Below are 64,232 nucleotides of genomic sequence, written 5' to 3'. Positions count from 1 at the left end.
CCAATACTCGGAGTACTTCTTTGGCAAGGTGATGATGGGCTCGGAGTCTGTGGCATGGCATACCTTGGCTACGAGGCAATGGTTTTGGCAGTACGGTGAAGCAAACTGCAGTTCTCTGTTGGACCAGGAGATGTTAGGGTCGTGGAGTGTCAGCCATGGAATTCCCAAAATCACAGGGAAATGGGGAACCTCGGTAACAAAGAAGGAAATCTCTTCCATATGTTCCCTTATCCACATCCTGGTGGGTTCCGACCACTGGCTTACGGGGCCCGTCTTGAGGGGACGGCCGTCTATGGCTTGCACCACACGGGCATTCTTGAAATCATGATATTGTAATCCCAGAGAGTCGGCATACTCTCTATCGATGAAATTGTTGGTAGCTCCAGAGTCTATCATGGCGTGGATCATGACGGGTCCCCTTTTTGCTGACCATAATGTGACCACGAGAAGGAACAGGACCCCGGTTGGCGGCTCTTGGATGGATTTTTTGACCGGGTTGGCGAGCCTCTCTACACCCGGTCGTTGGCTTCCCCCGCCGGCTGTGTGCCAGTCGGCTCAGACGCCTTCGACTCCGTGGAGGACGCCGCCGCAAGACGGGCGGCAGGCTTCCCTTTGGCTGGGCACTCTCTGGCGAAGTGGCCCCCGTTCCCGCAGTACCAGCAGAGGTTCAAGCGTTGACGACGGGCCTTCTCGGCGGCATCTAGTCTGGGACGCACATTGCCCAACTGCATCGGCACCTCCTCGCCTCCTCTGGGGTATGGGGTTGGCGGCGGGGGTCTCCACACCGGACGTGGCTGAACACTGGCGGGAGCGGGGGGTTTTGCCCCGGCTCTACCGCCCTGGCCTCGAACCCATTGTTTCCTGTTGGCAATCATGACTTCAGCCCGTAAACATTGATCAATGAGTGCCTCGAGGGTCTGGGGAGGATCCACCTTGGAGATTTCTTCCAGCATTTCAATGTTGAGACCCTCCCGAAATTGTCCTCTGAGGGCTACATCGTTCCAGCCGGTGTTGTGGGCCAGCACGCGGAACTCGGCTATGTACTGAGACATGGGTCTGTCTCCTTGAAGGAGGCGCCGGAGTTTGTGACCGGCTGCCTCCAAATTGTCCTCGATTCCCCAGGTCTCCTTAAGGTGATCCAAGAAGCGTTGTGCTGAACTTAGGTGGGGGGAGGCTTGATCAAACAGGGCCGTCGCCCAGCTAGCCGCTGGTCCGTCTAGAAGACTGTAGACCCACGCCACCTTGATGTCTTCTTGGGGAAACTCGGCATCACGGGCCTCTAGATAAGCTTGACATTGGCGGCGGAAAACATGAACCTTAGCAGCTTCTCCAGAAAACTTGGTAGGCAACGCCATGGCCGGGAGGCGAACTCCGCGCTCCCTCAACCCTTTTATTTCTCCATCCTGCGCGTTGAGTCTGTCACGGATGCGGTCCACTTCGTCCTTGCTGATGGTGTAGCTGAGCGGCTGTCCAGCCGGCGCGGCTCCGGTAGACATCCTGGCCTCGGTTAGTTGGTGCTTATGGGTGGCGGAGTCAAACTGTCACGACCCAGGCGGCAGAGGCACCAATAACCATACACAGAGGCCAGAATCTAACTAATATCTTTATTGAAGGGATATATATAAAGTTAATAAAAACAAGTATAGAAAATAGTCCAGAATTAGACCCTTCAGGAAAGGTCAGAATTAGTCCAAAAAAGCAATGTCCAATAAGAAATATTAAGGTCCAAAGTTGTAATCCAATAACCGAAACACTCACTTTGCCAAGCAAAGTGAGGGGAGATGACAAGGTCCTTAGTCCATAAAACTTGAGCGTGGCTAGGAAATAACTTGATACTTGAAACAAGGCTTGAACGTGGAACAAGGTAACTAAGAACAAGAACAAGGTCCGTGGAATAACTTGGTAAAATCCGTGAAACAAGGCAAGGATTAGTCCTGGGAAACAAGGCAAGGTCCGTAGGTAAACAAAGGCTGGGAAGCAAGGCGAAGGCTGGATAGCAAGGCAAGGCTTGAGCTGAAGCGAGGCTTGAATCGGAGCGCGCTGTCCAGACACAACTCGCTCCGTAGGCTGACGAATTGACTCCGCGAAGTTGCTACGCGGGCAAAACACCTATATAGAGTCCAACTTTCTCACCAAAGCGGTTCTCTGGGAATCAGAAACGAAAGCTAAACTCTGAGACCAGATGTTAAACTCCTTAAAGATTCTCACGAGAACCAATGTTAATTGGCAACATTCTTAGCTGCTATCCTCGCACTCCTGCGCGAAGCTGAATCCAAACTTCTCTGTTGTTTACAAAACTCCCGGCGCAAGAACACGGGAGAAGTAGGCTCTGGGGTTGTTTGACATACTTCTGGGGCACAACTTTCTTGCAGGTGCAAGGTTTCCAGATCTGCCTGGGAAAGATCTGGCTGAGAGGAATCCAGTTCAGACTGGGAAGGTAAAAAACCCAAGTTTTCATCTTCATCAGGGATTACAATGTCCTGAGCAGGACTACAAGGCCCATGGTTCATCACAGCAGACCACTTCCTTAATGATCTTTTCCAGAATTTTGCCTGGTATTGATGTGAGGCTGACCGGACGGTAATTGTTTGGGTCGTTCTTTTTTCCCTTCTTGAAGATAGGGACCACATTCGCCCTCCTCCAATCTGCTGGGACTTCTCCCGTTCTCCAAGAACTCTCGAAGATAATTGCCAGTGGTTCTGAAATAACTTCCGCTAGTTCCTTCAGTACTCTTGGGTGTAGCTGATCTGGCCCTGGGGACTTGAATTCGTTTAGAGAGGCCAAGTGTTCCTGGACAACTTGTTTCCCTATTTGGGGTTGGATTTCCCCCAATCCTTCGTCCATTCCGTGTTGCTGAGGTTGGAGATGGCTTTCTTTTTCTGAGAAGACCGAGGCAAAGAAGGCATTAAGTAGTTCTGCCTTTTCCCTGTCCCCTGTCGCCATCACCCCATCTTCTCCTTGCAATGGCCCTATCGCCTCCTTTTTCTTCCTTTTTCTACCAACGTAAGCAAAAAAGCCTTTTTTGTTGTTTTTTATGTCCCTGGCAAGCCTGAGCTCATTTTGCGCTTTAGCCTTGCGAACCTTTTCCCTACAGGTGTTGGCTATACGTTTGAATTCTTCTTTGGTGATTTCTCCCCTTTTCCACTTCTTGTGCATGTCACTTTTGAGCTTTAGCTCAGTTAGAAGTTCTTTGGACATCCATTCTGGCTTCTTTGCACTTGTCTTATTTTTCTTCTTTGTTGGCACTGTTTGCATTTGCGCCTTGAGTATTTCACTTTTGAAAAACTCCCATCCATCCTTAACTCCCTTGTTTTTTAATATCGGCGTCCATGGAATGCCGCTCAGTAATTCCTTCATTTTTTGGAAGTTAGCTCTCTTAAAGTCCAGAAAGCGTGTTTGACTTGTCTTAGTTTCAGCATTCCTTTGTATTGCAAACTGCAGGAGCACATGGTCACTTGCCCCTAAGGATCCAACCACTTCAACTGTATTGATCAGGTCTTCCACATTTGTTAAGATTAGATCAAGAGTTGCTGATCCCCTTGTTGCCTCTTCTACCTTCTGGACCATAAAATTATCTGCAAGGCAAGTGAGGAATTTGTTGGACTTTGTACTCTTGGCTGAGTTTGTTTTCCAGCAGATATCGGGATAATTGAAATCGCCCATGACTACTATATCTCTTCTTTGTGCCTGTTTGGTCAGCTGTTGACAGAAGGCTTCATCAAGTCCTTCATCCTGACTCGGAGGTCTGTAGTAGACACCCACGACAAGATCTTTTTGAGTCCCGGTTCCCTTGATTCTTATCCAGATGCTTTCAAGCTGGTTTCCCGGATTACAGTCTTGCATTTCTTCTGCAACGTAACTGTTTTTGACATATAAAGCTACTCCCCCTCCTCTCCCCTTTGTTCTATTTCTGTGAAAGAGGTTATAGCCCTCAATGGTTAAATTCCAGTGATGGGAGTCATCCCACCAGGTTTCAGTGATGCCTATGACATCGTATGTGTGGTGCTGTGCTAGGAGTTGGAGTTCGTCTTGCTTATTTCCCATGCTCTGAGCATTAGTGTAAAGACATGTAAGCCCCTGTGACCTCCCCTCGAACTGTTTATTTGGGATTATTGTGCTCTCTGTACTTGGTCCTTGCTGTGTTTGTGCAGCCCTCCGTTTAGCCTTTCGGCGGTTCCCTGTGGTCGTGGGTAATATAGTGTTCGCCAGGCTGTTGTTCCCCTCCCCCAGTGGATCTAGTTTAAAGTGCGCCTGATGAGGTTTGTGAGTCTGTGTGCAAAAAGATGTTTTCCTACTTGTGTGAGATGCACCCCATCGCTTGCCAGTAGTCCATCCTCTTGGAAGAGTAGACCATGGTCAAGGAAGCCAAAATGCTCCTCTTGACACCATTTTCTGAGCCAGTTATTGACCTGTACTATTTTTCCGGCCCTTGTAGAGCCGTGTCCTACAACAGGGAGGAGGGATGAAAAGATCACATGTACATTATACAGTTTTAGCTTTGTTCCCAGAGCTCGAAAATCATTTGTGATCTTTTGAAAAGTATGCCTAGCGGTGTCATTGGTACCTACATGAATCAACATAAGGTGGGGAGGGTGATGGGGCTTTAGGAGCCTGCTGAGCCTCTGAGTGATATGGTGTATTTTTGCCCCCGGGAGGCAGCATGTTTCTCGAGCCATCCCATCCGGTCTGGAAATGATGGCTTCCGTTCCTCTAAGGAGGGAGTCACCTACTACCAAGACCTGTTTCCTTTGAGGATTGACAGGGTCCCTTTTGTGCAAGACAGTGTGTATGTCCCCTGAAGAGTGTTCCTGTTGAAGTGAATCATGTAGGTGTAAAGTGTTGTCCTCCTCCTCAACATCCCCAGTGCATTCATCAATGACAATCCATTGAGATACATCCGAGAGCCCATTACTCTCCCAAGGATGTTCCTGTTGCTCCTGGTCTATGATTGGGGATGGAGCATTTGCATGATTACATAAGTGTGACTGTGGTGATGCACTGTCCCCGTCAGGGCTATCCCCTGCGCATTGATCCAGGGTGGTCCACTGAGTGGTATCTAAGAAACTGTGGTCCTCCACAAGATGTGTTTCCTGATTGTATGTTAATGACGTTTCGCCCACATCTATGGCAGGCATCCACAGAGGTTGTGAAGTCTGTTGGAAACTAGGATTTGAGGATAAGGTAACACCATGCAATGTAATATTAGACAAGGGAAAGAGGAAAATTGCAAGAATATATAAATTTCTATTGGAATGGAGCACTGAGAAAGGAACAAATAAAAGAGTGCATGACAAATTGGGCAAGAGATCTAGGAAGAACTATATTATTAGAGGAAGGGGACATCACACTGGTAACAAAGGTCCACATATTGAAAGCAATGGTATTCCCCATAGTAACCTATGTTAGCGAGAGCTGGACCATAAGGAAGGCTGAGTGAAGGAAGATAGACGCTTTTGAACTCTGGTGCTGGAGGAAAATCCTGAGAGTGCCTTGGACCGCAAGAAGATCCAACCAGTCCATCCTCCAGGAAATAATGCCCGGCTGCTCCCTGGAGGGAAGGATATTAGAGGCAAAGCTGAAGTATTTTGGCCACATCATGAGGAGACAGGAAAGCTTGGAAAAGATCACGATGCTGGGGGAAAATGGAAGGAAAAAGGAAGAGAGGCCGACCAAGGGCAAGATGGATGGACAGTATCCTTGTAGTGACTGGCTTGACCTTGAAGGAACTGGGGGCAGTGACGGCCGACAGGGAGCTCTGGCGTGGACTGGTCCATGAGGTCATGAAGAGTCGGAGACAACCAAACGACTGAGCAGCAGCAGGGAACTTTTATGGGGGGAAAAATTAAATTATACATATGCCTATGAACTGAAAGAAAATTGGTGGAAAATGTTCTATCGGTGGCACCTGACCCCAAAAAGAATATCAAAATTTACCAAAGGCAAGAAGATTAAATGCTGGAAATGTGGAAGAGGTGAAGGATCGTATCTACACATGTGGTGGTCTTGTGAGAAGGTAAAACCGTACTGGAGGGAAATCCACGATAAATGTCAAAAAATCTTAAAGATAAAAATACCACTACTCCCAGAATTCTTTCTATTGGGCATGACAAATAACCAATGGGGAAAGAATGAAGACAAAATCTTTACACACTTAACAACAGCTGCCAGATTAGTTCTTGCAAGATTATGGAAACAGAAATTATTACCAAAAGTGGAAGAATGGATAAAAAGAATATGGGATATAATGGATATGGACTATCTAACGTTCTTGCTATCAACAACACAAAATAAGCAAAAAAAAGGATAAATTGGACTGGATGAAGAAAGAAAAAGTTAGAATATTGTTATAAAGCTCTTAACACGAAGGAGAAGTGTCAATTGTCAACACAAAAAAAATGAATGATACCAACAACATGAATACAAAGAGTTATGACAACTTTATAGAGAAGAATGGAAGTCAAGAATCGACAAGGACCCTGACCCCCCCACCCTTATTACCCCTTTCCCCCTCACTTTCTACCACCCCCTTCCTACCCCCCATCCTTTCTTTCCCCCCCCCCCCCATACTTTCCTAACCCACTAAGGTGGATTTTATTGTTATTTTCAAAATTTAAGAAAAATTATTTAAAAGAAATTATTTAAAAGAAACTAGGCAAGTGGGGTTTATATATCTGTGGAATAATGTCCAGGGTGGGAGAAAGAACTCTTTGTCTGTTGGAGGCAAATGTGAATGTTGCAATTGATCACCTTGATTAGCATTGAATAGCCTTTCAGGTACAAAATCTGGTTGCTTCCTGCCTGAGGGAGTCTTTTGTTGGGAGATGTAGGCCAAAACACGAGAACCACTGAGCTAACAACTCCTAGAAATCCCAGCCAGCTTACCAGCTGTTAGGATTTCTGGGAGTTGAAGGCTAAAACATCTGGGGACCCACTGGTTGAGAACCAGTGTGTTAGCTGGACCTGATTGTCTCATGCCTGGAATTTCTGTTTTCAGTATTTTTATTTACTGTCCTGATTTTAGCGTTTTTAAAATACTGGTAGTCAGATTTTGTTCATTTTCATGGTTATGCTTCCTCTTCACCAAACTACAATTCCCATAACTCCGTAAGAGGAAACGATACCAATTAAAGTGGAATCCTCAAATTATAATTCTGTGGCCTTAAAGGGCTCTTGATTCCTTCCCTTGGCAAATTCTATGACAAAAATAGTAACAGCACTAAGAAAAAAAACCACAAGTGCAGACTCAATACAAAGCAGCTTCATTTACTTTTTGCCTTCATAATTTCATTCAAAATAAGCTAAAACATTGTAGAATACAGAGCCACTTGGATGTATCAGGGTGATGGACATATGAGCCACCCATTAGCTCCCCTTGCAAAGACATTCAGGGTAAGACACAAAATATTCAACAGCAGTTCGGTCTAAAAACCATCTCATGGCAGGAAAGAGACAACTGTTTCTGCCATTATACGAACCAAACACATTTCAGTCTGCATTATGCATACATTAGAACAACCAAGTCAGTGATCACCAGCCTGGAAACTGAATACAACTGTTGGGTGTTATGGGCCATGTCCTGAGACTATGTCTCATCTACCATGAGCTATTAGTGCAATTTTACCTTCCATTCATTTCCTGTTTCCCTTTCCCAGAAGGAAAACCCTCTTTCAAGCATTGTTTTCATGCTGAAGAAAACTTTCCTGTATTTCAGCAGGTAGGATATCCCCATTTTTTGGGGGGTTCACAGGCACGCTTCAACTCCGAGAGAGGGGCTTCTTCTCTCAGAGCCTGGGGTGTATAGTTCCTTCATAAAGTTCCAGCGCTGTCTGCCGCCGTGAAGTTGCTCTCCATTTCCAGCTGTGCCTCGGCCTCTTTGTACTGGCTTGGAAACATGCTGCTGCCTACGAGGCTGGCGGTGCCCTCTGTATCACAATCCCCAGGCAAAGTGAAGGGGACAGAGACACCCGAATGGACGGAATAAGCATCCAGCAAGAACTCCTGCTCCGACATATCAGGGAAGTCCATGGGAGACGGTAGCAGGACGTCACTCAGGCTGGGACCAACAATGGAAGGGAAGTCCGGAGGCAATCTGAAGTCCTGTAGCATGTCTGGCACAGAGATGTGATCCAAGCTGATCAGGAAATTCTGGTCTTCGGAACTGGATGAAAAGCCAGCTGGAAGCAAAAAAAATAAAAATAAATTGCTATAACTCTGGGTTCTGTGAAACCTTACATACAACATGAGAAAAGTTTTCCTGCTTGGTAACCCTTCCTTGGTTACCCTGGAGAAAAATTAAAAAGTCTATCCTACAAAATGAAAAAAGAAGGGGAAGAAAGCAAGGAAGAAATGTTGGAAATAGCAACCTCTCAAGCCTCTCACTATTTGTTAATGTATATACAGTAGAGTCTCACTTATCCAACACTCGCTTATCCAACATTCTAGATTATCCAGTGCATTTTTGTAGGCAATGTTTTCAATACATCATGATATTTTGATGCTAAATTTGTAAATACAGTAATTACTACATAGCATTACTGCATATTGAACTTCTTTTTCTGTCAAATTTGTTGTATAACATGATGTTTTGGTGCTTAATTTGTAAAATCATAACCTAATTTGATGTTTAATAGGCTTTTCCTTAATGCCTCCTTATTATCCAACATATTCGCTTATCCAACATTCTGTCGGCCCGTTTATGTTGGATAAGTGAGACTCTACTGTATTTGCTAACCTGTATTCTATGTGCATGTTGATTTGCCAGTTTGACTATACCTCTTTAGTGTGGGAGGAGTTATAGACATGTGATCGTACTGAGCATGTTCAGACTCAGGACTCCATTTTGTAGTCAGCCTGCTTTACACCTCAGCAAAGGTGCATGCCTTTTTTGCATCAGACCTCAGTGGAGGTGGATGCATGTATGTTGCTGTTGGGACTTCAATATAGAAGTATGCTTATGGACTTCAGTAAGTACAAGTATACTTAAAGGCTATGGACTATCGATTAGGAATGATACGCTGTGTACTCAACACAGAGAAGTTACATCCTATCTGCAACTAAACAGATGGGAGCTCCTCCCCCCAAGGACTAGCTGCCACTCTGTGTCAGAGTGAAGAAGGAGGCCAGAAAGACATCATTACACCATGTCTCCTGTGTCAATATAACAATATAATAATATATAATACTAATATTATGCTATACTAATAATATAATATATTGTATATACATATAATATTGATAATATTATAATGTAATACTATATAATAATAATAATAATAATAATAATAATAATAATAATACACTATTAAAATTGCATATTTATAATACACTAGCTGTGCCCGGCCACGCGTTGCTGTGGCGAAGTATGGTGGTATGGGAAATAAAGTATTGAATTGGTGGTAGTTAAGGTAAAGGGTAAAAGTTTTCCCCTGACATTAAGTCCAGTTGTGTCCAACTGGACACTGAAGTGGATTATATGGCAGTGTGGAGTCAAGATAATACAGTTCAAAGCTGATAATATAAGATTATAAATGGGTTATATAGCTGTGTGGAAGGGCCTTGAGTCTACACTGCCATATAATCCAGTTAAAATCAGATAATCTGTATTTTATAGGCCTAAGTGAGGTCTAACTCTGCCTGTCCCCTGGACTGAGTGGGTTGCTAGGAGACCAAGTGGGCGGAGCTTAGCCTTTTAACTGGCAGCAATTGGATAAAAACAATTATTCCTCTCCCTCTAATTAGGACTTTATTTTTCTTTTCTTTTTGTTGTATGAACGTAGAGGCAAGGATGAGGGGTTGTGCTGCCAAGTTTAGTGTTTCTGGGATGTGTAATTTTGTTGTTTTGTCCTAGGCCGAAATTTCATTACCCTTTTATATATATAGATGTAATATTACTAATACTATTGCAATATAGTGGTATAGTACAATATAGTAATATATAATGCTTATGTTGTGCTATGTTAATAATATAATATATTATATGTACATATAACTTGTAAGCCGCCCTGAGTCCCCTGCGGGGTGAGAAGGGCAGGATATAAATGTCACAAATAAATAAATAATAAACTTCAATAAGAAATGTGCCTGTATGATGAATTAATACAAGATGTTTATGAGTAAATAACATAAATTGTTTTTCAAAGAAGACTTTGTTTTTATGTCTGAGTGCATATTTTAAACTAAAAGGTTTCAAGGTAATGTATATCTTTTGGGCAATTACAATTACATCTTCAAAGAAACAGCCATCCTCTGCTAACCAAATATATTTTTGTAGTGGTACAATCTTTGACCTTGGTTCTTCAGTGTAACAGCTTATGAATATCACTTGTTCAAAGGGTTGACTTCTAAAAAGGTTATGCTTTTTAGTGGTTTTCAAAAGGTGGTCTCCACATATTCCTGGAGATTCACATTTGCTAAAAGGATATGTGCCCAGAGACTGGGTACAGTTATTTTCTAATAAGGAAGAAAGGAACCAAACAAGGAAGGAAGGAACCAAGGAGGAAAGAAAGGGAAGAACTAAGGGAAGAAAGAACCAAGGAGGAAAGGAAGCAAGGAACCAAAGAAGGGAGGAAGCAAGGAAGGGAGGCTGCGAGGAAGTGAGAACAGATGAAGCGAGCAAGGAATAATAAGGGGAAGGGAAGAGAGATGGCTATCAGGCCTAAGTGCTCACAGTATTTCTACCAAAACTGGAAAAAGATAAGGAACATTCTATGGTAATATTGTTACAATAGCTCACTGGAAGTATAGCAGACCTGCCATATCCATGGGCTTTCAATACTGGGACCTGTGGTGGATACAAAAAAATGTGGATGATCATGGCCCTAATATTAAATGGCAGTGACGTTAACATAACTGCTCGAGTATGCCCATGTTCACATCACTGCCATTTACTAATGTGGGGCATGACGATGTGCAGATACTGAAATTCATAAATCTGGATCCAGAAGGCTCACTATAAACTAGGCCACTAGAGCATAGTTTGGTTGTAGGTTGTCTTACCCATCCACTCCATGGAATGGACTTTCTGCTAACTGCAAAATAATGTGCATGTATATGTACACAGAGAGACACACATATCAAGGCAGTTCCAAAGCCAGCCAAGTTATTTGGGTACATAAGAGTCAAGCATCCCATCTGCACCTCTCAACATCCTCAGAACTAAATAACAAGTAACTTGTTGCCTTCTATGGCAAACCCAAATCTACATCGTGAGATGGCCTCCTCTTTCCACCCAATAGCTCGGCCAGCATTTTGCTAATTGGAAAGATAGGATTTTGTTACTGGCTGACCTGCAGATGGAATCAAGTTGAAATGGTCCATGTACCCTGGCTTCTTCTTCTTCCTCTTAGCTTCGATCCCATGAGGGTCTGTGGAAGCAAAGAGAAGTTTTTCACTCCCTAACCATGAGGAGAAGACTATATAAATTGTCATCCATGCCCAATGGCACAAACCAAGTGGGCTGCATTTTCACTCGGATGTACACCAACCTGGGCCAGAGAGTTCCTCCAAGACATCAGGCATGCCTTGCTTCCTTTTTTTGTTGACCCGATAAGTATCTGTAGAAAGATGAAGCTATATTATTATCATTACATCTATTACTGTTCTATCAAAATGGTACTATGACTCTGGAGAACAGAGTTCAATCCCTGCTTGGCTATTAAATGCACTAAGTGACCCAGAACAAGTCATATTCTCTCAGCCACAAAAGATGGTAATGGCAGACCTCTTCTGAACAAACCCTGCCAAGAAAATCCGGGCAGTGAGAAAGGTGGGGGAAGTTATCTATGCCCCGAGAATGCTGCTGCTGTTTCCGGCAGTTCAAAACTTTAATTTCCCTGCATTTTTCAGGAGGAGGAAAGAGGAGGAGGCAGGAGGCAGCATAATGCCGTGGAGCCCCTTACTATGACCCACTGAGCCCCAAGGGCTCCACAGAGCACATTTAGAGAACCCCTACTATAGACAATACGTGGACTGAGCTGCTCATAAGACACAGCTTCCAATGTTCCTGACGTACCTTGGTCTTTGGGCAGGTAGGTGAAACTGAAAGGGTCACTGGAGACACTGTCCGTCAGCCGCCGTAAGTACACTTCCACCTCCACTGGTTCTGTGATGTCGAGGTGCTGGTATGGTGGTGTCTTAAAGACGATGGCAATCTGCCGGTGGACATCAGCTTGTGAAAAGTCTGCTTTGCCCTCCCACGTATCCTTCCGGAAGATGATGGAAATATCTTCTGCATGAAGAAAGCAGACAAGTGAAATTGTAAAAGGGCCCGGGCTGTGGCGCAGGCGGGAGAGCAAGCCAGCTGCAATTAACTGCAATGAATCACTCTGAGTTTGAGGCCCGCTCGGAGCCTATGTTTGTTTGTCTTTGTTCTATGTTTGTTTGTCTATGTTTGTCTATGTTTGTTTGTCTTTGTTCTATGTTAAAAGGCATTGAATGTTTGCCTATATGTGTAATGTGATCCACCCTGAGTCCCCTTCGGGGTGAGAAGGGCGGAATATAAATGCTGTAAATAAATAATAAATAAAAGGTATACAGAGGTGAACTGTGGGTAAGGATGGCATTTTCCTGCAAAAGGATGGGCCTCGTTCACAGAATGGTACTATATTCAGTTATTCACAGGACTCCTGCGAAACCCACCTTGGAAAACTCTATGTATTTTTTTTTTACCTTAAAGAAGATCTCCAATAAAACCCACTTAATCAGAAAGTCACTTTCAACACCCACTTCACAGGAAATCTTCTACAAAACAGGAGCTTTTTTGTTGAGTTCAAAGGTCAGAGCAGCAGATGGTGAAGGCAGAAAAACGGCCTGCCCAAGGGGAGCGTGCTTGCTCCATCAGTGTTTAACATTTACATAAATGACCAGCCACTGCCAGAAGGGACAGAGAGTTTCATCTATGCTGACGATCATGCCATCACCGCCCAAGCAGGGAGCTTTGAAATGGTTGAACAGTAGCTCTAGGTGCTCTTACTGCCTATTACAGGAAAAACCAGCTGATTCCTAATCCATCTAAAATGCAGACATGTGCTTTTCACCTTAAGAACAGACAAGCATCTCGAGCTCTGAGGATTACCTGGGAAGCAATCCCACTGGAGCATTGCAGCACAACAAAACACCTGAGTGTCACCCTGGACCATGCTCTGACTTACAAGAAGCACTGCTGGAATATCAAGCAAAAAGTGGGTGCTAGAAATAATATATGAAAGCTGACTGGCACAACCTGGGGATCACAACCCTACACAGTGAAGACATCTGCCCTTGCACTTTGCTGCTCTGCTGCTGAATATGAATGCCCAGTACAGAATACATCTCACCATGTTGAAACAGTGGATGTGGCTCTTAATGAGAGATGCCACATTATCACAGGATGTCTACACCCTACACCACTGGAGAAATTATACTGTTTAGCTGGTATTGCACCACCTGACATCCGTCAAGAAGTAGCAACCAGTAATGAAAAGACGAAGACATTGACATCTCCGGTGCTCTGGTGCTATGAGATGCAGAGCCAACCTTAAGAAATGGGTCTACAAAGTGGAGTCCACGTCATGCAAATATGGAGAATCACAGACCACTTACTACAATGCAGCCTGAGCCCTGCCACATGCACAAGGGAGGACCTTCTCACAGGGACACTAGAGGCACTCCAAGTGGCCAGTTTCCAGTCAAAGGAAATGTAGTATAAAGCCAAGTTTTTAACTTTGTTTGTGTTTTTTAATATATTATAATTGTATACTCAATTACACAATAAATACACAATAAATAAATCAGAAGTTGGTCACGGAGTTGTGCTGCAAGAACTAGAGAGAAGTGGACCATAGAGTTGCCTTAGAGATTCCATGAAGTTACTTGAAGCCAGTGTATGTAAAGCTTTATATGTGTTGTCGAAGGCTTTCATGGCCAGGATCAACAACAACCCTAAAGCTTTATAGATCAAAACCAATGCTTACCTTTCTGAACCTTATCACATAACAAATAGAACTCTTCTCCACCACTGCAGGCCCCATACTCTTTATTCATCCGGTAGATTTTCAGCTCTGAAGTATTTGTGGATTCTGTGGAAACCAAACCCCAATGTTAGACTCTTGCCTTTGTATTCTTAAGCAAAGCACTACTGCCTCACTAAACGACAAACCCCAGGATCCCACAGCAGGTAAAAGGGAATCATAGTACTATAACTATACAAGAAAGATCTAGCACCTTGTTGTTGTGTGCTTTCAAGGCATTTCCAAGTTATGGCGATCCTAAGGTGACCCTGTTGTGGAGTTTTCTTGACAAGGCTTTGTCAGAGGGAGCTTGCCATGCCTTCCTGGGAAGCCAAGATAATGCAGCTTGCCCAAAGTCACCCAATGGGCTTTCAGAGTGAATAGGAATTCAAATCCTGATCTCTCGGAATTCAAGGATGCATCTATACTGTAGAATTAATGCAGTTTAACACCACTTTAATCAATGCTTTATGGCAAAGGAAGCTTAAAATCCAGCAAAACGATAACAGGAATGACTCCATAGCATTGAGCCATGGCAGTAAAAGTGGTGTCAAACTACATTAATTCTACAGTGTAAATGCATCCCAATTCTAATTCCCCACCAAACGACAAATTCCAAGATTTCATAGAATACAGCCATGGCAGATAAAACAGAAGCATAATACTATATTTGTGCAATGAGTAAGGCATCAGTCTCAACCCCAGGCACAATTCTCAATATGCTTTCACTGATCTTTCCAGGTTTGGCTCCAGTGCCCTTCTTTTATCTAGGATTCCCTTGTCAGAAATATCTCTTCCCTCCTTTCCAGATTTTCCCATTACCTACTCTTGTCAAAGATGGGTTCGGAGAGGACAGGGCTGAGGTGCCGGGTCTTCCCTGTGCAGTCCTGGTAGGAAGCCAGAAAGCAAATCCTGACCACGTTCATGTCAACCTCCTGGTGGTTTTTTAATGAGCCAGCTGTCGTGTGGGAAAAAGATGGAAATGAAGGGCAGAAAACAAGTGGGAAAGTATTTGCTGTACAGAAAAGAACCAAGTCCTCATCCCCTTCATCCACATCCATACTCAACCTACACAAATCATTTCACTTTCAACTATCATGGAGGTGGAATAAGGACATGCTTATGGAAATACCCTGGGCAGAAAAAAAAGTCATAAGATCACCCCACAAAAAGTACATTCATGGAAGACTCCAAAAGTAAGCCAGGCTTTAAAGCTGAAAGGTCATTCAATGCTAATCAAGGTGGCCAACTGCAACATTCACACTTGTCTCAAACATTGGACATTATTCCACAGATATATAAACCCCTCTTGCCTAGTTTCCAACAGACCTCACAGCCTCTGAGGATGCCTGCCATAGATGTTTGTGAAACATCAGGAGAGAGTGCTTCTGGAACATGGCCATACAGCCCAGAAAACTCACAGCAACCCAAAACTTAATTTACTAATAGTAACTCCACTACCCCCATCTTCCCCTTTTCCTTCTTACCTGACTTTTCTATCTTCCCCCTTTGTATGTGAGTAAAAAAAATTGGAAATGTGTGTGTGTGTGTGTATAACATTGAAACGTGCAACTCCACAATTGCGGAAAAATAGACAAAATAAGAAAAACAGGGATAAACCCAGCATACGTATGCTGGGAAGGGCAAATATGGAGGAACTGAAGTCTGATCAATGGAATCTGCATCAAGAAAGTGCAACAGAGCACAATTGCAGCAAAGTGTGAAAGTGACTATTCCAACAATTGTATTTTTCTGTTTGCTTAAACAATGTGATTGTCATGAGACAATAGATTGGTCTAATAAAGTCCTTAGAGTCCTCTTCCCACTCACCTTTGAATGGATCAATTCCAAGCTGCAGCTTTTTCTCTATGGATTCTTCAATGTCCTTCTTCTTCACACACTGGATACCAAGGTTGTTGAAACTAATAAAAAATCAGAGGACCATTGAAGGTTTCAGGGAGGACCACAAAAGGAAATATTTGAATTCACTGCAACATACAAAGCTGTTTTATATCATAACAGATCATTTATCCATCTAACTCTGATGGAAGAGACCATATGGGCCATCTAGTCCAACCCCTTGCCATGCAGAAAAAGCACAAGCAAAACACCTCTGAATGATGGTCATCCAGCCTCTATTTAAAAGCCTCCAAGGAAGGAGCTTCCACCACACTCCAAGGTAGCAGGTTCCACTGTTGACCAGCTCTTACAGTAAGGAAGTTCTTCCTAATGTTCAGGTGGAATATCCTTTCCTGCAATTTGAACCCATTGCTCTGAGTCCTAATCTCAGGGCAGAAGAAAACAAGCCTGCTCCCTCTTCCTTATGACATCCTTTCAGATATGTAAACATGGAGATCAAGTCCCCTCTCAACTTCTCTTCTGCAGGCTAAATATTCCATGGAAACCCACTGGGTGACCTTGGGCAAGTGACACAGTCCCAGCTACAGAAAGCCCTATGACAACATTGCCATACAATTAAATTAAATTCAAGGCACACAACAGAAAAATCTCTATCCAACTGAAACCATAAATCTTTGGTGAAGGTTTAAGGAAGGCAAAGCATTACCTGTGCTTGGGGTTGATGCGAGGCTTCAGTGTCACTTCGCAGAGGCCATTGTGACAGTCCTTCCCAACTAAGCTGTGCGGGTGGATTCGGTAAGGCCAGTCCTTCCACACCAAGCATGCCGTCACCTTCACTTCTGAGATCCCTGAGTAGTTCTGAAGCTGGAGGAACAAAAAGATGTTGCAAACCCACCAGTATTTCACAAGTGAAAGCCTCTAACATAACTCTAGGGTCAACTTCTGGCAGGTTTTCCCCTGACATTAAGTCGAGTCGTGTCCGACTCTGGGGGTTAGTGCTCATCTCCATTTCTAAGCAGAAGAGCCGGCGTTGTCCATAGACACTTCCAAGATCATTTGGCCGGCATGACTGCATGGAGCGCCATTACCTTCCTGCCGGAATGGTACCAATTGAGCTACTCACATTTGCATATTTTTGAACTGCTAGGTTGGCAAAAGCTGGGGCTCACACCAGGAGCTCTCCGCACTCCCTGGATTCGAACCACTGACCTTTCAGTCAGCAAGTTCAACAACTCAGCGGTTTAACCCGCTGCACCTCCGGGGGCTCCTAAATTAATATATGTCTAAAAACTACACCCCTTAAGTAAAATACAGTTAGCCCTCAGTATCTGCTGGGGTTTGGCTCCAGGACTCTCTATGGATACAAAACCTGTGGAAGCACAAGTCCCATCATATTCAAGAATGTCCCTTCTATAAAATGGCAAAGTTGATTTTGTATTTTTTGGAGATATACACACACAGGGTTTGTAAGCACTGTATTTCTTCCATTCGAAGATGCACCTTTTTCTCTATATAAACATCTCTAAAAATGGGGTGCATATTATAATTGCAGGTATACATTATATATTTTTGGTGGTGGTGGTCCTGAAATTAGGGTGCATCTTACAACTGATGTTGTCCTACTATTGAAAAAATACAGTATTTACTCGAATCTAATGCTGATATGTTTTGGCTAAATTACTTTCCCAAAATTAAGGTACGCATTAGATTCGCGTAATATGGTGATCTTAGTGCTGAGCCAAAGCAAAAGGGTAAGCTATTTCAGGAGTGCCTGGAGCTTCTACTAAAGTTAAAGTGGATTCATTCTACAGCATAGATGCACCTCAAGGTTTTCTTTTCCATTGCTGACACCTTTGGTGTTCTAACACTTTTGTTTTTAAGAAGGAATGATGATCATGCAGCCACTGTCATGCACACCTTTTTGTCTAAAATACAAAGAGTGCACTTTTTACTGCTGCGTGTTACATTTGCAAGCAAATACTTTTTTAAGTTTCAGGGTTTTGAAAGTTAAGATGCACATTGGATCTGACGGTGCATTAGACTCAAGTCAATACGGGTATGTGGTAGATACAGATATTTATTCAAGTCTTGACATAGTTGAATCCATGGATATGAAGGACCCCCCTATTCCAAACCAAGCTCTCAGGAAGATTAAGGTGCAATCCTGAAAATAAAAGGTAAAGGTAAACATAAAGGTTTCCCCTGACGTTAAGTCTAGTCATGTTAAACTCTGGGGATTGGTACTCATCTCTTTCTAAGCCGAGGAGCCAGCGTTGTCCTTAGACATCTCCAAGGTCATGTGGCTGGCATGACAGCATGGAGCGCCGTTACCTTCTCAACAGAGCAGTACCTATTGAACTACTCACATTTACATGTTTTCGAACTGCTAGGTTGGCAGAAGCTGGAGCTGACAGCGGGAGCTCACTCCGCTCCCTGGATTCGAACTGCCGACCTTTTGGTCAGGAAATTCAGCAGCTCAGCAGTTTAGCCCACTGTGCCACGGGGGCTCCTGAAAATAACACCCCCCAAAATCAGCAAAGGGTACGGCTGGGGAGAAGGACGGTCAGAGAATATCTGAAGAGGGTGGCAACGGTTTCCTTCTCCTCCTATTTAGTAAAACAAAAATAAATGATTTTTTTTCAATGATAGGGAGGTCATACCTTCCCATTCTAAAGGAGAATCCACACTCACCTCAATGGTGGGCAGAGTTTTATTGGTTTCCGTGCTAGCTTCGCCCAAGATGCTCCCCGCTGACCTGCCTTCACACTGGTATCGGAAGCGCATCCCTCTCTGCTTGGGCTGCTCCGTGATCACGAGTTTGAGTGGCTCTGGAAAACTTTCCTCCAGCTGCTCTTGGGACTTCACGGGAAGCCTGGAATAGGCAGGAGGAGACCAACGCCCATCCAAGAATCTGCGGCTGCGCCGCAAAACGAGAGATGAGTTCATCTCCGACCTCAATGTCAAGTTGGTGAGGTTCTGGGAAAGCTGGGATGCTGAACGATCTTGTTGAAAGCAAGAAGCGGTTGGGGAAGGGGAGTCCAGGCGTAAGAGGCTCATCCCTGCAGGTTCTGGCAGTACCTGCATCCCAGTTGGCGAAACCGAGTTGGGGCATCGGGAGATGAGTCTGGCCGGTTCGATATGTGAGACTCTGGTGGGCCGCTGCACAGAGCCGACCTCGAAGCCATCTTCCTTGATCAATTCATCAATAATGTCTGGAAAGGGGGAAAAGATAGGTGAGTTTTCAGCCGATGCTTCAGTTATCTCCCTTTGTGGATTTGTCTGTTTGCAGATTCATGGGCTGGGCTTTAGCACAGCAGGTTAAACCACCAGCTGCAGTAAATCTTATCAATCAAAAGGTTGACAGTTCGAATCCCAGGTCAGGGTGAGCTCCTGGCCTTTAGCCCAGCTTCTATGTGTTGTCGAAGGCTTTCATGACTGGATTCACAGGGTTGTTGTGCGTTTTCCAGGCTGTATGGCCATGTTCCAGAAGCATTCTCTCCTGACATTTCGCGCACATCTATGGCAGGCATCCTCAGAGGTTGTGAGGTATATAGAGCAACTAAGCAAGGAAAGTCAGCACAGAAGGAAGGTCAGGAAGCACAGCAGATATGCTTTCCCGGTCCTTAGTGTTTCACCTTCCACAGATATATAAACCTCCCTTGCCTAGTTTCCAATATACCTCACAACCTCTGAGGATGCCTGCCATAGATGTGGGTGAAACGTCCAGAGAGAATGCATCTGGAACATGGCCATCCATCCCAGAAAACTCACTTCCAGTCATGAAAGCCTTCGACAGCATGTAGAGAGTTGACTTTGAAAGTTTAGTCTCAAAGTTCCAAGGATCTCTTTCAGCCCAAAAGTCAAATTTGATTTCAGGAAAGGGCTCGTGGTGTCATTTTTGAGAGCAGCAGCAAAAGAGAATAACCAAAGAATAGCCACAGAATTCAGCTTAATGCTCTTATTAAATATCTATCCAGGCCAAAAACCTGGAAAAACCTGTATGCCACTTCTTTAATTTTTACAATCCTTTTCGCAAACACCAGAGTCATTTCTAAAGCTGATTTGCATGGGTAGAACTTCCCCATCTTCCTTTATTCCACACCTGCTGGGCTGAGTGACTTAGTACATGGCTTTTGTCACATGAAGCCTTGAGAGAGGGCATCTACACTATAGAATAATGTAGTTTGACATCACTTTAACTGCCATGGCTCAATGATAAGGAATTCTGGGAGATGTAGTTTTTCAAGGTCTTGAGCCTTCTCTGCCAAAGAGTACTGGTGCTTTGTCAAGGTACAAACCTCAGTATCCCATAGCCTTGAGCCTTGGAAGTTAAAGTGGTGTCAAACTGCATTAACTCTACAGTGTAGATGCACCTTAAATCCTACTACCGTGTTTCCCCAAAAATAAGACAATGACTTATATTAATTTTTGCTCCCATAGATGCACTAGGTTTATTTTCAGCAGCTAAAAAAGCCAACGGGATTCTGGCCTGCATCAATAGGGGAATAGCGTCTAGATCCAGGGAAGTTATGTTCCCCCTCTATTCTGCCTTGGTCAGACCACACCTAGATTACTGTGTCCAATTCTGGGCACCACAGTTGAAGGGAGATGTTGACAAGCTGGAAAGCGTCCAGAGGAGGGAGACTAAAATGATCAAAGGTCTGGAGAACAAGCCCTATGAGGAGCGGCTTAAAGAACTAGGCATGTTTAGCCTGCAAAAGAGAAGGCTGAGAGGAGACATGATAACCATGTACAAATACGTGAGGGGAAGTCATAGGGAGGAGGGAGCAAGCTTGTTTTCTGCTGCCCTGCAGACTAGGACACGGAACAATGGCTTCAAACTACAGGAAAGGAGATTCCACCTGAACATCAGGAAGAGCTTCCTCACTGTGAGGGCTATTCGACAGTGGAACTCCCTCCCCCGGGCTGTGGTGGAGGCTCCTTCCTTGGAGGCTTTTAAGCAGAGGCTGGATGGCCATCTGTCGGGGGTGCTTTGAATGCGATTTCCTTCTTCTTGGCAGGAGGTTGGACTGGATGGCCCATGAGGTCTCTTCCAACTCTACTATTCTATGATTCTATGATTCTATGATTCTATGGATGTCTTATTTTTCCATGAAAAAGAATTCACATTTATTGTTGAACAAAAAAACAAACATTATATACGGTACAGTAGTTGTCATCACAAACCAGCATAACCAGGCAAACTGTGAATCCTATCAGTAATTTCTTGTTACTACCATTATTTCCATGTACAATTATCTATGGTACATACATTTACCAATCCTGCATGCGCTGGTGTTCTGTTTGGCAGGCATGTTTCCAAACAAAAACTTTGCTAGGTCTTACTTTTGGGGGAGGCCTTATATTTAGCAATTTAGCAAAACCTCTACTAGGTCTTATTTTCAAAGAATGTCTTATTTTTGGGAAAACAGGGTAACAAACCAAGGCCTCATCAGCTGTATGTGAACGAAGCTCACATACAGTATCAAGAATGTCTCCTTACCTTTTATTGACAACACACCCCAAGACCTAGAATGCTTACCTAGTTCTTCTGTGAAAGAAAAAGAGAAAAAAGATAATTTAGAATCAAGACACTGCATATTGGTCATGATCACACAAAACAGCATATCATCTTATTCCCGGTTAATTCAAATGCTGTGTAGCTTCTAATCCTTGCACAAAATTAAGAAAAGTTTGGACAATAGTTTCAATGGTCATGAGGTGCATCTACACTGTACAGTTAATACAGTTTGGCATCACTTTAATTGTCATGGCTCAATGCTACGGAATGTTGGAAGTTGTAGTTTGTTGAGATATCAACACTCTTCGATCAAGAGGACTTAATTCGGTGTAGAACTACAACTCCCAGTATTCTGTAGCATTGAGCCATGGCAATTAAATTGGTGTCAAACAGCATTAACTCTACAGTGCAAATCCTAGGAGTCTACACCTTTTCCTGTAATCAGCTAAGCGATTATTAAAGCTAAAGAACATCCAAAAAATTTTAATTGTCTGATAATCATCATAGAATAGTCTGCTTCCATTCTGTGCCATCTCATACCAGCAATTGCAATTAATTGCTTCCTAGATAAAAGAATAAATTGCAATTAATTCCTTCCTAGATAGTCTCGTAGATCAACCTGAGACTGATGGGTTCACTGATGTTTTATAGAGGACTCTTGGATTGCCTGTGGGATTTCTGGGGGCATGAAGTGATGAAGATTTAAGTCAAGGGAATGATGCTTCTTTCAGTGAGAAAGCTGACTGGGAAAGTGCAGGCCTTCAAGGTCAATCTAAGCAGCCAGAGACATTAGACAAGGAAGATTCGAGCAGAGAATTAAGTGATAAAGAGGGTTCCCAGAAAAAAGCACCTGGAGATACGAAAATCAACACAGATCTTCGTTTACAGACCAGAGCAGACAAAAGACATAGCAGGGCAGAGAGTTTGCGTGGGGAAGTTGGAGAAAGATTTCAGGGGAGACAAAATGCTTTTATGGGTGGCAAGTTGTTTACTTTCAAGTCAGTTCAGGCAACGTGGCATTTGGAGTAAAAAGTTAGACCTAAGTTCCTGGTCCACGTTTCAAGTCAAGACTTTGGTTTTGAGATTCTAGTATATTGGAAGTTTTATGTTCCTGTGTATATATTCATGATCAAATTTTCCTAAGGATACCTTTTGCTTCTGGACTTAAGCTGTCCTTGTGATTTTTGCTTATTCCTGGACTGTATTATCTTGGAATCTTTTTGAGCCTTGAATGCGTTGTATTATTGCTTATTGTTAAACCCTTTTTGGATATACTTCTTTCTCTATTCCTGATTTTTTTTCTCCCTATACTTTTGATATATTTTACAATAAACTGTTTGTTTATATTCTGGACTCTCGTGTGGTGCTGTGATCATAGGGGTTCCCAGGCCTGGGGTGCTACAGATAGGAGAAACCATTCCAGACACGTGTCCTATTAATCATAATCAAGAACACTTCCTATTATTATTAGTAGAAGTAGTAGTATTAGTTTATACCCTGCTTTTTCTCTCCACAAGGAGACTCAAAGCAGCTTATATTGAAAATATTTCAATACAATTTAAAATCTACAAATATACAAACATTAAAACAGAATTAAACACCAATGGTATTAAGACATTCATGGTTAAAAACTTGATTACAGAAGAAAGAATAAACCTTGGGCCTAATTGTTTAGGAATTCGTCTTACCTGAGGGCTCTACATTTGATTGCATCATGGACAAACTGGAAGATGGAAGGGCAGCACCTGTATAAAGATATAATATATACACATGACACTGAGGATTTGTACTATAACATTTAAACATTATATGCTATTTAGCTTTGGAAAATGCGATTTCTCATGTGAGACGCAAATCAAGCTACAACCCTACTAATACCCCCATCAAGTAAACAAAAATATTAAATTCCTCAATAAATCAAATTAAAAAGAGAAATACAACTAATAGGCTATTACTGCTGGCATTTCCATGAAGATGTCCCCTTCTCTTAGGCCCCTTCGACACTGCCATATAAATCCAGATTATCTGCTTTGAACTGGATTATATGGCAATGTAGACTCATATAATCCAGTTCAAAACAGATAATGTGGATTATCTGTTTTGCTACTCTGAATTATATTGCAGTGTAGAAGGGGCCTTAGTGGACCACAAGTGGAACATGAGCCAACAGTGTGATGAAGCAACAAAAAAACCCAATGCGATTCTAGTCTGCAGTAATAGGATAATAGTATCTAGATTGAGGAAAGTCGAAGTTTTACTCTATTCTGCTTTGGTCAGATCTTATCTAGAATCAGACTCAGCAACACAATTCAATACTATGGAATCCAGGGAGGAGTTGTTGTTTGCTTTATCAAAATGGCTCACAATGACATGACACAACAATAACAGAACTAAAAACAAGTACAGTAGAGTCTCACTTATCCAACATAAACGGGCCGGCAGAATGTTGGATAAGCGAATATGTTGGATAATAAGGAGGCATTAAGGAAAAGCCTATTAAACATCAAATTAGGTTATGATTTTACAAATGAAGCACCAAAACATCATGTTAGACAACAAATTTGGCAGAAAAGGTAGTTCAATATGCAGTTATGCTATATAGTAATTACTGTATTTATGAATTTAGCACCAAAATATCACGATATATTGAAAACATTGACTCCAAAAATGCGTTGGATAATCCAGAACGTTGGATAAGCGAGTGTTGGATAAGTGAGACTCTACTGTATAAGCATATACACACACACATACATCAAGTTCTGGACACCACAAGTCAAGAAGGACTTGTGGTGTCACATATTTTGTTTTGAACTGAAATATATGGCAGTGTGGACTCAGATAACCCAGTTCAAAGCAGATAGCGTGTGATTTTCTGCCTTGATATTCTGGGTTATATGGCTGTGTGGAAGGGCCCTGTGTCACCAGCACTACTTGGCAGAGAAGGCTTGTTAAAACTACATGGTCCTGGATGCCATAGTTTTGAGCCAGGGCAAAGCGGTGTCAAACTGCATTAATTATACAGTGTAGATGCACTCCTTGCTTCTCTCCCCACTTCGACCAGTTTCAAAGGCCCAGAGAGGAAGCCAGTAGCTCCTCCTTCTGCCCCCCCCCCAGCCCCAATCCCTTCCAACTTTGTCCTACCTAGAGAGGGAGCCAACATCCCCTTCTCCTTCTGGGCTGCTGGTGCTTGAGGCAGCTGCTTCAGGCTAGGGCTACTCATGGCCGGCTAGCCAGGCCCACATCGCCCACTGGGCCTGCCCTGAAACCTCCACTGCTTCCCTCTTCTTCCTCTCTGATCTAACAGCAGGAGAGGAAAAGTAGAAAGGGGAGGAGTCTTGCCTGCCTTGGAATTCCCCTGCTCTGCCGGCCGTCGCTCGCTGATTGGCTGAGGCCGGCCGATGAGGTCATCCCCAATGGAACGGGAAAGCCCCCTCCTTGGCGGTAAAGGGGCGGGGCTCCCGGGCTAAACATACAGAGTCACTACTCTTCCATGGGTGCGCCCACACTGTACAATGAATGCAGTTTGACACCGCGTTAGCTGCCAGGGAGCAATGCAATGTAACCATGGGTGATGTGGCTGTAACCCTTTTCTGGTGCCACATCAAACTACAACTTCCATTACATTATATAATGTACATTATAATACATTATACATTATAATAACAACAATAATAATCAGCTGATGACCCCAAATGCAGACTGTGCAAGGAAACCGATGAAACCATTGATCATATCCTCAGCTGCTATAAGAAAATCGCCCAGACAGACTACAAACAGAGGCACAACCATGTGGCCCAAATGATCCATTGGAACTTATGCCTCAAGTACCACCTCCCAGCAGTAAAGAACTGGTGGGATCACAAACCTGCAAAAGTATTGGAAAATGAGCACGCAAAGATACTGTGGGACTTCCGAATCCAGACTGACAAAGTTCTGGAACACAACACACCAGACATCACAGTTGTGGAAAAGAAAAAGGTTTGGATCATTGATGTTGCCATCCCAGGTGACAGTCGCATTGACGTAAAACAACAGGAAAAACCCAGCTGCTATCAGGGCCTCAAGATTGAACTTCAAAGACTCTGGCAGAAACCAGTGCAGGTGATGGGCACACTGGGTGCGTGCCAAAAGATCTCAGCCGGCATTTGGAAACAATAGACATTGACAAAATTATGATCTGCCAACTGCAAAAGGCTACCCTACTGATTTCTGCACGCATCATCCGAAAATACATCACACAGTCCTAGACACTTGGGAAGTGTTCGACTTGTGATTTTGTGATACGAAATCCAGCATATCTATCTTGTTTGCTGTGTCATAATAAAATAACAATAATATAATTAATTATTGTTATATTAATACATATTATTATATATAATTTTATATATATATATATATATATATATATATATATATATATAAAATATTTATTTATACCTCACTTTATCTCCCCAAAGGGGACTCCATGAGCCATGGCAACTCAAGTGGTGTCAAACTGCATTAACTCTACAGTATAGACATGCCCCATAGCTGCAGTAGGCTATGCCTCCAAATGAAGGTAGCAATGCCCTTTATTTTAATATATATTGATAGATAGATTTATTTGTACATAATGACACAGCACTCATACTTATTAGGTCCAAGTGTCCAGGATTCATCTCTGAATATCGGGCTCTTCTCAAAGTCCTCGGATATTAGAGGTTATTTTTGCAGCATTATTATTATTATTATTATTATTATTATTATTATTATTATTATTATTACCACAATTACCATTAATAAAAATAATAATAATAATATAATAATAATAATAACTTTATATCCTGCCTCCATCTCCCCGAATGGACCTGGGGCGGCTCACATGGGGACAAGCCCAATCAACACAGTTAAAATATTGCATAGGATTCATAAAAACAACATCATAATAAACAAAATAGGCAGCACACAAAATAACACAGTATATTATTATTTGATACACAACAATATTAGTATACAGGAAATAATCTTATTTGCTGGCTGTGTATTGGATCACACGTCAGACACTTCTCAAATGTTTAGGACCATTATGATTATTATGATTATGATTATTATAAAATACATATATATACAACTTGTTATAATTATATAACCTGTTCTATATGATTTATTTGCAGAATTGTTTTACTTCCTTACTTAGGCGATCCCTCATAGGCCGAGGACGATGGTCTTCCAGTCGTGGGGTCCTGGGGGTGTCTGTAGATGGCTGAAGAGACCTATTCTTGATCCGCATGTTCTCCCGCAGTGAGGACATCAGTTTCCAGGTGGAAGGTGGTCTCGGTCAGGGTTGGCTTGACGCTCCTTCCTCTTGGCACGTTACTCCCTTAAGCCCTCCATTCGTGCTTCTTTGAACTCCGCAGCACTGCTGGTCACAGCTGACCTCCAGATGGAGCGCTCAAGGGCCAGGGCTTCCCAGTTCTCAGTGTCTATGCCACAGTTTTTAAGGTTGGCTTTAAGCCCATCTTTAAATCTCTTTTCCTGCCCACCAACATTACGTTTCCCATTCTTGAGTTTGCAGTAGAGAAACTGCTTTGGGAGACGGTGATCGGGCATTCGAACAACGTGGCCAGTCCAGCGGAGTTGATGGCGTAGGAGCATCGCTTCAATGCTGGTGGTCTTTGCTTCCTCAAGCACGCTGACATTTGTCCGCCCGTCTTCCCAAGAGATTTGCAGGATTTTTCTGAGGCAACGCTGATGGAGTTGGGTGTGATGTCTGTAGACCGTCCTTGTTTTGCAGGCGTAGAGCAGGGTTGGGAGGGGAATGGCTTTGTAAACAAGCACATTGGTATCTCTACGGATGTCCCGATCATCAAACACTCTCTGCTTCATTCTGAAAAATGCTGCACTCGCAGAGCTCAGGCGGTGTTGTATTTCAGTGTCAATGTTGACTTTTGTGGAGAGGTGGCTGCCAAGGTAGCGGAAATGGTCAACGTTTTCTAATGTTACACCATTGAGCTGTATTCCTGGCATTGCAGAGGGATTAGCTGGTGCCTGTTGGAAGAGCACTTTGGTTTTCTCGATGTTCAATGAGAGGCCGAGCTTCTCGTATGCTTCTGCGAAGGTGTTTAGAGTGGCTTGTAAGTCTTCTTCTAAATGTGCACAGACTACGTTGTCATCAGCATATTGGAGTTCTATAATAGATGTTGTGGTGACCTTGGTTTTGGCTCTCAGTCTGCTGAGGTTAAATAGCTTGCCATCTGTCCGATAGATGATTTCCACTCTGGTGGGAAGCTTCCCATCAACAAGGTGAAGTATCATAGCGATGAAGATGGAAAATAAGGTAGGGCAATAACACATCCCTGCTTGACACCTGATTCCACCTTAAATGGGTCACTTTGGGAGCCGTTACTGTCCAAGACTGTTGCCATCATGTCATCATGGAGGAGCCGCAGGATGTTCACAAATTTGTCAGGGCACCCGATTTTTTGGAGGATGGTCCAGAGAGCGCTGCGATTCACTGTGTTGAATGCCTTTGCAAGGTCTATGAATGCCATGTACAGAGGTTGAGTTTGTTCTCTGCATTTTTCTTGGAGCTGTTGAGCAGTGAAGATCATGTCCACTGTTCCTCTGGAGGGACGGAAGCCATTCTGGGATTCTGGGAGGGTGTCTTCTGAGACAGGAAGAAGGCGGTTTGCAAGGATTCTTGCGAGGATTTTTCCAGCAGAGGTTAGAAGGGAGATACCGCGATAGTTTCCGCAGTGTGTTCTGTCCCCTTTCTTGAAAAGGGTGATGATGGTGGCATCCTTGAAATCTGCTGGGATTTTCTCGGTCACCAACACCTTTTCAATGAGCTGGTGGAGTTGTTGTATCAGCTCAGGTCCACCCGTTTTGAAGATTTCAGCAGGGATCCCATCAGGTCCGCTGGCTTTGTTGTTTTTTTTTTGTTGGCTGATGGCATTGCCAACTTCTTCCAATCTAGGCAGTGCTGCAAGCTCATCCCTGGTTTATTGTTGCGGGATTTGTGAGAGGGTCTCTTCAGCCACATTGGAGCTGCGATTCAGCAGGTTCTGGTAGTGCTCTTTCCAGTGCAATTGATGTTTTGTCCTTCAGAATTTTGGTTCCATCTGATGAGTGTAGAGGCTGTATGCCATGGTTTCTTGGTCCGTAAATGATCTTTGTGGCTTTGAAAATTCCCTGAGCATCATGGGTATCTGCAAAGTGTTGGATTTCTTCAGCCTTCTTTGTCCACCAGATGTTCTTGAGTTCTCTAGTCCTTCTTTGGACCTCAGCTTTAGCAATGGCATAGATCTTTTTCTTGGCAGCACAGTTGGTGTCTCTCTGCCATGTTTGGAAAGCTTTCCTTTCGTTATCAATTAGCTGTTGGATCTCTTTGTCATTATTGTCAAACCAGTCTTGATGTTTCTTAGTTTTGTATCCAATGGTTTCTTCGCAGGCTGTGATGATGGAAGTCTTCAGTTTGTTCCAATGTTCCTCAACATTTTTGGGGTGTTCTGTGGGTAGATGATCTTTGAGTGTTGTTTGGAGAAGGGCTCGTTTGGAGGACTCCTGAAGGGCTTGGGTGTTCATTTTACGCCTTGTTTTTCTTCCTTGGAGTCTGCGTTTGGGGACGATCTTGATAGCCATCGTGGATCGGATTAACCTGTGGTCTGTCCAGCAGTCATTGGCACGTGTCATGGCTCTTGTGAAAAGCACATCGCGGCGGTCTCTGGCACGTGTAATAACATAGTCCAAGAGGTGCCAATGCTTTGACCGGGGGTGCTTCCATGATGTCTTGAGCTTGTTTTTCTGGCAGAAGAGTGTGTTGGTGATGACAAGGTTGTGCTCTCCGCATTTGGTGAGAAGCAAGATGCCATTCGAGTTGCTGTTTCCGACCCCATCTTTTCCTATGATCCCTGGCCACAGGTCAAATTGTTTTAATTAGTTTTAATAGATGAGCTGTGTTTTATCACTATGCTTTAAGCAACATTGAATTTTGCCAGAGTTGTAAGAAACCTTGAGTCCCCATGGGGTGAGAAAGCTGGGAGGCATTGTTCTAAAGTTGTCTATCCTCAGAGCTTGAGTTTCCATTGAGCTGCAAGGAAACTACTACACCAGTACCGGCACAATCCACACTGTAGAATTAATTAGGTTTCACCACTGTGTAGCCAACTGTCATAAATATTACACCAAACTAAAAATCCCAGCAGAATTCCATAGGATGGCAGCAAGGGCAGGTGGTTGTCAAACTGCTGTAAATCTGTAGATGTATTATTATTATTACTATGTTTTAAATAATAATTATTATAATAATTTTATTTCTTAACCAGTCTCTCCTCACGACTCTTACAACATTGCTAAAACTGGGGAATTCCAGACATGAAACAATCAGGGCCAGCTAACACCTCCCAACGACGGATTCCCCCAGGCAGGAAGCAGCCAGGCTTTGAACCTGCAAGGCCATTCAATGCTAATCAAGGTGGCCAATTGCAACATTCACACTTGCCTCAAATAGACAAAAGTTCTTTCTCCCACCCTGGACATTATTCCACAGATATATAAACCCCACTTGCCTAGTTTCCAACAGACCACACAACCTCTGAGGATGCCTGCCATAGATGTGGGTGAAATGTCAGGAGAGAATGCTTCTGGAAGATGGCCAGAGTTTGGAAAACTCACAGCAACTCACCCATGGCTAAAACACATAATCAAAACACATAATCATTTAAAAATACTTTGCAGAATACATATATTAAAACATATTTCTATAAAATATATATTAAAATACACAAAACAAAAGTTAGACATAGAGTGGAAATTTAAAATGAGTCATTAAAATTGTCTGTGTTTATGTTTATTCATAGCCTTTCTCTCTCTCTCTACAAGGAGATGTACGATATCTGCACTTCAAGGCATATAAACTTTGAGCTGGGCTACTCTCCCATCTTACCAAATTTGTTGGATGTGGATTACAGAGCCAAGATTTATTTCAAGGCTCTGTTACATCTCCATCTGTTCCTGCTGCTGCTATTTTTTCCCCTCCTCCTCATCTGTCCTTCACCTTTCAGTTTCCCCATTCCCAGCTGATTTCTAGGAAGAGGAAGGAAATGAGAGATTGGGAATGGTGTCCATTTCTAGGAAAACAAAACAGGGAGAGAGAGGCCAAGAGGCCAAGATTAGGGTGCATCTACACTGTAGAATTAATGCAGTTTAACACCACTTTAACTCCCATGCCTGCATGATATGGAATTCTGAGAGTTGGGCAAGGCACCAACCCTCTTTGGCAGAGAATGCTGGAGACTTTGTAAAATACAACTCCCAAAAAAGTGGTGATCTGAATTCATTCTACAGTGTAGATGCACCTCTAGTGGAGAACTTCACAAAACTACACATCTCAGGATTACATTGCAGGAAGACTTAGAAGTTCAGGTGGAATCACTTTGCTGTAATTTGTGTTCTGCAAAAAGGGTGTATTGGCAAGAGAATGGCATCCATTTGCGGTCCAACTGTTTCTGAAAATGTCGTAAACCTCTAACCCTATAAAAATAAGAATAAACATATAGTAATCATGCCAGCAAAAGGAAATTGCCTGTTATTCATTACATTGCTTTTAAAATGTGACCTCGTTTCACCCCTGGCACTCAAAAAGAAACGGATGTTAAATCAAAATATGTTGCTTTCAATTTGTAAACTGAGATTTATTATTCCAATGACTGTTTAGAACTGTAGATTTTGAAAGAAAGGGGTTTTAAGTAAACACTGTGTTTATTATATGTATGTGTGGGTGTGTGTGTCACACACACATATGTATTGACTAAAAAAGATAAAGGTTTCCTCTGACGTTAAGTCCAGTCATGTCTGACTCTGGGGGTTGGTCCTCATCTCCATTTCTAAGCCAAAGAGCCGATGTTGTCCATAGACACCTCCAAGGTCATGTGGCCAGCATGACTGCATGGAGCGCCGTTACCTTCCCTTCGGAGCGGTACCTATTGATCTACTCACATTTGCATGTTTTCAAACTGCTAGGTTGGCAGGAGCTGGAGCTAACAGCGGGCGCTCAAGCCATCTCCCGGGATTTGAACCTGGGACCTTTTGGTCTGCAAGTTCAGCAGCTCAGCGCTTTAACGCACTTCGCCACTGGGGCTACTATAGATATATTCTCTAGCTAGCACACTGGGTTAAACCGCCAGCTATAGAAGATCCTGCCGACCGGAAGGTAGGTAGTTCAAGCCCGGGTCAGGATGAGCTCCTGCTGTCAGCCCAGCTTCTGCTCACCTAGCAGTTCGAAAACAACAATGTAAGTAGAAAAATAGGTACTGCTTTAGTGGGGAGGTAAAAGGCGCCCTGAAAAACATGCCAGCAAAAATCCGACCAGGAAAGGCGTCCATGGATGACAGGCTCCTCGGCGTGGAAAATGAAACAACACCTCCACATGGCTGAATCGAGCACAGCCGGATGCCGGAGATGAAAAGAAGGAAGCCTTACAGTTCCGTCTCCCAGGGGTTTGATTTGCATTTTCCCATAGTTGTAGGAAATAGCACCTGTTTGCATTTCTTCCAGGGTTACTGCAGACTTAGCAGCACCCTGACAGTTAACCATTAGCAGAGATTTGTAACCATTCTGCAAGGCCTTTTCTGATGAAAGCTTGCAAAGTATCCTTTTGTTCTTGAGACTGCCCGTTTTCCTGGGGATGAAATCTCCATTTTGAGAAGCCTCTTTTGCTTTTTACAAAAGAGAAAAGAACTCAGATGTGCTTGTGTGGCCAAGCCAGGCCAGCTCAGACAAGCCATCGTAAGTACTGACCTCTTGCCTTTGAAACTGGTGCTGAGCGTAGATAGGGAAAGACCTGCTCTTTCTAACATAGCAACTCAGCACTGGGGCAGAGAATATCTCAGGATTTCTCTGTCATTAGAAGAAGCTCCAACTACTTCGTCTCCACGCTAGCTTTGAGCTTAGATAAGGAAAGACCTGCTCTTTCTAATATAGCAGCTCAGGGCTAGGGAAGAGAGCGTCTCAGGATCTCTTTGCCTTTGGAGGAAGTTAGCCCAGCAGCTAAGGGGAAAAGCAAGAAAGAAACATCTGCATGATTTTATAAGTTGACTGTTTATATTTGTAACCTTAACTACGTGTGCCAAGTCTGTCAAGGACTTTGAGAAAATAAAAATCTTGTTTGATGTTCAGCTTGAAGTGGCCTTGGTTACTGGGATTCCTGAACTTCTAACCCCCGCAGTTCACCTGGCAAAGAAAAAAGCACATCTTAATTTATCATAGATGCCCGGGTGTGACGGCATAGTTACCTCTGTTTACTGTCTGTCTTTGTCAATTCTATAACAGCATTGAATGTTTGCTATATATGTACCTGTAATCCACTCTGAGTCCCCTCGGGGAGATAGAGTGGAATATAAATAAAGTATATTATTATTATTATTATTATTATTATTATTACGTATATTCTACTATATAGATATATATACATACACACACACACATTGTATATATGTAATTTAAAGGGTTTTTTTAATAGGGCACTATGTTTTATTAAATGTATTTACATTAAATTAAATATTTAAATAAATGTAATTTTATGCACACAAAAAACCTATAGAACAAACACACACTTTTTTGGCTTATATGTTTTTACAAAAACTACACAACTACATTCCAGCTCCTAAATTCTACTTTATTAACAGACTTGTGATATTGTTAAGGGTCTGTTTTAAGTTGTTTCCGCATCCAACACTGTTTTAATTTAGAGCTTTTAATTCTTTTAACTGCAGTGCAATTATTTTGATTCATAAGCGGCCTTGAGTCCAAGTTTCTTGGCGAACACAAGGAATAAGCAAAGCTAATGATGACAATGTCTCTGGTAAGAATTGTTCAGCTGCATTAACGCAAGTTTGGCATCCTCTTCCCAACTACAGCACAGATATTAAATCGCCAGAATTTCCACCAAAAATGGGTCCAGAAGTGAGTCTTTAGAAGGGACACGATGACTAGAATTCCCTTAGAGGATGTATCTACACTATTGAGTTAATGCAGTTTGATACCACTTGAACTGTCAAGGCTTAATGCTATGAAATTAAGGGAGTTACTGTTTTACAATAAGTGCCTCACTGAACTATAAATCCCAGGATCCATTAGCCTTGAGACAAGACAGTTAAAGTAGTATCAACTGACGTTAATTCTACAGTGTGGATGCACCTTCAGACTGCATCTACACTGTTGTGTTAATGCAGCTTGATACCACTTTAACTGCCATAGCTCTATATTAGCACTTATATTACCATAATTACAGTAACATCGAGTCATGTCTTTAATGGATGTCCTTTCGGAGAATTACGGTAACTCGATGCCGCTCGCCTGGAGTCGAACTATAGGAGGTCACGTGGCTCCGGGCGAAGGGCGAGAACGGGACTTGAGAGGAGGGGCAAGGAGAGGGAAAGAAGTCTCGCGAGACCTCCACCAGGCAACGGCGCAGCAAGATGGCGGCGCCGGAGACGGAGACAGCGGCTCCTGTGGCTGGCCCTGAACTGGTAAGAGTCACGCTAGGCCTCGTTTCCCTCCTGTTTCTCTCAAGGAGGCTGTTCTTTAGTGGCCTCTGGTTCTTTCTAGGCGAAAGTCCCCTTCCTTCTTCGCTCCGTGTTTGCCTTTTGCCCCCAGGTCTTACCTTCTTCCTCAGCAGAGTTCAGTGGAAAGTAAGGGAAGGCCTAGATGTGGAAGATGGAAAGCCTCTCCATAGGCTACCCGTTCATCTTGTACAGCAGGCATGGGCAAACTTTGGCCCTCCAGGGGTTTTGGACTTCAACTCCCATCATTCCTTAGACCCTTTCCTTTCCCCCCTCAGCCGCTTAAGCGGCTGAGAGGGGAAAGGAAAAGGCCTGAGGCTGTTAGGAATGGTGGGAGTTGAAGTCCAAAACCCCTAGAGAGCCAAAGTTTGCCCATGCCTGCTGTACAGACTTAAGACAGGATCAGCCTAGTGAAGCCAATGGCCAGTCTGTCCCTGTTCTGGGAATGGCATTGGCTGGGCCTTGGAATCAGGACTGAAAGGGACCCCTAAAGGCCATCCAGTCCAACCCTTTCCTGCTAGGCAGGAAGACACCACCCAAGCCCTCCCGACAGATGGCCATCCAGCATCTGCTTAAATGCCTCAGGAGAAGGAGACCCCCACCACACTAGTAAGTACAGTAGAGTCTCACTTATCCAACATAAATGGGCCAGCAGAACGTTGGATAAGCAAATATGTTGGATAATAAGGAGGGATTAAGGAAAAGCCTATTAAACATCAAATTAAGTTATGCTTTTACTAATTAGGCACCAAAACATCATGTTAGACCACAAATTTGACAGAAAAAGTAGTTCAATACACAGTAATGCTATGTAGAAATTACTGTATTTACGAACTTGGCACCAAAATATCACGATGTATTGAAAACATTGATTACAAAAAAGCGTTGGATAATCCAGAATGTTGGATAAGCGAGTGTTGGATAAGTGAGACTCTACTGCAAAACTTTATTCCTTTCCTGCCCTATCTCCCCAAGGGGCTTAGGGCAGCTCACAACATAAAAGGTGGTGCAGTGGGTTAAACCCTTGTGCTGGCAGGACTAATGACTTGAAGGTTGGGTTGCTGACCTGAAGGTTGCCGGTTCAAATCCCACCCGGGGAGAGTGTGGATGAGCTCCTTCTTATCAGCTCCAGCTCCATTCGGGGACATGAGAGAAGCCTCCCATAAGGATGGCAAAACTGTGTGGTAAATCCCAACAAAGGATTCCCCCAGACAGGAAACAGCCAGGCTTGGCAAGTGCCAGGCTATTAAATGCTAATCAAGCTGGCCAATTGCAGCATTCACACCCGCCTCAAACAGACAAGAGTTCTTTCTTCCAACCTGAACTTTCCACAGATATATAAACCCCACTTGCATAGTTTCCAACACACCTCACAACCTCTGAGGATGCCTGCCATAGATGTAGGTGAAACGTTAGGAGGGAATGCTTCTGGAACATGGCCATGCTGACTAGAAAACTCACAGCAACCTAGTGATTCCGGCCATGAAAGCTTTTGACAGCACATTAAGTAAAACTTTATTTCTATTCTGCCTTATCTTCCCAAGGGGACTCGGTGCGACTCACAACATAAAAGACAAATAATTCAGTGCCATTAAACAATACAACAATAAAACAAATTCAGATAGAGAATACAACACATTCAACAACAACGATAATATTTTATTTGTAACCCGCCCTGTCTCCCCAAGGGGGCTCAGGGCAGTTTCCAGAAAAAAAGGCAAACATTCAGGGCCAAAGAAAGCAACAAAACAAAACAAACAGCAAACAAATAGCATCAATGTAAACTAAAAAAAACTTAAATGACAACCAAAGAATAGTTAAAAACACATAAACAGGTACATTTTAAGTCTAGCTCCAGTCAAAATAAACATATTAAGTTTTTGATAGCATAAACAGCTCTGGAGTGTTTTGCTTTCTGTGCCCCTGTTCACCTCATTTTCTGTCACTGTGATAATTAGATTTAGAACATTGTGGCTTGTTGTGGAAACAGGGATTGGTGATAAAGCTCCAGTGGAGACACCTTTTCCTCATGATAATAATTTTTTCAGGGATTTCTCTTCCTAGGGGTAGATTTCTCTCACTCCCTGTTGTCTCACCCCCATTCCTAACTGCCTGTGTTTTAAAAGCAGCTGGGAAATTGGGATGGCACAAAATGGATTGGAATTACCCCTGCAGAATCAGGGCATATGGAAGATATACCACAAAAGTCCCAAAGCAGGTGGGAAGATCTGAGTCTATCTAGAGCTGGTGTATGTTTCTTTCATTTTCACAACATTGTGCCTGGTAAACACAATTCAGCCTTGGTTGCTTTCAACTTCAGACATATAATCCTCAACATACCCTCAGGGTTGTTGTCTACTAAGGCTCCTTCCACACAGCTGTATAAAATCCACATTGAACTGGATTATCTGGCAGTCTAGACTCAGATAATGCAGTTCAAAGCATATATTTTGGATTATCTGCCTTGATATTTTTTGTTATATGGATGTGTGGAAGGGCCCTAACACTACTAAATTATTTTCACCTGGGAGCCATGGTGGCGCAGTGGGGTAAACCCTTGTACTGCCTGGACTGCTGATATGAAGGTTGGGTTGCCGGTTGGAATCGGTGACACGGGATGAGCTCCTGTCTGTCACCTCTAGCTTGTGGGGACATAAGAGAAGCCTTCCAGCAGAATGGTAATACATCTCCCCCCCCCCCCCCCCGGGCAATATCTCTGTAGACTGCCAATTCTCTCACACAAGAATTGACTTGTAGTATGTTCTCAATACTTCTAACATGATTAAAAAAACTTACATGTGATTTATTTTCAAGCCAGGTGTCACCCCTCCTATATTTGTGCATTTTATTTTTATTGTCTAAGTGTAGTACTTTATTGCACTCAAATGGCTCTGGAGGCCCTTTCACACAGCCTTTTATCCCAGAATATCAAGGCAGAAAATCCCACAATCTCTGCTTTGAACTGGGTTATCTGAAGCCACACTCAGATAATGTGCCATTTTCTGCCTTGATATTCTGGGATTTAGGACTGTGTGGAAGAGCCCTGTGCCTGAGGGTTATAGAGTCTCTGGGCCCTTCCACACAGCCCTATATCCCAGAATATCAAGGCAGAAAATTGCACATTATCTGAGTGTGGACTCGGATAACCCAGTTCAAAGTTGATATTCTGAGATATTCTGTATGGAAGGGCCCTCAGTAGCAGAGTTTCTCAAACTGTGCTCCTGCAGATGTTTTGGACTAATTCCTAACAGGTAGTAAACTGGCTGGGATTTCTGGAAACTGAAAAGCAAAACACCTGGAGGAGCACAGTTTGAGAAACACTGCTCTGGATCAACTGAGTAAGGAATACAGGGGAGGAATAGGGATGCCTTTCGTGAAAGGTGGTGCTTTCTTAACTGGATAAAGTGAAAGAGGTCCAAGCTCAATAAGCCAAAAGTACCCCCTCCCGAAAAAAAGAACCTCTGCCGTATATGTTAAAGTAATTAGGGAATGTGTTTGATACAAGAACAAAGCAGCCAATTCTTTCCACGGAGCAAAGTTAAGTATAATTGCTTGCAGTGTAAGCATGTACTGTATATACTATTCATTTTTCTCTGATAGACCTCTCATTCTCTATCTTCTTTTCCCTTGAAACGGACTTAAAATGGTCTTGAGGGTAACTCCCCATCTTTTATTTTCCCATTTATGAGCTCTGCTCTCTGTGGCCAAGTTAATAGCACTCATACTTACAATCTATTCACAAAAGGTGGCGTTCAGGATGGCTTATGGTTGGAGGGAAGAAAGGTACTGTCCTCTCATATTGGTATCCTGATTAAAACAACCACCCCACGAGGAGCGTTTGATAAATGGGCCTTGCTCTTACAAGTCACCAAACTAATATCTTTCCCATGCCTTGACTTTATGTAAAGGAGTTTGAGGTGGCTCATTTGGTTCTTACTTGACCATTTAAATCCTGATAACAAATCTGTCAAGTAGTTGGGGGAGAAAGATAGTGACTGACCAAAGGTTCTTTAATGGAACTCCATGCCTGACAGGATTTGAACCTGGACCTCCATCTTTAGCCAGCATATAATGCCCCTCATGCCTGTGCCAAATAGCTAAAAAGTCTCTTCATACAGATTGGCTCAACCCAACCATGGTGGGTCTCGATCTTGAAATAAAGTGTGGTATAAATATAAATGAATCAGGTGGTAGAAGGCTTTCGGTGCTTGATTAGGTTCTGTTGTGTAGCTGAACTATGTGAATGGATTCTGGCCAAGTAAGGACATTCAACCCAGATTTTTCTCCGTTTTAGTTCTCATGCTGCTTGCATTATGCAGCACCAGCTAGAATACTTTATCCTCTGCAGTGACACATGGTGTTGGTTCAGCCTCCTAATCCTTTTAAGTACACTTTTCCTTCCATCCTCTGCACTTGTTTTTTTCTTTTGCTTTCTTATCTCCTTACTAATTATGTCTCTATTTCCATTTAGGACAACATGTGGCCCTCCAGATGTTAGTGGATTGTGACTTCTTTAACCATTGCTTTGTTGGCTAAGGCTGATAGGAGTCATAGTCTGGTCTCTTGAAGGCCTTAGGCTGCCCATCTCTGATTCTTAAGTGCCTGCACAAGGGTCAGCCTCTTGTTTACTTTTCACTCCTCCAGCTTCTCAACAGCCCCTTAAGCAAATTGCTTCTACCTTTCTCCCTTACTAAAGAAAGGAGAAGTTCTAGTAATTCTGCCATTTGCTACCTGACTTGTATGGCAGTGTCATTGTCTTCCTCAGTTTCAACCCTTTCTTGGGCAACATACTTTTTCTTTTCCTTTCAAATTTAGTCTTTGCTCTTATTCCCCCCTTTCGTGTTGCCATCATAGCAACTTGACCTTTAACAATAAAAGATGCTATTTTATGCTAATTCCCTTGTCATCTTCAGTTAAAGCAGTGGTTCCCAACCTTTGGTCCTCCACATGTTTAGTTCTTCAGCTCCCACAATTCCTAACAGCTGGTAAACTGGCTTGGATTTCTGGGAGTTGAGGTCCAAAACACCTGGAGAATCAAAGGTTGGGAAGCACTGGGTTAAAGGGATCATCTGGCATTATTTTCAGCACTGTATTCTTTAGGTCTCCTGTGAAATTGCTGGTCTTCTTTTCTTCTCTATCTGGGAAATTAGGTTTCTCAAGTCTAGGGGACTGCTTTATTTCCACACTCTCCGTCCTCCCACATGACATTTCTCCTTTGGCCCACCCCATTCTGTTATTTTCCCAACATTTTAAAAATACCTTTCTTTACAGTACTTTTTAACCTGTCAGATGAATGCTTTCTGTTGCAGTCACTCCCCATTCAATATTCTGCAAGTTCTCTGCCCTAGGTTTCTGTGGGGAACGTAGTCTAGCTGATATTATAATTGCTCTCTCTTTGCCAGTTTTTTTTAAAATCTGGAAATCTTGCTCACAACCTGCCTCACGAAATGTGACTTGTTCTAAAGGACAACATTGCTTTTTGGCTACACGGTCTACATCAGATATCATATCTTTGCAGGTAGTACGGTAATCTTTTTCAAAGTCAGTTATCCTTGTGCTGTGCTCAGGGAATGTTCCTGTGCAATGAGAAAAAGCATAATTAAAATCTGCTATCACTCAGAGACCTCGCCCATAGGGGATACTTCCTGTCATTTCTTTGCATGATTCATTGCTTTTGCCCTGATATATTTCCATTTATCTTCTGCTGGGGAGGATATCTCTGTCCTGCCTCAGCATTCTTTGCGACTGGATTGGTTTCCTTGCTCCTGATTCAGGGATGCAGGAGAGGAAGTTGTCCATGGCATCTTTGGATGAGTTACGGTTTGTAACTTGCCTCTTTCCCTGAGAAGAAACCCTCTCAGGAAAAATAACTCTTTAAAAACCACAAGAGGGTGGTAATTTGATAGTTTCAAACTTTAAAATATTCCAGAGTAACAGTGTTTGGTGAATTGCCTGTTACAGCTGCTAGAAACAGGGAGGTGGTTGTGGGAAATCACCCTTCCACACCTGTTTTTCTACTCATTGATGGGAAGCTACTCACATTTTGGCTATCTAATCCTTTTATTTGCTTGCCAACCGTATCTTTAGAATAATTCCATCACGGTCCACATTTTTTTCTTACTATGGAATTCCCCTAAGTGTATTGCCTGAATACTGTACTTCCCCTTTATTTATTCTCCACTGTCTAGATTTTCATATGATGAAATTGAATGCCCGCTCTGCTTTTAGTTCCACTTCAATAAATTTGAGTCCATTCTCAAAGTCTTAAATTCTTACTAATAGCTTTTGGTTTGGATGATAAATATCTTACCTGGTGCATTTTTGGTGCTTTGTTGCATCTGTTGCATCACCACCTTTTTGCCAGAAGAAAGTCAGTGTGATGATGTTGGCGGATCACAGAAACATCTTTGAGGACTACACCTAGTCCCAGGGGTTAAAGAACTGTATGTAAGTTAGCCACTAACAGTCCTATAAAATGTTGTATCTTTTATGGAGTCAGGCTACAAGAATATTTTCCAAACTATTGGAAACTGATGCCAGTTTAATGGGGCCTTTCCTGGAGCCAGTGGGATTTTCCTTAGATCATAATTGGTGGGTTTTTTTTCAGTATATTATAGAAGACTCTTGGAACAAAGTGGTAGTGTTTTGTGCATTTGTGAAGGTTAGGGACTTGAAATCTGGATTTTTTTGTTGATCATAGTAGTAGCTAGCAGTGGACACAGCACTAACACTAATTTGAACTTCTAGGGGTTTTTTCCTTGAAATGATTTTTTGCTGATACATGTATTCTCTTTTTCTCCTCACTTTAAAGCAAGTGACTAGCAATGGGACTGCTGGGGGAGGAGAAGGAGTTGTCGATACTCAGCAACAGAACCAGCCCCAACAGCAACCTCCAAATGCCTGGCAGGTCATCAAAGGAGTCCTGTTTAGGTGAGATCTCAGTGTTTGTGGAACCACCAGTTTCTGCTTTGTGTGTGAATATTTGTGTATATAGAAAACTTGATGGAAGGGTGTGAATGTTGGGATTTCTCTATTTCCTTTAAACCATCTCATTGTTAGTTTGCAACATCAGTCATGTTTTTAGACTTTGATGAAAGCAGCAATGACATTCTCTGACATCAGATATCTGAAAATAGTAATAATAGTAGTAAATGGCATCTCTGAAATAATTTAGCTTGCTCAGAACATATTGCAAACTTAATACTTCTAGCAACAGTCATACTCCCATTGTGCTGATTTGGAAGGTGGATCTGTTGAGGAAACAGTACTTATCTAAGCCCCTCTGTGCAGGCCGGTTGCTACCAGTTTTGAAAAATACCCTTGGCTGACCTAAAACAGGCCAGAAAGAGTAATATGTCCACTTCATTCCCCATGCAACATTTGCAGTTGCAGTGGCCATTTTATTTTCCAAACATTGGGGAGTGGATAGAATGTTTAAATTGTCTTACACTTTTTCGTGAAACAGTACTTTTGTTCAAAGAAATAACTTCATAATCATTTAGGTTTTTCTCCAGTCATTTTTCCTTTGTTCTTCTTTTGTGAGTGGAGAACATTGTGGAAGGGAGACATTCTTTGTTATTATTTTTTTTTAGTCTTACGACTTTGTGAACATTCTCATTTTAATTATATCTCACTTTTATCCTGGCAAAGAATACAAGTACACTAACATTCTGGGAGACGGTTCTGCTATAATGTTCCTTCTTCTGTAATTTTCAATGTGTGCCAATTTCTTCTGTGGGGTGGTGGGTATTCAGTCACACATCCTTCATGTATATTTGTAGTTTGAAGTGGTACACCTCACAGTCATACATACTTAAGGAACAAGATTATTGGTTTGCTTCCTACTTGTTCTTAGTCTATGATCATCTTATATGATTCAGTTCCAAAAGCAGAAAGTTCATAGGACTAGTTTAGGTCTGTGATAGCGGTACTTGTGGAGCAAAGTCCATTTTATTAATAATTTACTACTTATAAACTTAAGATCAGATTGCTGCTTTAAGTGTAAGTGAATAGAGTTCATCACATTCCATTTCAGAAATTTGGTAATGTCTTCCAGGGCAGAGGTGTTTGTGGAATGTCTCATGTGTACATTAAAGTCAATTCCTTTAAAGTTAGAATCTTGATTTTTTGATTAATAAATTGTATTATTATGTTTAATCGCTGCCATTGCCAGGGAAAGCTAGTAGAGAATCCTGCCCCAACGCTTTTGTCAAGCAGGCCTAAATAGTTATGTTAAGATGAAGACCAAGGTGACCCAATAGCAACAGGAGAACATTATTTCTGTTTCCCAGGTCTTTATGGTAGTTTTTGCTTGGGAGGCTGCATTGGTTCCCAGAGCTGCATCAGCGGAAAGGTTCTGACACCCATGCAGTGCCAGCAAGCAGCAAAACCTCAGAACAATTAGAACAGTTAAAATATTTCAATTTATTAATGCAAATCAGATTAGAACAAGGTCAGTGCTGAAGTGTCCTACCCCCTAAAACTGGGCAAGCTGCTGGGAAAGCACTTCAGAAATTGTGAGCATGCAGAAATCATTGTAATCTTTACTTGGCAATGGAACCCCTCTCATGATTGAGATGGATCCAAAGCATTATCCTGAAGATATAATTAATCATTCTTCTTTCATTGAGTTGAGAATTGTCCAAATAATTGTTGCCTATTTTAAGTAAGAACACTTAACCAGAAGTCATAAAACAGATGGGAATGATCAATTCTTTTAGAGCAGGAGTGGGAATCTTGTGCTCCATCTCCAGCATTGCGGAACTGCAGCTCCCAGAATTCTGGAAAGGCTAAATGATTTCTATATTTAGATTATTTATACCCCACCCTCCAACAAGAAATCTCCCAGGGTGACTTAAAAGTCATTAATTAGACAGTTCCTACTCTCAGGTTTATAATCTAAGACAGGACACATAAGGAAAATATGTGGGCTGCTCCTCTCCCCCCTCTGGGACCAGAACAATAACAATTGGAATGAAGAAAGATCTCTCCCTAAACACTAGGCCAAGGCATGGTGAAATTATGCTGGCTTTTCATCTCCCCCTCTGAAGCCAAAGCAATAGGAGCTGGAATGGAAGTAGGGTCTCTCAACAACTGTTGTACTAAGAATGATAAAGCTGTTCTCTCCCTATAAGGCCAAATTAATTACAGCTGAAATAGGCATGGGGTGGGTCTGGTCTCTCTCTAGCATCAGGGCCAAGGCATGATAGAGCTGTGCCATGCTGCTCTTTTATCCCTTAGAAACCAAAGCAATATCCACCTATTTTGAAGCATTGCTAGTACTCTTAATAAGTTGATAACCAAAGAGAGTACCTTTAGAGATCTCTCCACAGGCATCATACTGTGTTTCCCCGAAAATAAGACAGTGTCTTATATTAATATTTGCTCCCAAAGATGCTCTAGGTCTTATTTTCAGGGGATGTCTTATTTTTCCATGAAGAAGAATTCACATTTATTATAAACTGTACAGTAGTTGTCATCACAAACCAGCATAACCAGACAAACTGTGAATCCTATCAAGAATTTCTTCTTACTACCATTATTTCCATTTACAACACTATGGTACATACATTTACCGATCCTGCATGCTCCAGTGTTCTGTTTGGCGGGCATGCTTCCAAACAAAAACTTTGCTAGGTCTTACTTTCGGGGGAGGTCTTATATTTAGCAATTCAGCAAAACCTCTACTAGGTCTTATTCTCTGGGGATGTCTTATTTTAGGGGAAACAGGGTAGATGATTCTCTCCACAGAAATTGTTAGTGACAAGCAACTCAGAAGTACATAAGAAAGAACTTCTTTTTTGTAAAGCTCCCTTATCTCATCCTGCATTATTCCTTTTTCCACTGTGTATGTGTATGTACATATTTTACATTGTACACCTTTGGCAGAACCCACTATTTGGATTATTTTACTGTTAAGTCCCATATACATTTATAGATGGTACTCTATAAATAATAACACTAATAATCTGGTCGACCAGTTCTTTCTTATCAAGCACAAGAGGTACTAATCAGGCGTGAAGGAAAGATGGTTTCTTTGTCTGGCTTGTAAACTGTTTTGCTAGTTAAGTGTTTATGCATGCCTGCCTGTATGGAACATTGTGTAACCTCTACAGATGTGCCTTTGTGTGCCTGTGTCTCCTTGAATGAAGGTGACATTGCCTCCTGAGTGTGAAATTCAAATTAAAATATACCAGTCACTGTTTAAAGAGAGCAAGGCATTTTTCATCAGATTTGTAGTGCGGGTAGCACTCTTAAGCTATTGTAGGTTTGTGAATTTCACCAATGAATCATGAAGCAGCAGAAGCTGACAGAGCTGGCCTTCATTCTTCCCAGTTGGCTGATTATCTTTAGCTATAATTTCAAGTCCACTATCCTGTTAATGTAGAAGGAGAATATGAATGTCTTCTTTGCAATGCCAGAAGTGCTGATACATACAGGAAAGGGGTGAGTTGCAAAGACTTTAGACTCTGTATTTTCCCACATAAGACTCAGCAACAGTGGGCATTTCCCACAAGGCAGGAATCTTGCTTAGCTATATGTCCCATCTTCCTTTATCACCTCAAAATGCAATTAAAATTTGATTTAACTTACATCAGTTAGATTCTTAGGATCCAGAAATGAGGTTACCAAATATTTATGTTTGTCTGGCCTCCAGCATATTCTACCATTCTAGAAACAAATGTATAAAAACACGGAATACACTGAAGTGCCAAGTGTTTCTCTCCAGATGTTGCCAAGCTGTGTCTTGTACTGAGGTGCAGCATCATGGTTGTAAATTGGCATGGAGAGATTACTGTGACTAAAAATCGACCCAGTCTTTCACTAGACACTTGGGATGGAAAACATGTTCTGCAAAGCCAAAGCAAGTACAAGAGGCAAGAAAGAAAGCCATGAGTAAGTCAGTGGCTACAAGAAACAACCCTGGCCAAAGTATGTGGGCTTCTGTTCTTGTCCTTTTCCCAAATTTTTAGATAACGAAAACCCAATCCATTGTATTCCTTTATGTCCCTGTGTGTTTTTCTTTTCTGCTATCAAAAGACTGGAGTGGGAAATTCTTCTGGTCTTACTCAAAACAATAGTCTGGGAATAGACTCACCTTCTTCATGGTCTTCTGCAAGGAACAAAGCAAAAGGCAATACCATCCTAGGTTCTTTTGAGAAAAATATTAAAATACTTGGTGTTTATATTAGCAAGAAGAACAAAAACTGGAGAGTGCCCAAGTTTTTTAGAGACGCAAAGCTGCTTTCTTTTTTTTAATCTAATACATTTTGACATCTCTGTATTTATATATCTATATATGGTCTTTGGGGCAATTTGAAATCTGACTGCCGAAATTTCTAAAGCTGAGAATCTCATTCCATTTACTGGACAAAAGTGGAATGAAGTTCTGGGTATGATATAATACTATTTGTACTACCCAATACTGAAGCAAATTCCAAGGGGTTTTCAAAGTAATAGCAACTTCTCAGTTTTAGGTTTGCAATAGTTTGGGTGGGGAGTGTCTGTGTGTGTGTGTGTGTATGTATGTATGTGTATATCAAATAAAAAGTAGGCTGGTTGTTTGTGTGCATTTCAAATAAAACTTGTTACTCCCCTGGAAGCTGCATATGTAGTGCCTCTCTATATTAAATGGAAACTGTATTGGCAGAGATAAGAATTGAAAATCGTGATACTGTATTGTCCTAGTGCCACCACCTTCAATGCTGACCATTGTCTTCTGTCTCCCAAAAGGATATTGCAAATATAGTGTTTCAGTTAGAACCAGTGAGCCATTATTAAAGAACAGTGTTTAATTTTACAAAGAAGAAGCCTTCTACTTCCACCTATCCTCTCTTTGTCACTTTGTTTGCATGAAAGGGGTTGTCTGCAGATGACAGTATCTTTTTCCCACAGAGGGTCTCCAAGCAAGCACCACAGTTTAGGAAAGATGTTGACAAGCTAGAAGGGTGTCCAGAGGAAGGCACCAAATTGATCAAAGGTCTGGAAGTCAAGCTCTATGAGGAGCGGCTTAGGGAGCTGGGTTATGTTTAGCCTGGAGGAGAGTGGATTAAGATGATACATGATAGTTTTGTTTAAGTAATTGTAAAGATGTTGTAGTGAAGATGGAGCCAGCTTGTTTTCTTCTACTCCAGAGATTAGGATGCTGACCAATGGATTCAAACTGCAGGAAAAGAAATTCCACTTCAATGCTAGGAAGAACTTCCTGACAGTAAGAACTGTTTGACAGTGGACTATGCTGCAGCAGAGTGTGATGAATTTTTTTTTCTTTGGAAGTTTGTGATCAGAGACTAAATGCTCTCTTCTTGAGAGTACTTTGATTATATTACCCCTACAAGATAGAATAGGAGCCCCCGGTGGCGCAGTGGATTAAACAGCTGAGTTGCTGAACTTGTTCAGCAGTTCGAATGCGGGGCGCGGGGTGAGCTCCCGCCGTTAGCCCCAGCTTCTGCCAACCTAGAAGTTCGAAAACAATGTAAGTAGATCAATAGGTACCACTCCAGCAGGATGGTAATAGCGCTCTATGCAGTCATGCCGTCCACATCACCTTGGAGGTGTCTACCGACAGCTCTGGCTTTTTGTCTTAGAAATGGAGATGAGCACCAACCCCCAACACCGGGCACGACTAGACCTTTACCTTACAAAGTAGAATAGGGTTGGGCTGGATAGAGCTTGCGGTCTCTTCCTATTCTATGATTCCATGAATGTGGGGAAGCCTGTTTTCCTGTTTTCCATTGAGAGCCTCCATGGATATAAAGTGCTCTCCTCTTCAGACATTTTGCTTTCATGCCAGTAAAGCACACTTGAGCAATGCCTGAATGATGCTGATGAAGAATTTGGAAAGGCACTGAAAATGTTGAACTGGGGAGAAGGCTGGTAACAGAACAAGATGTAAGTCTGACACACCTAGAGAACAAATACGTGTGGGCATCTAAACTAAAGAGTCCAAACATGGCCACTAATCCAGATTGTGAAACAGTTACTTTTGGAGATTATAGCTCAGAGTTCTCTAACCAGGAACCATGTTGACACTCTTCACACCAGAAATGGGAGTGTTAATTTGTGTTGGTCAATGAAGGTTTATTTTTCGCAGACTTCCCTGTTTGATCAGAGTTGATTTGGAATCTCCCTTAAAGGAACAGTTGTTTTATAACCCTGTTTTGCATCAATGATTGACTTTTCTTTGCCCCCAACACACAGGATCTTTATCATCTGGGCCATCAGCAGTTGGTTCCGCCGTGGGCCGGCCCCACAGGATCAAACCACTGCTGGTGGAGCCCCCAGGGCACCAAGCCGCAATCTCTTTCCTAAGGACACTTTAATGGTAAGTGTGACAGGGACAACAGCCAGTAGGACCCAGGATTGCAAAAAGACAAAGCACAAAGCATTGCTCTCATCTGGGTAATTTATGTGAACCAATATGTGTCTATAAAATTAGTTTTCTGAATATGGATAATCTGAATTTATCACCAGCAAAGATTAGGATTTTGCAAGCTTTCTAAATCACAGAAGCTAAGAAGATGTTCCTCAATTTTTATATAGCCTTGTATATTATTCAAGGGTTAAGCGACTGCAAGTGACTATGTGTCAATTTTCTCCAGTCCAACTTTAAAGTGCTGCCAGATACCTTTATCAGAGTCCTTCAGAAAATTGCAACCAAAAGTGATGCTGTGTCACCTCTAGCTGCCATTTTGAGAAGGACGCTGACAAAAATAGATATATTTGGGGTTGTTTTGGATGTCTTGAGAGCTCTGTGTAGATAGAAAGAGCCTAAAAATTGCATGATTTTTTTTAAAGATGGGGGCTTAGAGGAATGGATAAAAAGCTTCAGGGGCTGCAGTAGTGGGCATCACTTGAGCCACACTTTGGGCACTTCTATTGTATAATGTATTTTGACAGTTTTACTACTTTAGCATATACACCCAGCCCTCTGGATCTGTGTATTCAACCATCCACAGCTAGAAAATATTCCAGAAAGCAAACATTGATTTTGCCATTTGATATGGGATACACCATTTTACAATGGTGTATTATATACACCACTGTATATACTAGGGCCTACTGTATATATTTTCATCTGTGGGAGGTCTTATTCAGAAATTTCTTTGGCTTGTGAAATTATAGCTGGCACATAACATTCAATTCATGAAAACCACTCTCTGCCCTCCCTGAAATGAAATTGGTGATTTTTTTGAAGCCTGACTTTTATGTCAGCTACCACAGTCTACTTTTGCAATTCTAATGACCAACGAGTAGAAAAAGCTGAATAGAGATTACGTTGTTTTTCCCCAAGTTACCGTGTATGGCTGCCTCTCTTGAAAAAAACTATTCTTTTCTCTGCAGGATCTTCATGTCTATATATCAGAGCATGAGCACTTTACAGATTTCAATGCTACTTCAGCATTGTTTTGGGAGCAACGGGATCTTGTCTACGGAGATTGGAGCAGTGGCGAGAATTCCGATGGGTGCTACGAACACTATGCAGAGTTAGATATTCCGGAGGTATTTGGGCAGTTCATGTCACTGGCTGCTTGCTCTTTATAATTTTTCATTCTCCTGCAGCTGAATGGTGAGGAAAGAAAGGACTGCTTCACATAACCTACAGTTAAACTCTGAAATTAATTGTCCTAAGATACAATGATGACTACCAGCTTTGATAACTTTAAAATTTACTGCTTAGTATGATGATGGTGATGGTGAAGATGATGATGATAATAATAACTTTATTTTTATATCCTGCCACCATCTCCCCAAGGACACTCTGGGAGGCTCACATGGGCCAAAGCCCAACAACACAGTTATAATGAAAATTACATAGGAAGCAATTCATAGTATAAAAGTAGAATAAAAACAGCAATATTGTAACAATAAATGATATCAACTGTCAACCAGACACAGTTTCTGTTATCTTCATGGGTGGGTGGATTAAATGCAGCAGTACAGAATATGTTGATAACTAAAGTGCATAATCATGTGACAGAAGATGAGGACTGTAATAAAGTGCAGGATAGATTATTAGTCCCATTTGGGGCTGGTTATCTAAATGACTGTCTATTTAAAGGCACGACGGAATATCCAGGTTTTTAATTCTTTTCAGAAGGTGGGCAAGGAGGGTGCTAGCCTGATCTCCCTGGGGAGGGAGTTCCAGAGTCCGGGGGGGGGGGGGCACAGCCGAGAAGGCCCTCTCTCTCGTTCCCACCAGTCGTACTTTCAAGGAAGGTGAAAATGAGAGGAGGGCCTCCCCAGAGGATCTTATCCAGCTAATTGTTTGGCTAATGCCAGTGATCATGGTGTGACATATACATGTGTTCTTGTCTATGTGATTTCAGAGTGTTCAACATAATGGTTCCATTTACATCCATGTATACTTTACAAAGAGCGGGTTCCATCCCGATCCAAAACAGAAGAATCTCTACAGGCGACTCGCTACAGTCCACACATCACGAAGTAAGCCTCCCTCCATCAGGATTTTCAGTTTCCCAACAGTATGTTGGATCATAGCACTGCACAACTTTATCTCTCTGCCTACCTCATGACTATTTTGCAGGAAAGCCAGGGTGCCAAGACCCAATATTTACTCCTTCGAGCAATATAAGGTCTTTGCTTAGTCATTAAGGAAGGAGCTTGCTACCTCATTCACAAAGATTTTTTGAAAACTAAATTGCAAAAGATGTGCTTGCAGTCTGAGGATTCTTTTGTTTAGGCTTTGTCTTCTGTTTTTCTTTGCATAGTGTTTTATGTATGCTTACCTTTCATTTCTCCCCCCATCCCGTCTCTTCATTTCTTCATTGCAGTGATAAATAAATACAAACGCAGGAGGTTCCAGAAAACCAAGAATCTGTTAACGGGGGAGACGGAAGCAGATCCTGAAATGATAAAAGTAACAATTTCTTCTTATGGCATATTCTTTTGTGTATTTCCTGCTCTTCTTTGGCCACCAAAGTCACGGTTGTGCCCTTCACAATAGTAGCAGCCGTTGGAGGCCCACTATGCACTTGATAATTCAGTTCCCTCAGCCCAGGGCTCTCTTGTGGAGCAGCGCCTCTGGTGAGTTGGCAGTAGCCAACAATCACCGAACTTCATGGTGCAAATCAGTTTCTGTCCTTTCCTTTTGGGTTTCATTATGTTTTCTTTCTGAAGGCTGCTGTGGCTGGGAGGGTATTGGGGAATTCCACAAACTGTTTTCATTTGTGTTGAAGGATTTCATGGCCGGAATCACTGGGTTGCTGTGAGTTTTCCGGGCCACAGGGCCGTGTTCCAGATGCATTCTCTACTGATGTTCCAGCCACATCTGTGGCAGGCATCCTCTAAGGTGGTGAGTTCTCTTGGAAGTGGAGTTTATGTATCTGTGGAAAATCCAGAATGGGGGAAAGAACTCTTGTCTGTTTGAGGCAAGTGTGAATGTTGCAATTGATCACCTTTATTAGCATTTAATGGTCTTGCAGATTCAAAGCCTGGCTGCTTCCTGCCTGAGGGAATCCTTTGTTGGGATGTGTTAGCTGGTCCTGATTGTTTCATATCTGTAATTCTGGACAGTAAATAAGGAATACTACTTTCAGACAGGAAACAATCAGGGCCAGCTAACACTTCCCAACAAAAGATTCCCCCAGGCAGCAAACAGGCAGGCTTTGAAGCTGTAAGGCCATTAAATGCTAATCAAGCTGGCCAATGGTAACATTCATACTTGCCTCAAACAGACAAGAGTTCTTTCCCCCACCCTGGACATTGCACAGGTATATAGACCCCACTTTCCTAGTTCCCAACAAACCACACACCTCAGGATGCCTGCCATCGATGTGGATGAAACGTCAGGAGAGTATGCTTCTGGAACATGGCCATACAGCCCAGAAAACTCACAGCAATCCAGTGTTTTCTTTTATTTGTAGGTTTGGAAATATAAAACAGGAAACATAGTCTATTTGCTTACAACAGTAAAACGCTAGAGTGATGGCAATTGCCGAGCAGAGGGTTTTCTGGAGTGAAGGTGGGTCTCAAAGTATTCAGGTGAGCCATGTTGATGTACCACCTAGAAATGTCTGCTGGTCATTTTTGAAAGTGTGATACTTGGTTGAATGGACGCAATCTGATCCTTAAGTTTTCAGGAGGGAGCAGAGGTTAGAATGCTAAGTGTTTTTAAAATGTAATTTTCTGTATTTGTTCAGGTTCTTTGAAAATAATTATCTATTTTTAACCATAGTCAGTATTGTCTACCATGATAATCGCAATAAATAAAAAAAACTATTAATATGAAAGTGAAAAGGGAATTCAACCATAGTTCTCCATGTCAGTGGTGAAAATCACATGACTCTCCATATAGTGTTGGGGTATAGCTCCCTGTATACCGGGGCGGCATACAGGGAGCGCACCACCCCCCTGTTAAGCCAGCTCCACTGGCTGCCGATATGCTACCGAGCCCAATTCAAAGTGTGATCTTGACTTATAAAGCCCTAAACGGTTCTGGCCCAATCTAATTGTCTGAACGTATCTCCTCCTACGAACCAGTAAGATCACTAAGATCATCTGGAGAGGCCCTGCTCTCAGTCCCACCTGCCTCACAGGTGCGGCTGGTGGGAACGAGGGACAGGGCCTTCTCAGTGGTGGCTTCCCAGCTGTGGAACACGCTCCCTGGAGATATCCGACAGGCTCCTACCCTGCTGGGTTTCAGAAGGGCCGTGAAAACATGGTTATGTGCCCAAGCTTTTGATGAGTAAATGATAAAGTTGACATGGCCTGATTTAAGGATGAAGTATGAGGATCTCGGACGAATGGAATTAATTATATATACGTTTTTAAGGTTTTTATAATGTGTTTTAACAATGTTATTAATGGATCTGTATGTATTGTTTTGTTTTTATGATTGCATTTTTGGGCATTAAATTTTGCCAATTTTTGTAAGCCGCCCTGAGTTCCCTCGGGTGAGAAGGGTGGGGTATAAATGTTGTAAATAAATAAGTAAATCATTCCTCTGCATTGGCAGCCCTTGCAGGTAGCAGAGTGCGAAGAGATTCTGAAAATCGCTGCTGGGTTTCAGAAGGGCCGTGAAAACATGGTTATGTGCCCAAGCTTTTGATGAGTAAATGATAAAGTTGACATGGCCTGATTTAAGGATGAAGTATGAGGATCTCGGACGAATGGAATTAATTATATATACGTTTTTAAGGTTTTTATAATGTGTTTTAACAATGTTATTAATGGATCTGTATGTATTGTTTTGTTTTTATGATTGCATTTTTGGGCATTAAATTTTGCCAATTTTTGTAAGCCGCCCTGAGTCCCCTCGGGTGAGAAGGGTGGGGTATAAATGTTGTAAATAAATAAGTAAATCATTCCTCTGCATTGGCAGCCCTTGCAGGTAGCAGAGTGCGAAGAGATTCTGAAAATCGCATGATTCTCATCTCCTATTCATACTGTTTTAACTTTAAAAGAAGTGTGGTGGTGGTACTGATAAACTTTTAAATGGAGGAGAGTGACAGTCAGCAGCAATGCTTCCTTTATTGCCGAAAGAATGAGTAAATATTGTTGTTGTTATGGTGTTGGTGCCTTCCAGAGAAATTCGTTCCATGCAGCACTTTGCTCTGGGAAGGAGAAGAGAAAGTCTGGGCTGTTTCTGGCTCCCTGCCGTACTGTTAGAGATGGTTCAGTGAGCATGTGTGTGTGAGAGAGAGACCTTTGTATTCAAGTCACAGCTCTTTCATAGAATGGTCGCTGTAAATCTTGACAGCTCTGTGAACTCATCCCCCACTGCCACCATTTAGATTCAGCTTTGCTAGTCACACTTGTGCTATTTGCAATATAGCAAACATTAGGGCCCTCCAACCTGCAGCTGTACTCTTTCTAAGAGCCATGCTGAGCGCATAGTTGCATAAGGCTAGCCAAAGGCTATTGTCATGCATGCTGGCTGCTTCTGGGAGCCTGCAGCCTCTGGTTTAGCTATAATTAGAGAGCATTTTTCTTAGCATCTCCAAATGTGTTCCAAGCCACATTGGTGAGCAGGAATTGAACCATTCCCTCTGTCAGGAGAAGGTTAGATTCACCCCCCCCCCCCCCCGGCCAAAAGGACACACTGTAAGTATGAATACTCAATAGTGGTACTGCTGGGTCTGGTGTAAAAACATCTTGCAACTGCTGTTTGGTCTTACACAGTGATGGCCTGTGTGCTCTTTAAAAAATCAGAGTTGTAAACCACATTGTCTACATGAGATGCGAACAGATGGTCAACTTCTGAAAATGTGATAGTAATATTTTAAATGTGTACTAAAAGATCCATCAGTGAACATTTCTGAGCCATGAATAGCGCAGTAATTCCTGTGCCAAGATGCTTGAAACCTTGACACAAGCGGCAAATCAGTGGAGTAACTCAAGGTAACTGCATCCAGGGGAGGCTGTCTGCCATGTTTCTGGATGAAGAATGGATTTGCTTTTCAATTCTGTCAGGCAACTCTGTCCAAGTGGGTAGTTCTGCCAGGTGAAGAAAGGTGTTCAAGTTTATTTTCATAGTCTGTTATTCTCACCTCTTATGATTGGCTCATGAATTCACTATCCCGACGTGGAGAATTTGTGTTTTGAGCCTGGAACAACCTTTCTTGGCCTTTTTATAACCCAAAGGAACCCTTGACATTATTCTGAAGTCTCTAGTAACCTCTGCATTAAAATTATTTTATGTACAGTTTTTCAAAGTGTTGCTGAAGGCTTTCATGGCCAGAATCAATAGTTGTGAGTATTCCGGGCTGTATGTCCATGTTCTGGAAGCATTCTCTCCTGAAATTTCACCCACATCTATGGCAGACATCCTCAGAAGTTGTGAGCTTTGTTGGAAACTAGGCATATGGGGTTTATATATCTTTGGGGTAATATATCCTGCCTTGGGGAATCCTTTGTTGGTAGGTGTTAGCTGGCCCTGATTAAAGCAGCCAAGCGTGGAATCTGCACGGCTATTCAATGCTAATCAAGGTGATCAATTGCAACATTCACACTTGCTTTCAACAGACAAGAGTTCTTTCTCCCACCCTGGATATTCCACATGCCTAGTTTCCAACAAATCTCACAACCTCTGAGGATGCTTGCCATAGATGTGAGTGAAACGTCGAGAGAATGCTTCTGGAACATGGTCATACAGCCCAGAAAACTCATAGCAACCTAGTTTTTTAAGTGTTTATTTTTTCACTCACCTCTAGCAAATCCCTAGCGACCTCTTGTGGGAATTGTCAGTTTCCAGATACCCTATATTGAAAAGCCCTGGCCTATACCAGGGCCCCCTAAAATAAGGCGTGTGGGCCAGATGTAGCCCTCTGAGGTCCTTTACTTGTTCCCCGCCCTAAACTTTAGTCTTAAGGTCCTCCTCAGTCTGAAACAACTCAAAGGCACACAACAACAACAACAACAATCCTAATTAACTTGACTATCTCGTCAGTCAAAAGTAGACCCACACTTTCCATTAAAACACTGTTAGGTTTATGTTGGTTAAAATTGTTCTTCGTTTTAAATATTGTATTGCTCTTTTATGGGTTTGTGTTTTTCTTTTGCACTACAAATAGGATCTGTACAGTGAGCATAGGAATTTGTTCATGTTTTTTTTTTTCAAACTATAATCCGACCACCCAACACTTTGCTTTAAATGTTTGAGGACCCCTACTCTAAAGGATCATCTCCATCCGAAGATAGATAATTCTTGAACCTTTCCCATACTAAAAGTGGGAGTGTTAGGTGTGAGAGTTGTGTGTGGCTCCAGATTTAATTCATTTTTAAAGACTTAGAAGTTTGGGAATAATTACCTTAGATCTTGGAAAGATTAAAACTTTCTGTTCAGTGCTTGGGTAATGCTCCTGATTGCTCCATACATAGAGTCCCTTTTCCTATAACACAATGAGATTCCACTCTCTTTTGTGGCTCTCAAAATAGTCTTGAAATCAGTAGCCTTTTCCTGCCCAGCCAAATGAAGCAGTCTCGGCACTTCACCCACTTCTCAGACCTTGTTCAGCACTTCATCCTCTTCTTGGCCCCATGCCATAATGCTGCACTTGACCTGCCTAGCTCCTTATAGTTGGCCACCCCAACGTTGAACTTTGATCACTGTATCCTGGCCCACCGATGGAGTATTTTGTTGTTAGTTCTTAAGTCTGTGGTAAATTGATTGATTTGTATGTTTAGTGTACTTATGCTCATTATTGTATTATGTTTTGTTGTTGTATTGTTTCCTTGCTATGTTGGAAACCGCCCTGAGTCACTTGAGGAGATATAAATAAATATATAAATATTTATTTATATAAATAAAGTTATATATATATATATATATATATATATATATATATATATATATATAGTTTATAAATAAAGTATATTTTTGTTGTTGTTGTTGTTATTATTGTCTCAGGCCTTGTGTTTTTCTTGTAGAGAGCTGAAGATTATGGCCCTGTAGAAGTGATCTCTCACTGGCACCCAAACCTCACTATCAATATAGTGGATGACCACACGCCGTGGGTCAAGGGCAGTGTACCTCCACCTCTGGACCAATGTAAGAACCACCAGTTACTATCTTGTTGTGCTACTTTGGTAACACTTTGTTTCTATGGGAGAATCATTCCCCTTGATACCTCCTCAGCAGTTTTATTGGGTTTCCATATTGTCCTTTCGTAACTTTGAGCCAATGAATACAGAATGCAGGGTTTTAGTTTATTCCTTACCTATTGATTCAGGGCTTTTCTACCCATAGACCCTCAAGTGATGCATGATATTTTCTACCACCTGTAATATATTCCCTGCTCTGTTCTATTGCAGATGTGAAGTTTGATGCTGTGAGTGGCGACTACTATCCCATCTTGTACTTCAATGATTACTGGAATTTGCAGAAAGACTACTTCCCTATCAATGAGACAGTAGAGCAGTTGCCTTTCCGCCTCTCCTTCTGTCCGCTTTCGCTCTGGCGGTGGCAGCTGTATGCTGCCCAGAGTACCAAATCCCCCTGGAACTTCCTAGGGGAGGATTTATATGAACAGTCAGATGAGGAGCAAGACTCAGTAAAAGTGAGTGGGAATGTGCCCATGAAGCTTCCTTGCTTCTTCTTGACCTATTTTGTTATCTCAGTTTTCTCCCAAAGTTGGAATTCAAAATAGCTCACCTTATTATTACAACGAAGATGCAGGTGAAGTCCAGCTGGTTCAAGCCTCGAAGAAAGGCTGGGAAGACCAGATGCATTTGCCCTTTTTAGAGTAAAAAAAATGTGTTGATGATACTTCGTTATTTATTGAAAATATTGGTAATATTGATAAAGGATCATTTAGAGATATTTGGGAGAGCAATGGGTTTACAAGTAAATTGGAATAAATCAGAAATGAAGTTATTTAATTATACAAAAAAAGAGGAAAAAGATTATATAGAACAGAGTAATATGGGAATTAGAATTAAGAACAAATTAAAGTATCTGGGAGTAATTATAACAAAGGACAGAAATCCCAGCCAGTTTATGAGCTGTTAGGATTTCTGCAAGTTGAAGGCCAAAATATCTGGGGACCCACAGGTTGACAACCACTGATATAGAGGAACATAAAAATCTGAAAGGAATAACTAGTAAGGTTTCTGTAAATGCCCAACCCTTAGACTCCTATTTATTTCTTTTTCATCTTTAGGTTGCTTTGTTAGAAACCAATCCCTACCTGCTGGCTTTGACCATTGTTGTTTCCATTGTACACAGTATTTTTGAATTCCTTGCTTTCAAAAATGGTAAGTTCTAAACTATATGATTTTTTTTTCTCCCCTCTCATCTGCTACCATTGATTACTTGTTCCATTGCCCCTTTGTAAAAATGTATATAGTGTATTGTTGAAGGCATTCACTAGAGAAGTCGGCCATAGCAGAGCACTTGATGAACCAACTTGGACACAGCATATTATTTGAGAACACAGAAATGCTGGACCACTCTAACAGCCACCATGCCAGACTACACAGAGAAGCCGTTGAAATCCACAAGCATAGGGACAATTTCAACAGAAAGGAGGAAACCATGAAAATGAACAAAATCTGGCTGCCAGTATTTAAAAACTCTAAAATCAGGACAGTAAATTAAGAACAACACTCAGAAAACAGGGGCATTCCAGACAAGAAACAATCAGGGCCAGCTAACACCTCCCACAAAAAGATCCCCCAGGCAGGAAGCAGCCAGGCTTTGAAACTACAAGGTCATTAAATGCTAATCAAGGTCATCAACTGCAGCATTCACTCTTGCCTTAGGCATACAAGAGTTCTTTCTCCCACATTGCGCAATTCCACAGATATATAGACCCTACTTGCCTAGTTTCCAACAGACCTCACAACCTCTGTAGATGCCTGCCATAGATGTGGGCAAAATGTCAGAAGAGGATGCTTCTGGGACATGGCCATACAGCCTGGAAAACTCTCAGCAACCCAATGTGTATACTGCTTAGATCTGGAGATTTCAAAGCATAAAAAATAAGATAAACACAGACAACGGCGTTTACATTGAATTGATAAGGGAGAAAGTAGTCTCTTAGATAACCAGGCTTCAAATTGTCCAGGGCTTTAATAGGCCTGGACTGGTAGCAAAACACAGCTAGTGCATTATTTTCAAGGAAGTGTTTCCTGCCTTCCTGTTGGGTAAAACACTGACTGGGTTACCTGCCCCAGCTCTTACCTGCCTTGTAGCTTTAAGTGCTAAGCTGTCACTGGCATATAACTGACCCAGCCAGCAGTTGGTTTAGTGCAAATTGTTATTATGTTCTGATCGATACTAGTATCGATACTAGGAATGAGCTTTTTTCATTGGGACCTTGATTTCTCTTTTTCCTTTATAGACATTCAGTTCTGGAACAGTAGGCAGTCTCTAGAGGGCCTCTCAGTCCGATCAGTATTCTTTGGGGTGTTTCAGTCCCTTGTTGTCCTCCTCTACATCCTGGACAATGAAACAAACTTTGTGGTGCAAGTCAGTGTCTTCATTGGGCTCCTCATAGATCTTTGGAAGATCACAAAAGTTATGGATGTGAGGGTAAGAACTTGTGTCGCGTGCTTTGAACCTGTTGGATTATTTCACCAAACCGACTCCTTACTTCTCCCTTCTCTCCTTTCTCATTGCTAATGAACAGTTGGATCGGGACAACAAATTTGCCGGGATCTTCCCACGCTTAACGTTCAAAGACAAATCGACATATATAGAATCATCTACCAAAGTCTACGATGATGTAAGTTTCAGGCCTGCTTGGGGAGAGGGGGCTTACAGATCTTACAAAGAGAAAGAAAAAGTCATGACTTCCTGAAATTGATTTTGCTCTCAAATTCTCAACAGACACCTGTCACTACCTTATTATTATTATTATTATTATTATTATTATTATTATTATTATTATTAGCAACATTTATATACCGTCCTTCTCACCCTGAAGGGGACTCAGAGCGGCTTACAAGTTATATCTATATATAATATATTTTATTATTAGCATAGTACAATATAAGCATTATATACAGTAGAGTCTCGCTTATCCAATGTAAACGGGCCGGCAGAATGTTGGATAAGCGAATATGTTGGATAATAAGGAGAGATTAAGGAAAAGCCTATTAAACATCAAATTAGGTTATGATTTTACAAATTAAGCACCAAAACACGTTATACAACAAATTTGACAGAAAAAGTAGTTCAATAGGCAGTAATGCTATGCAGTAATTACTGTATTTACGAATTTAGCACCAAAATATCACGATAGATTGAAAACTGACTACAAAAATGCGTTGGATAATCCAGAACGTTGGATAAGCGAGTGTTGGATAAGTGAGACTCTACTGTATTACTATATTGTACCATAGCATTATATTGCAATATTGTTACAGTAGAGTCTCACTTATCCAACATAAACGGGCCGGCAGAATGTTGGATAAGCGAATATGTTGGATAATAAGGAAAAGCCTAGGTTAAATCAAATTAGGTTATGATTTTACAAATGAAGCACCAAAACATCATGTTAGACAACAAATTTGGCAGAAAAAGTAGTTCAATACGCAGTAATGCTATGTAGTAATTAAGAGGCTGTGAGGCATGGATAAACTGGGCAAGGAAGGAAAAATATATATCTGTGGAGAGTCCAGGGTGTGACAAGAGTCCTTTGTCAGTTGGAAGCCAGCGTTAATGTTTCAGCAAATCACCCTGGCAAGAGACAAACCTTTCCAATTCTAATTAGGGTGATTTACTGAAACATTAACACTGGCTTCCAACTGACAAAGGACTCTTGTCACACCCTGGACTCTCCACAGATATATATTTTTTCCTTCCTTGCCTAGTTTATCCTGAGGATGTCTGCCATAGATGTGGGCGAAACGTCAGGAGAGAATACTTCTGGAACATGGCCACACAGCCCGAAAAATATACAACAACCCTGTGATTCCGGCCATAAAAGCCTTCGACAACACATCAATGTTACTGTTTCCATTTCTCGTTTCCTCTTACAGATGGCTTTCCGGTATCTCTCCTGGATCCTTTTCCCGCTGCTGGGATGTTACGCCGTGTACAGCCTCCTCTACATGGAACACAAGGGCTGGTACTCCTGGGTTCTCAGCATGCTCTATGGATTCCTTCTGACATTTGGTGAGTAGCAAGAGCTTTCCCCAAAAGTGTACCTTCACTAATGCAGAATTAGGCATGCCTCCTGGAATGTATGTTCTCAGCTGATTAACTGGAGCTTTTATGTGTTCATTTGGGCAAATACTGTTATTACTCACTTAAGTACATCAATACCTTTCTGACATTACTACTTAAACAAAAAAAAAGTGCCAGAGGCAGAAATAACACAGAAAGCATAGGAATAAGTTCCTTTACCACAAAAAGCATTACAAAACAATCAGGGTAGATAAAATATGATTTATTAACAAAACAGATTCAGAAATCAGCTTTTTTATTTAGGTGCCTTTTTAAAAAAAAGAAAATATTTTTCCTATGTTCCTCATCCATTTATTTTAAAAAATCCCAGGGATGTTTGTGTACAATTGAGATTTTGAAAAAAGCTTGTCTAAATGCTTATACCCTGAAAGACACAAGACAAAATTTAAAATAATACCGTAAGAGTAGGAAAGAAGAACATGTAAGCTCAGGCACCAATTCCTAAAATGTTTGTTTATGTTTTAGTAATGCTGTAACCCACCTCGAACCATGATGAGAGGCGGGCAAGCAATAAAATTATTATTATTATTATTATTATTATTATTATTATTATTATTAATAATAATAATAATAATAATAATAATAATAATAATAATAATAATAATAATAAATGAGTATGTTGTCAAAGGTGTTCATGGCCAGAATCACTAGGTTACTGTAGGTTTTCTGGGCTGTATGTCCATGCTCCAAAAGCATTATCCCCTGACATTTTGCCCACATCTGTGGCAGGCAACCTTAGAGGTTGTGAGGTTTGTTGGAAACTAGTTAAGTGGGGTTTATATATCTGTGAAAGATCCAGGGTGGGAGAAAGAATTCGTGACTGCTTGAGGCAAGTGTGAATGTTGCAGTTGGGGGAAACCATGAAAATGAATAAAATCTGGCTACCAGTATTTAAAAAACTCTAACATCAGGACAGTAAATAAAGAACAACACTCAGAAAACAGAGGAATTACAGACATGAAACAATCAGGGCCAGCTAACACCTCCCAACAAAGGATTCCCCTTGGCAGGAATCAGCCAAGCTTTGAAGCTGCAAGGACATTCAGTGCTAATCTCTCATGTGGGAGAAGAGCGGTGTATAAATTAAATAATCAAGCTGGCCGATTGCAACATTCACACTTGCCTCAAGCACACAAGAGTTCTTTCTCCCACCCTGGACATTTCACAGATATATAAACCCCACTTGCCTAGTTTTCCAACACACCTCACAACCTCTGAAGATATCTGCCTTAGCTGTGGGTGAAACATCAGGAGGGAATGCTTCTGGAACATGGTGATACAGCCCAAAAAACTCGCAGCAACCCATTAAATTAGTAGTTCTTGTAAAGAATCCAATAACGTGCCCAAACTTTGATCTTGTATCTTAAGGGGAGAATAACTCCATCTAACAGATGCTGAATTTTAATTTGATGTGTCCTTCAGCTGACCCCAAAGCATCTTTGTCTAAGCAAACTTACTTTATCCAGTCTGTTGCTTACATCTGGTACTGATTCATCATTTGTACAGCTTCCATGGATTTAGATTGAAAGGACAGAGAAAAGAGTTGGATGTCATTAATATATTGGGCAGCCCCACAGCTTCAGGCTTCCTTACCTTAATATTTTGGTTGTTCTTGGTATCATTTTATTTGTCCCCCTTCCGACCCAGGCTTCATCACCATGACACCTCAGCTCTTCATCAACTACAAGCTGAAGTCAGTGGCTCACCTACCATGGCGGATGCTCACCTACAAAGCCCTGAACACCTTCATCGATGACCTTTTTGCCTTTGTCATCAAAATGCCCATGATGTACAGGATAGGCTGCCTTCGAGATGGTAATTTTTCTGCTTTATTCCACTGATGCATCATGTTTGGCCATTGCGGCTTCCCCTCTCTTATCTGCTCCCCTTCCCTTTCTGACCTCAGGCAAAAATGGAGAAGCTCTTTAGTCAAAAGGCCTTGTTTCCTCCTTATCTGTGTTGGAAATAGCAATCTCCCAAGCCTACACTATCTATCTATCTATCTATCTATCTATCTATCTATCTATCTATCTATCTATCTATTTATTTATTTATTTGCTAACTAGTATTCTATGTATCTTGATTTGCCAGTTTGACTGTACCTCTTTGGTGTGGGAGGGGTTATAGATATGTGATTGTACTGAGCATGTTCAGACTCAGGACTCCATGTTGTATTCAGTATGTGTTTGGCTTTCAATGAAAGCAGATGTATGTGTCCAGACATCAGTGGAGGTGGGTGCATGTTGCTGTTTGGACTTCAATATAGAAGTATGCTTATGGACTTCAGTGAGTACAACTATATCTATACCTAAAAACTATGGAATATTGATTAGGAATGATACCCTGTGTACTCAACACAGAGAGAACAACATCCTATCTATAACTAAACTTCAATAAGAAATGTTCCTGTATAGTGAATTAATACAAGATATTTATGAGCAAACAAGATATGTTATTTTTCAAAGAAGAAAAAAATATGCATCTCTGAATTCATATTTTAAACTAAAAGGTTTTAAAGGGAGTGTATATCTTTTGGGCAATTACAACTGCATCCTCTGCTAACCAAATATATTTTTGTAGTGGCATGTCTTTGTCCTTAGCCGTTCAAAAACATGGTTCTTTAGTTTAACAGCTGAGTTACCTGTGTGCCATGACATGAATGCTTGTGAATATCACTTGTTCCAAGAGTTGACTTCTAACAAGGTCATGCTCTTCTTGACTAGTGGTTTTCAAAAGGTGGTCTCCACACATTCATGGAGATTCACATTTGCCAAAAGGATATGTGCCCAGAGGCTGGGTGTCGTTATTTTCCAGTAGGCTATTTCCAATAACCTGGCCCAAATCCCTGTTGTGTTAACACCTGGCCTTTCCTTTTCTTCCACAGATGTAGTTTTCTTCATTTATCTCTACCAGCGATGGATCTACCGAGTGGATCTGAGCCGTGTCAATGAATTCGGCATCAGCGGGGAGGACCCGGCATCTCGGACAACGATGCAGACGGACGGTGCCCCTTTAGCGCTGACCAACAGTGCAGTCGGGGCAGTAACAGAGGCCCCGGCCAATGGGGCTCCTGTAGCAGTGGTAAAAGGGGTGGCTGATGGTTCTCCCGCAGCCATCTCCGCAGGGTTGCTGGACGGTGGCCCCGAGGCTCTCTCATCGAAAACGGCAGAAGAGAAGAAAAAAGATTAACCTGTTCTAACTTTTATTTTTTTTTAAGCCCTAACTTGATACTTTCAGCTGTTGGATAATGGACAGAAGGCAAATGGGTGGGGGCAAGGGAGGGGACAGAGTTGCTTCGGTCCTCCTGGGTCCAAAGCTTTTTATTTTATATTCCAGTAAACTCGTGTGGGCAGTAAAAAGGGGAAAGGGAGGGATGGGGGCCGCCCGGGGGAGGGCAAAGTGAAAGATCACTGGAAATGTTGGTGACGTTCAGTGTGACATGTATCCGTGGGAGAGAAACCCTCACCCCATCCACCCACCCACCCACACACCCCCTCCGTAAATCTCAATGTTTAAAAGCAGTGCTCAAACCAGTAATCATTGTGACCTTCATTCCATTGTGCGGGTATTTAGGACATTGTTATTAAGGAGTTTTTCTCCAAGTTGTGTCTCCGTTTCATAAAGAGAGCTGATTTATCAGAACAAAAGGGTAACATAACAAAACAGGAAAAAGGAATACCATTCTCATTGTTACATCCTAATATGGACTCTGGATTTAATAAATTCATATGGGTGTTTAAGTTAAAAAACAAGCTTGCTGCTGTTTCTTCCTCTCCTGATTTCTTGTCTTTCCATGAGTGTTTGGGATCGAATTTACATGCAGGACTGTGTTTGTAACACAGGAGGACTTGTGACACATTTTCTTGGAGGAAGCAAAAGTTTCTAGCTCTTACAGCAATAACAACAACCACAACAACAATAATAATAATATACTTTATTTATATTCCACTCTATCCCCTGAGGGAACTCGGAGTGGATCACAGAAACATATATATGGCAAACATTCAATGCTGTTACACAATTAACAAAGACAGACAGTACATAGACAGATGCAAGGCTTCCTTCTTTTTCATCTCCAGCATCTGGAGGCTGTGCTTGACTTGGCCATGTGGAGGTGGTGTTTCATTTTTCCACACTGAGGAGCCTGTTGTCCATGGTCGCCTTCCTGATCGAATTCCCAGCATGTTTTCAGGGGCGCCTTTTACCTCCTTGCCGAAATGGTATCAATTTATTCACATTGCTGTTTTCAAACTGATAGGTAAACAGAAGCTAGGGCTGATGGCGGGAGCTCGCCCTGACCCATGGCTTGAACTGCCGACCTTCCGGTCAGCAAGATCTTTTAGAGCTGGTGGTTTAACCTGCTGTGCTAACTACGGCCCCTCCAAACAATGTTTGCAGAAGTGAAGGTCCATGAAAAACAGCTTTAGGGAGTCCGTTTTGCCTCTCCCTCCTTAGTGTATTCCATAGATTGCCATCCTCCTGCCAGTGAAAAATCCCCAAGGGTCTTTTTTATTGTTAGAAAAATAATTACTACCCAGACATGGTTTGGTTGTTGTGTTTTCTAGCATTTTCTCACTTCTAAAGTCACAGTGGGCTGCCCCAAATGTGGGATTGCACTTTAAACTATTTATGATCTAAAATGAGCAGTTTGCATCCCTTTCTTCGACTCAGTG

General features: G+C 42.1%; 2 protein-coding genes and 1 long non-coding RNA gene across 4 annotated transcripts; 1 reads left to right on the top strand and 2 right to left on the bottom strand.

The window, feature by feature from the left end:
* Positions 1-7,242: 7,242 nt before the first annotated feature.
* Positions 7,243-19,322, bottom strand: relb (RELB proto-oncogene, NF-kB subunit). The gene is made up of 9 exons (XM_003222850.4): positions 18,537-19,322; positions 16,552-16,709; positions 15,816-15,907; positions 14,812-14,943; positions 13,950-14,054; positions 12,011-12,226; positions 11,484-11,552; positions 11,286-11,363; positions 7,243-8,174 (listed from the first exon to the last, which is right to left on the bottom strand). The coding sequence occupies exons 1-9, from the start codon at positions 18,927-18,929 to the stop codon at positions 7,807-7,809; spliced, it is 1,611 nt and encodes a 536-aa protein (XP_003222898.3). The 5' UTR covers positions 18,930-19,322; the 3' UTR covers positions 7,243-7,806.
* Positions 19,323-29,911: 10,589 nt separating this feature from the next.
* LOC103279319 (uncharacterized) lies at positions 29,912-33,751 on the bottom strand. Of its 2 annotated transcripts, XR_010000670.1 has the most exons (4): positions 33,624-33,751; positions 32,457-32,574; positions 30,290-30,429; positions 29,912-30,034 (listed from the first exon to the last, which is right to left on the bottom strand). It is a non-coding gene; the product is annotated as an uncharacterized LOC103279319 (long non-coding RNA). The 2 variants fall into 2 exon arrangements; XR_010000669.1 differs by having other exon boundaries at positions 32,457-33,749.
* On the top strand, positions 33,725-63,311 carry clptm1 (CLPTM1 regulator of GABA type A receptor forward trafficking). Its single transcript, XM_062962061.1, has 14 exons — positions 33,725-33,872; positions 40,717-40,835; positions 47,106-47,229; positions 48,249-48,407; positions 49,235-49,352; positions 49,700-49,785; positions 55,296-55,416; positions 55,680-55,924; positions 56,528-56,621; positions 57,710-57,900; positions 57,998-58,093; positions 59,352-59,487; positions 61,207-61,374; positions 62,444-63,311. The coding sequence occupies exons 1-14, from the start codon at positions 33,822-33,824 to the stop codon at positions 62,746-62,748; spliced, it is 2,013 nt and encodes a 670-aa protein (XP_062818131.1). The 5' UTR covers positions 33,725-33,821; the 3' UTR covers positions 62,749-63,311.
* Positions 63,312-64,232: the final 921 nt, after the last annotated feature.

Source organism: Anolis carolinensis, unplaced genomic scaffold (genome assembly GCF_035594765.1).
Source record: "Anolis carolinensis isolate JA03-04 unplaced genomic scaffold, rAnoCar3.1.pri scaffold_10, whole genome shotgun sequence".
Lineage (NCBI taxonomy): Eukaryota > Metazoa > Chordata > Lepidosauria > Squamata > Dactyloidae > Anolis > Anolis carolinensis.
Note: the sequence above shows the minus strand (reverse complement) of the source record. Positions and strands in the feature narration are given on the sequence as shown.

Excerpts from the sequence above, each read along its gene's own strand:
- relb (XM_003222850.4), bottom strand. The coding sequence starts at position 18,929 with ATGCAGGTACTGCCAGAACCTGCAGGGATGAGCCTCTTACGCCTGGAC. Across the intron at positions 14,944-15,815 it reads TGGAATTGATCCATTCAAAG|CTGGCTCATTAAAAAACCAC; the intron begins GTGAGTGGGAAG and ends CCCACACGACAG. Across the intron at positions 14,055-14,811 it reads CGAACCCATCTTTGACAAGA|AATCCACAAATACTTCAGAG; the intron begins GTAGGTAATGGG and ends TGGTTTCCACAG.
- clptm1 (XM_062962061.1), top strand. The coding sequence starts at position 33,822 with ATGGCGGCGCCGGAGACGGAGACAGCGGCTCCTGTGGCTGGCCCTGAA. Across the intron at positions 48,408-49,234 it reads CAGAGTTAGATATTCCGGAG|AGTGTTCAACATAATGGTTC; the intron begins GTATTTGGGCAG and ends ATGTGATTTCAG. Across the intron at positions 58,094-59,351 it reads CTACCAAAGTCTACGATGAT|ATGGCTTTCCGGTATCTCTC; the intron begins GTAAGTTTCAGG and ends TTCCTCTTACAG.